Source organism: Lepidochelys kempii, chromosome 1 (assembly GCF_965140285.1).
Source record: "Lepidochelys kempii isolate rLepKem1 chromosome 1, rLepKem1.hap1, whole genome shotgun sequence".
Classification (NCBI taxonomy): Eukaryota; Metazoa; Chordata; order Testudines; family Cheloniidae; genus Lepidochelys; species Lepidochelys kempii.
The window spans coordinates 216,643,599-216,715,158 of record NC_136380.1 but is presented as its reverse complement, the minus strand read 5'-3'; the positions used below and the strand labels follow the sequence as shown (position 1 = coordinate 216,715,158).

The following is a 71,560-nucleotide window of genomic DNA, read 5'->3' as shown; positions in this document are numbered from 1 at the left end:
AACCAGCTGGGCAGATGAGTGGGCAGGTGTATAAACCCAGGGAAAAGCTCAGGGAGGGGGATAGACAGGGAGGAAGATAGGAGGGTTGAGGCTCTGACTCTGCTGGCTGACACAAGCCTCAAAGGCCAGAGGACCCAGTGAGGGGTCGGAGGGGGGACAGGTGTTGGGGGAAGTGGGACTGTACCGCCACTGTAAATAAAAGAACACGGGTGAAGCACCTGCAAGAGACGTCTGAGACCCTTTCTTTGGCCAGCCCAAGCACAGAGCACAGGGCGAAGGAGAAGGAAACTTGGGCCGCCCTGTAGCACTGTCCTTTCTGCCCATCCGTTTCTCCCTTCACCCTCCTGTTGAAGAGAGCCCTTAAAGGGACAACACCCCTTTCCTGCCAGATAGCTGGACAAATGAGTCTCCCTTTCTTTACTTTGGACTATTTGTTGAACTAGTTTTAAGAGAACCCGCCAGCAAAATCAGTACCTTAGTACTTAGTACTCTCCACCATCGTAAGGCGGGCTGGGTGGCTCGGTATCCTTTGCTGCCTCGTCTCTCCCACCCCCCTCTGGGGTTTTGAGCCTGGGATACCCTCAGGCATAGGGGCACCAGTTTAATAATACTGCATAGGGCCCCATAAATCCTAAGAATGGCCCTGCCAATAACGTATTTCCAGGACAAATTCATGATATTCATGAGATTGAAAAGTAATTGGGAGAGTCCCAAGCAGTCACCTGAATTGTGGCCTGACCTCATGAACAACAGCAAATGGAGTTGGAGCTGTTTGTCTGAGATGATATGTAAATCTTTTTCCTTATTCAAACAGTTCCACTAGGAAGCCTCCACTGGGAGAAATTAAGGTCACTGAGGTCACCAGATCTAGTGAATCAAATTTATCCCAGGAATTGCCGAAACTGAGTGAATTCACTCCAAGAGCTGACCATTGATAGCTACATCCAACTGTATGGCGGCATGGCGGTCATCTTGTGTGTATTGTAGATGGAGCACCAAGCAACCCCTGAGCTGCAGGCTGTGGTCAATGTTGCCTGAGCATTTCCATTTGAAAGGGTCTCTCTTCAGCTCCTTATAACTTTTTATGTTTCAGGCTGAATTCTTCCACAACTGGTCTCTACTTAAGGGGTTTTACATTTGTTTTTAGTGAAAATGAGTCAGCCGTTTGTGAGCACTAAAATAAATGATATATTTATACCATTATTAAAAACCCCAAAACAAACAAAAAACAATCCCCAAACCACCTTATCCTCACCACCACCAGTACTTCTGGGATATAGTGCAGACACTAGATGTCTAGCAGATGTTGGTTGCAGATGTGCTCTTAGACAGCACAGAGAAAATCTCTGGATTTCATCTAGTTCTGAGAATTTACAGAATGGATGTGACAGATGTTGCAATCCAAGATATTGAAGTATTTGGGGGCGGGGGGCTGTATATTGTATTTGATGTATAAAATTATAAAAATGTGCAAAACCCATTGCATTGAGATAGGCCAAAAAGAAAAGGAGTACTTGTGGCACCTTAGAGACTAACCAATTTATTTGAGCATAAGCTTTCGTGAGCTACAGCTCACTTCATCGGATGCATACTGTGGAAACTGCAGAAGACATTATATACACAGAGACCATGAAACAATACCTCCTCCCACCCGACTCTCCTGCTGGTAATAGCTTATCTAAAGTGATCACTCTCCTTACAATGTGTATGATAATCAAGTTGGGCCATTTCCAGCACAAATCCAGGTTTTCTCACCCTCCGCCCCTCCCCCCCACCCCCACAAACTCACTCTCCTGCTGGTAATAGCCCATCCAAAGGGTGAGAAAACCTGGATTTGTGCTGGAAATGGCCCAGCTTGATTATCACACACATTGTAAGGAGAGTGATCACTTTAGATAAGCTATTACCAGCAGGAGAGTGGGATGGGAGGAGGTATTGTTTCATGGTCTCTGTGTATATAATGTCTTCTGCAGTTTCCACAGTATGCATCCGATGAAGTGAGCTGTAGCTCACGAAAGCTTATGCTCAAATAAATTGGTTAGTCTCTAAGGTGCCACAAGTACTCCTTTTCTTTTTGCGAATACAGACTAACACGGCTGTTACTCTGAAACCTGAGATAGGCCAGACAGTCTGAGCTGTGGAATATCCAAAGCTCTTTAAAATGAGGCATTATATTTATCATTATTTGTATAAGGGTAGTGTTCAGAAAGCCCTTCATATGAACTGCATGAAACCTTATCGTGGGTTGAGTTAAATCCCCCTGGACACTGATAAGTATGAACTCACGTTTCAGTTAACATAACAGTCAGCATAAGCCCCCATCTCAGACAAAAGGTGTCTGTGAATCCACCTGTCATGGGTTCAGTCTCACCCTCAGGGATGTTCCAATAAGCTTTTTTCACAGACCAGACTCCTTTCTAGTCTGGGCCCAATCCTTTCCCCTGCTACAGTCCTTTTTAGTTCCCACAGACATCTTAGGTGGAAAGCAGGGGCTCTCTCATGACTGGCAGCCCCCTCTGTCCTGCTCTACCCCTTTTTATAGCTTTGGCACAAGGTGGGAATCTTTTGTCTCTCTGGGTCCCCACCGCTCCTTCTACAAGGAAAAGTACCAATTTTAAGATGGATTCCAGTATCAGGTGACATGATCACATGTGCTGTGAGACCCCAGCCTCCATTCTTCCTGGGCTGGCCTGCACTTCCCCAGGAAGGTTTGCAAGTAAACAGAGCCATTTAGAACCAATTGTCCTAGTCAGTGGAAGCCATCAAGATTCTGAACCACCATTAATGGTCAACACTTTGCTTAATTACAATAAGACCTCAGAGTTATACTTCATATTTCTAGCTTCAGACACAAGAAAGACACATGCATACACATAGGATGACCACACTCAGTAGATTATAAGCCTTGTAATGTTACCTTACAAGAGGCCTTTTGCATGAAGCAAATTCTAGTTACATCATATTCACATTCATAAGAATATTTTCATAAAGCATGTGTGAGTGCAACTTCACACCACCCAGAAGCTTTTGGCTGAGGATTGTTTTACAAAAGGCAGTGGGGTAAAAGAGTTCACTTAGAAACTGAGAACAGACAAGAAGAGTGGGATAGGCAGAAACAAAAGGCAAGAGCGCCAAGCAGTAGTCTGTGAATGAGCACAGTGTGACCCTGGCAAAATCCAAAGAGAGTGTGTAGTCTGGTGTGTCTGTCTATCAGGTGGAGGGCAAAACAGTCACCCACACCCAACTTTGTTTTAGCTTTCTGCACAGGCTCTGTTATTCTTCTGCCCTGCAAACACAAGGTATATGGAAAAGTAACAAGAGTGATAGTCCTGACCTGCACTGATACTGCAGGGTCCTCTACTCTCCAGTAGCTCATGGCTCACAGCCCTCCCTTAGCCTCAGGGGGACCACAGAGCTGGCCTGCCAGCCTCCCTTGCTGTTGTTTAGGAAAGTGTTTGTCCTGGTGCCCCCGTCCTACAGACCTGGCTCCTCACTTATATCTTCCAGCTGGACATGGGAGACACTCATTAACTACTGCTTGCTAGATCAGCTGGTTCCCAACATCTGCTGCTCGGCTTCTGCTTAGGCAAGGGTTTGCTGCTCCCTGGCTCCTCAGCCCCTTAAAGGGCAGACTGCCCTGCTACATGCCTCTCCCTGGAATGGACTTGACTTCTCTTGATCTTACCAGCCCCTCCCCCATCTTGTGAAAAAAGTCCTCATTCATATGTGTGGCACCGGCTCGATGGCGAAGTGTAAACACATCGGGATGCAGAGCCAAGTACCACTGGGCAACCTGGGGTTTGTGTCTCTCCTGGCATGCAGCCATTTTAACGGTGAATGGTCTATGATGAGAGTAAAATAAATAGTATCTAAAGTCCTCGGTGGCCCACTTTACCACAAGGCATGATTTCTCTATCACAGTGTATTTTTGTTCTTGGAGCAGCAACTTCTTTCTCAAGTGCAAAATGGGGTGGTCTCTGTCCTCCAATTCCTGTAAGAGTGCAGCCTCCAGGCCCCATTCCAATGCACCCATTTGTTAGATGAACTCTTTATTAAAGTCTGGGCTGTGAAGTACCAGGGCACTGCAGAGAATTTGCTTTATTTCACCATATGCAGCCACACACACAGAGGTTCCCAGCATCTTTTGGGGGTGCCTGGCTGCACAATAGCTATGCCAGTGGGGCTATAATCATAGCAATGTGGGGTATGAAGCACTGGTGGCTCCTAGCCAACCCCTGGGAAGATTTTATTTGCCACTTTGAGGTGGGGACAGGACATTCTATGAGGGCCTTTACCTTCTCTATTAAGGGTTAGATCCTCCCATTCCCCAGTGTATAGCTGACATACTTCATCTCCTCACAGCCAGTCTGGCACTTGGCCGGGTTGGCTGTGAGACTCACAGCTCAAGGGGACGGGAGTACAGGAACTCCTCACTTAATCTTTTAGTTACGTTCCTGAAAAATGCAACTTTAAGTGAACCAATGTTAAGCGAATCCAATTTCCCCTTAAAAATGAATGTAAATCGGGGGGTTAAGTTCCAGGGAATTTTTTTTTGCCATACAATACAGTACTATAGTTGGGAGGTCCCCCGCCTTACCCCACACAGGCACAGCCCACTGGCACTGGAGATGAGACAGGCAAGGAGGCTGAAGGTGCTGTAGGCTAGGAGAAGCATGCTGAACAGCAGCAGCTTCCCCTACTCTGCAAGCAACAGTGGCAGGCAGCTCAACCCTTGGCACACCCACTCCACCCCTTCCCCCAAGCCCCCACCATTAACCCGCCTCTTCTCCCAGCCCCCTTTCTTCCGCACAGTGCGTCCTCGCTCCTCCTCCCTCCCTCCCCTGCCTCCTGCCCAAGGCAATCAGCTGGCTTGCGGAGTTCAGGAGGCAGGAGGGAGTGGAGAGAAGCGAGGACACGGCGCGCAGGCTCCCCCTCCCTCCTCTGCCGCCTGAACACTGCAAGCCAGCTGATTGCCATGGGCAGGAGGCAGGGGAGGGACGGGGGAGGAGTGCCACGTCCTCGCTCCTCCCCATTCCCTCCTGCCCATGGCAATCATCTGGCTTGCAGTGCTAAGGGGGCAGGGGAGGGAGGAGCAAGGACCCAGTGCGCAGCCTCCCCACTTCCTCCCCAGCCTCCTGCCCACGACAATCAGCTGGTTTGCAGTGTTCAGGAGGCAGGGGAGGGGGAAGCCTGCGCGCCGAGTCCTTGCTCCTTCCTCCTCCCTTCTGAATGCCACAAGCCAGCTGATTGCCATGGGCAGGAGGCGGGGGAAGGTGCTGATCTGCAGGGTCTACCAGCGGGTGGGAGGTGCTGTGGGGGGGCATATGGGAGGTGATGGGGGGCTGCCAGCTGTGGACAAAGCAGGCGGCCTAACGACGATATAGCAAAGCATTGCACAAACTTTAAAATGGAGCATGTTCTGTAATGGAGCAGGGACGTAAGATCGAAATAAAGTTAAGGGAGAGGACATTCAGTGGGGAGTTACTGTATTGCACCAACACAATGTGGGTGCACTGCCCAGGTGGTGGAATAGATCATTACATCATCGAAGGCCGTGTCTACATGTTTTGTTGGCAAAACTTTTGTTGCTCAGGGATGTGAAAACACACCCCCCTCCCTCACCCCTCTGAGTGACAAAAGTTTTGCTGGCATAAGCGCTCATGTCACTCGTGTCTCCCTCCAACACAGCTCCCACAGCTTCTTGAGCTGGTGTTATTAAGTCGACAGGAGAGCTCTCTCCAATCAGCATAACACGGCTACATGGATGCTTTTACAGCACCACAGCTGAATCGGTACAACTGTGCTTCTGTAAGCTTGTAAGTGCAGACACGGCCAACGTATGCAGTGCCATATGCTTTGTGGGGCAGAAGTACTTTATCCATGAGTCTGTGAAGTGTCATAGGGGCTCCATAGAGCCTGAATGAAAAGGTCTGGAAGTGGTACAGCCCATAGGGCGTGGTGAATGCAGTTAACTCCTTGGAGTCAGGTGACAAAGGGATTTCCCAATAGCCCTTTGTAAGGCTGAGCATGGTGATGTAATGAGCCTTCCCCAGGCCTTCAGGCATCTCGGTGATCCGGGCTATAGGATGGCATCAAATTTTGACACTCCATTTAATTTGTGAAAATTAATGTGAAGGCGAATGCTGTGGTCTGGCTTAGGGACCAGCACAACTGGGCTGCACCACTCGCTCCTTGATACCTCAGATACACCCAATTGCAACATAATTTGTAATTCCTTCTTGGCGGTGTCCTTTAACCTCTCCTGTCCCTGGAAGGAGCCCTTGTGGACATAGCTCTCAGATTTCAGATGTATAGGTGTTCAATTAGGTGGGTCCACCCTGGTTTAGTAGTAAGGACATTTGTGAAATGCTTGACCAATTCTCTGGCCTCCTCTGGGTGGGCCAGGGACAGGTTTTCTCTGAGAGGCATCTCTGTGAAAGACCCGGTCTCTGACCCCTGGGGACCCAATTTTGCCTCTGGTGTTGGGATGTGGGCAAGACATTCATTCTGGGCCCTCCACGATTTCAGCGGCTTGACATGATATTATCTGGGACCCCCAGTGCTTGCCCACCAATTGAAACTTGTAGCTCACCCCACACAATCTCAAAAGGCCGTTGCCCCTTTCCCAGCAGTTTGCATTGTGCAGGGGCAGCAACAGGAGAACCCCATCCCCCGGCTGGTAAACCCAGAGGCTGCTGTTTCTATTGCACTCTTGTTCTTGGGAGTGCTGCGACACTCTCTGCTTCTCCCTGGCAAAGCCCCCTACCAGATCCAATCTCTCTCTCAACTTAAGGACACGCTGGATTACTCTCTGGCTAGATGTGCCTTGTTCCTGACAAGACTCCTGTGAAAGATCCACTACCCCCTGGGGTTGTCTGCTGTACAGCAATTGAAAGGGTGAAAAGCTGGTGGAGGATTGTGGGACCTTCTGAATTGCAAACTACATATACAGGGACATTTTGTCCCAATTCTGGGATTCCTTGTGTGATGGGCATTCCCACGGTGCAGCCTGGAACTGGGGTACCGCTGTGCTCGTTTAACTCTCCAGCCTGGGCTGTCTCTCATAATGCCTTGCTAGTGACAAGCAGTAAACCCCTCCAGGTGCTACTATCACTCGGCACAACAGCACGTGGAGCCCCATACCCAGCTAGATTGCATAAATGCTCCCAGAGACACTCATGAATTAACAATAGCGAGAAACTCCAGACAAAATACCCCCAGCTCCCCAGCCTTGCCCCCATGAACTACACCAGTGGTTATCAAACTTTTGTACTAGAGACCCCTTTCACATACCAAGCCTCTGAATGTGACCCCCTTTATAAATTAAAAACATTTTTTTTTAAATTTAACACTATTATAAATGCTGGAGGTGAAGGGGGTTTTGGGGTGGAGGCTGACAGCTCGTGACCGCCCCATGTAATAACCTCATGACCCCCTGAGGGGTCACAACCCCCAGTTTGAGAACCCCTGAACTACACTGCCCTGCTCTGGTCAAAAGCCTGATCAGTATATGAGTTTATTACCCAATCCACCCCTCCCTCAATGTGGAAAGGACAAGGCACACACCTTTGTTAACTGAGCTGACATTTTCCCCTGAGCACTTCATTCAAACCACACAGTTTTTAGGTAAAGTATAAAATTGATGTATGAACTACAGAAAGATAGATTTTAAGTGATTATAAGTAATAGCGTACAGATCAAAGTAGATTGCCATAGGAAATAAAACAAAAAACACGATCTAAGTTCTCTAAACTGGAAAGGATTTGAAGCAAGCTGCGTCTCACCCTGTTGGATAGTACAAGCAGTCCACCAAGCTTCCATACACAAGCAGGCTTCCTTCTTTCCTGCCTGGGACCCCCCTTCCCCAGTGCAGTCTTTGTTCCTCAGGTGTTTCCAGGTGTTGTGCTGTAGGGGGAGAGTGAGGCCCCTTAGTGATATCACTTCCCCCTTTTACAGCTTCTTCCATCTTCCTGGAAAGATCTTTTGCTGTGACCTGACTGGAACAGTCCTCATTGCGTAGTGCTATCTCTGAGAGGTTTCTATTGTACCCGGTTCCTGGGGTAATTCTTGTGAGTGTATTTCCCTCAATAGGCCATTAACGCTGTTTGGCCTTTTCATTGTTGTACTTGAAAGGCTGGTTTTGGGTGTTTTTAACTTCACAACATATTTCAGTGACAGATGCTGAGCAAAACTTCAATACTCTAGATATAATGATAGCACAGAAACATTAATATCCTGTTAAATTGTAACCGATGAAGTCTTTTTAAATGTCTTGCAAGGCATACTTTGTCCAAAACATATCACAATCGTCTCATAACCATATTCATAATGATATTACTATGGTGACTATAGGGTGCAGAGTGGTACACCTTAGTTACAAATTTTTGAAACATCTTTTTTAATGTAGGGTTAAGCTGCTCGACCAGAGCGTCTGTTTGCGGGCAACAGAGGTTTTAACTGAGTACATTTTCAGGAGACCACAAAACTGAGGTATTAACTGGGACATGAACGTTGTGCCCCGGTCTGTCAGGAGAACTCTTAGAAACCCGCCTCTTGCAAACACATCCATTAATTGAGTAGCGATTGTGTCTGGGACACTGCCGAGCACAGGGCTATGGCTCGGGTTACCAAGTGGCATAATGAACAGTCACCAACATAAACTGACATCAGATTGAACTTGGTTCCAGGGACCACAAGAGGTCGACCCCAATGGCGGCAAAAGGGCTGCTCAGCAATAGAAGAGGACTGAGGGGCCCTGTGGGCTGGCTGTGGGACCACCAGCTGGCATTCTGGACAGGATGAACAATAATTTTTCAGGTTGAAATAATCCACGGGGCAAAAGAACTGGGCCAGAATCCTTCCCTAGGTCTTTTCCACTCCCAAGTGACAGGACCACGGTACATCTTGGGCCAGTTTTAACACTTAGTTCCAATACAACTTAAGGACCAGGAGTTGGGTTTGGCAGGCCCTGGTTTTTTTGTCCCGGATCTCACACACACACACACACACACCCAAGAGATCCCCTTTTAGTTCAAAATGGGGGTACTGGGCATCCTGGTCAGCAGCAACCAACAATCCATGTGCCCAAGTCAACCAGGCATACGGAAGACTCAAGACTGGCTCCTCCCTCTGACTCTGGATGAAGTTGGGCCCCTCCTCTCAGGCCAGTGGGTTGTCCCGAGGAGGAGGCTGTGCCTGTGGCTGCTCTTCAGGGAGCTCCAAACTACACTGCACCCTGACCCTTCTGGCCTGACACTGCTCCCAACAGCACTTTGGTTTGGAACCGAACAGCTCAGGGTCAGAAAAGGGGAAAATTTCTTTAAGCTTAACTTGGGATGCCAAGAGGAGGTTAAGTGCCAACCCCACCTTCCCAGCTACCCTCACAAGACTGGTTACAGGTCCCCACAGGTCCCCTGTCCCAGCCCAGTACCATCAGGTAGACTAGGAGTCAGGCCATCACCACTGACATTTCAACCTGCTGCTCCAGACCATTAACCTGACTTTAGCCACAGGGTAGGACCAAACATCCCGATGAATATACTCTACATAGACCAATTTGGCCCCTTTAGAGATCTGTGCGCGTTTGATTGCCAAGTGAGCTGTAGCTCACGAAAGCTTGTGCTTAAATACATTTGTTGGTCTCTAAGGTGCTACAAGTACTCCTAAGCTTTTCCCAGAGGCTCACGCTCCAGTTCAGTCTCCAGAAAGTTCTCTACGAGGCAGACTGCCTCCTCCAGGCAAGTCACCCAGTGGCAGCCAACCCACAACTTGGGCCACCCCAGGATAGTTTGGAAAAACTGTTCTAACATCACCATTTCCACTGGCAAATAAGTCTCTGATTTCAGCCAAGAAGAGAACACAAATCCTGGAATCATTGGGCTGCAGCCCTCGGTGGGAATCTAGAGCCAATCGGTTCATGTTTGAATGGACGATGATAGCCCTCTCCACTAAGTCCTAGGCAGGCTTGTAGGGTTCCTGCAGTGTCCCATTGTCCATTGCCATCTCAACCCCCAGGTCATGACACACTGCTTGGGCATCTCCTGTTGAGTAAGGAGCAATCTTAGTGGCTCACTCCTCCAGGGCCAATAGTATGCCCTGCCCAGCTGCTCAAAAGTCCCTAGGAAGGCCTCAAGAACATCTTCTGTCCCCATTTTTGTGAGGAGTTCTCCCTCCCACACAGGAAACCACAGCCCCGCACTCACCTGTGGGCTCCAGTTTTCAGATGAGGCATAAACCACTGCTGCTCCCTGCTGCTTTTGCTGGCACTGTTGTTGTTGTAACTGAAGCTTCTGGTGTAACTGCTGCTGTTGGGTCACAATCTGCTGCAGCTGCTGATGTTGTAGCTACAGTTGCTCCCCCCTCCATTGTAAAGAGGATTCAAGAGCCATGGTTTCCTGGGTAGTAGCAGACACAGCCTGCATCCTCCACCCTTCCGCTGGGCCTGTCCACCAGCATGGGGGCAAAACAACCAGCCCCACCCAACTCTGCTTTAGTCACCTCTGTTATTCCTCTGCCACACAAAGACAAGGCATATGGCAAAGTAACACAAGTGATAGTCCTGACCTGGGCTGATACTTCAGGGTCCTTTAGCCCCAATAGCTCAAGGGTCACAGCCCTCCCTTTGCCTCAGGCGGCTACAGGGGCCTGCACTATTGCAGCCTCCTCCTCCTCCGACTGCTCAGGGAAGTGTTTGTCTTCTGTTCCCCCCAGGCCTGGGTCCTCTCTTACATCTTCCAGCTGGGAACTGGAGCCACTCATTAGCTGCTGCTTATCTGGATCAGCTGGTTCCCTACACTTGCCTGCTGAGCTTCTCCTTAGGCCAGAGCCTCCTGCTCCCTGGCTGGACAGGCCCTTCATAGAGCAGACCCCTGTGCTAAGGAGAGCATTTGGGTTTGTTAGCTAAAGAAGTTGAGGGCTGTAAAGTAAAAACGGCTCCTTCTGTTCTTCGTCCCTCCTGTGTTCAGATTTTGTACATTCCTTGGAAACAACCAAGATTGCACCAAAGAAAATACCAGACACCAACAATTTCTGCTTCCAGCTGGAACAGCCCCAGAGCCCCAAACTCTGACGAGCTGCTTGGGTTGAAAAGGGGCAACAGCCCCAGTCAGGATTAGGGCCCCATTGTACATTGAGGGCTGTACAAATACATAATAAAAGAGAGTCCCTGGCCTGCAAACTCTGGAGGAACACGCTCAGTGTCTGGTTTTCAAAACCAACAACTTGAATTAGGCATCCAAGTTGATCCTTCGGCACTGGCCTGCAGTCGTGTAGTTGGGAGTAAATGAGAGTAAACAGAGTTTATCCAGGTGTCCTTTGGGGAATATGGAGTTTAGTTTGGGAGTTCACCCACCTCCTTTTTTTACCACTACATCACTGCCTGCCTGATTCCCACGAGTGCTCAGCATTGAAAAGCCTTTTTTATCAGGATTTTCTCTCTTCGGTTGCATTTGGAGAACCCCTCCCTTCCTGTGCATGTGACCGACAGCACAGATCCAGGCTGGGCTCAGGAAGATCACAGTGTTAGTCCAGTGTCACAGATGTACTGATGCCAACTGCTGGTTAGTGCACTTGTGAATGCAGGGTCTCAGCTCCCTGCAGGAGAGATGGCTGATGTGGCAGACAGTTGGAGCCTCCTGCATGAGTTTCAGCAGCGTGAACCATTAGCATCTCAACACCTGCCTGATCCTAGTGACCTGAATCAATCTCATTGCTGCTGTGCAGCCTTCCAGCCCAGCTGGCTGAATTCAGAGTCTGCTAAAGGGCAGGTAAATAACAGAATAACCTTAATTTCCTCCTTGCCTGCAGCTGTGTACTTCTTCTGTAAGGCCCCCTAGTGGCCTCCCTAAAAAGTGTCCCTAGACAAAATCCTCCTCTGTGAGGAGGGAATGAAAATAAATCATTCATCCATCCAGCCATGCACTAAACATCAACACAGAATATTAAAAACATCCCAGAGAAGGCTGGGAAGACTGCCTGACCCTTCAGACTCGTGCCAGGGGATTGTTCTGCCCAAGTAAAGCACTTGGCTACTAAATCCCTGAGTTCCTCAGGTATCCAAGGTCTGACCTAATCTTTCAGGAAGGAGGGAGGCTCTTAGATCTAGCTGGCTGTCTCCTTTCAGTCAGATTCGCAGGAGATGGTGGATGGTCTATTTGAGCAGGGGGATCATTACTCACAGGTTCAGCCCGGAAGTACGGATCTGAGTGCTCCGTGAGATTTACCTGCTGAAAAGCCTGGTGTGAAATGATTCTCCAGAACTCGAACAGGGTCAGATCGAAGGGTGTTCAGCTGTGCCTTTACTATTCCTCCTTCTGCAGAGCCTTTCAACCACACCCAATCTCCTGCATTCAGCTCCCTCAGGGGATTGAGTCTGTGACTCCTGACAAAGTTTCTCTTCTGACGGCTTTTAGGTTGTTCTTCCTTTCTTCGTAGCATTAGAAATTCAGTCCAACTAAGATCTAATAGTGAAGGGATGGTTGGGATGATGGAACTCAACTCAGCTCCTCATTGGGCCTGAATCCATTTGCCAGAGGTGCTGGCAAGCAGGGGAACAAGGCCAGATATTGTAAGAATTTGTTCCACTGTTTTCACGGAGAGTTGTGCTTCCCCATGGTTTTATGAAAACTGGGAACTGATGTAATGAGTGAAACTGCAGGGATTTGTAAATTTAACAGTGTCCATTAGTAACTGAGGATCATTATCAGAGCAGACTTACAGTGGGATTCCATTGCAATCCAACATGGATTTCCTCCTGACCCCACTGTCTGTGATTTAGTGGTGAGCACCTTGGATATTTCAATAAATCTTGACAAGGAGCCAGTGAATGGAAGGGATGTTCCATTAGCCAGCTGGAGAAGATCTTTCCACCATGGTGTGTCTGGGAGAGGGAAGGAAACGATGGTTCTGGTTGGTTGGTTCTCATGTGAATGCAGGTCTCAGAGTTCTCACCTCTCTCAGTGAAGGCCACTGTTGAGCTGTTTCTGCACATTTTGGCTGGCTTGGTGGCCCCCGTGCAGTTTATGCAGAATGTCCTTTTTCACCCCCATGTGGGGATGACTAGTCTGGACCCCTTCAACAACAGACTGGGGTCGAGGCTAAGATCATCTGAAATCACCCAGTTCAGCTTCAAAGAGATGTCTGAAGTTGTTGTTATGTCCAGCCTTCTTTGCAGACTTTTCTGAGGGCTTGTCTACATTACCCGCTGGATCGATGGGCAGCAATCGACCCAGCGGGGGTCGAAGTAGTCTAGACACAATAAGTTGACCACCGAGCGCTCTCCCGTCGACTCTGGTTCTCCACCGGAGTGAGAGGCGCAGGCAGAGTCGACAGGGGAGCGTCCGCTGTCGACTCACCGCAGTGAAGACACTGCGGTGAGTAGATCTAAGTACATCGACTTCAGCTACACTATTCACTGCCTTTTGCTTTCCTTTCACTGTGGAGGGTACGTCTACACTGCAGTCATAAAGTGTGATCACAGCATGAGCGGATGTACCAGCACGAGCTTTAATGTAGCTAGCTCAGGTATCAGGCATCATGTGCTTCAGCACGTCTCTACCAGCCCACCCAGAACCCTGGGTAATTACCGTGGGACTAGCCTGCGTTGAAACTTGTGCAGCCCCAGTGTCACTGCTCCGGTACCTGAGCTGGTAGATTAGAGCCGCGGTTCCCCAGCTTGTTGCTAAGACAACCCACTAACTGCACTTTGCTTTTCTTGCAACCCACCACGACCTGTATGCACCCTCCACGCTGGCACCACAATCCAAATCCTGGCCTGTACAGGAGGGGTGGGGCGGGTGGGGTGGGGTGGGTTCTGGGGTTGGAGAGCCTGCAGTGGTGGTTCCCGTCCTGCAGGGCTGGGCCCAGCTCCCTGCTCCGGGCACTGTGACCTGGCACATGGGGATGCAGGGCCTCCCAGGTGTGCCCTGGCCGCTCCTCCATAAAGTCAAGGGAGTGGCTGGGCCACATTTAAGTTAGTGGCATCGCAGCCTGACTCACGGTGTTGCAGCACCTCTCAGGTTTGGACTGGACACCCATTCATAATGGCAGATGATGGAGGGGCAGCAGGACCAAAACCGAGTGGCTCTGCGACTCCATGCACCAGGTCACAATGCCGGAGGAAGGAACTGGTGTGAGCCAGGAACCCGATGGTGCACAGTATTTCACAAGGATTCCCTGGGTCAGATATAGGCAGCATAGTTCACTAATGGGTGGCATATGAGGCGTCTACCAAGAGCCAGTAGCCCAGCAGTTGTCATAACCATTGCAGAATGTCTGTACAGATGATACCTAAGGAATTAAGGCAGGTCACCAGGAGGTGACATACCTCTGAAATGGTCCTCTCAAGCAGGGGGTAACAGACACCTATCTCCCTGTCTGGTTGTTTGTATTGTGTGTTGCACTCCTCACAATGGAAACCTATTTGTCTTCTGAGCCAGAGGAAGTGGAAAGTCTGCAAAATCTACAAGAGAGAAATTCTACAAGAAGAAACAAAAGAGCGGGGGGTGTCCTTTTTATGAATCAAGACAAAGGATGGGACTGGTATATTTTTAGGGGGGCAAAGTAACACACGGGATCCTTCACTTTGGAGGCAAGCTGCCAGCGTACTTGAGGAGGGTCACAGCCAGCGAGGCTGTAAAATGCTGCAAGTGTTTTGGGTAAGGATAATTCTACAAGACATGAGAGTGTCTTGTTAATTAAATCTGGGCTGCAGAAGGCATGTTACAATTTTGTTTTATACATAATTCCTTTCCAATACTTCTGCTTGCTACTGCTTGAATCTCAGTCTTTGTTAAATAAACTTATACTTGATTTAACTAGAAGCATATCTAAGTGCTGTATGATGAGTGGAGCAGTGATCGGAGGTGTAACTGCTAAGCTGGGTTCCACAGCTTCTTTTGAAGCAATGAATCCAAGAATACTGTGAGGGTCTCGGCGATCAGGAGCTGGACCGGAGGCGGATTTACAGTAAAACACAGGGTGCCCTGGCATGGGGCCCCCCAATGACAGGGGGCCCCAGGGCCAGGCAGCTGTGGGGGCAGAAGCTTGGTCCTGCCGACTCCCGGGGCTCCTGCTGCAGACTCTGCAGGCACCGGCAGCCAGGCTCCCCCCTCCCCCGCCTCTTTCCCACCTCCTCCCCTCAGCGTGCTGCGTTCCCGCCCCTCCCTCTCCCTCCCAGCGCTTCCCCTGCCACCAAGCAGCTGTTTGCCGGCACTCAGGTCGCTCCGGGAGGGAGCGGGAGGAGAGGGGCCACAGCAGCCTCGTGGGAGGAGGCGGAGAAGACGTGGGGGCGGGGCCTTGGGGCAGGGGCTGGAATCAGGGCAGGGCGGAGCAAAGGCAGGGCCCCCGTACTCCCCCTTCACATACCCCCCAGTCCCGTGCCATGACTCCCTTCCCTCCCTGACTCCTGTAACCGCCCCAAATCTCCAGCCCCCCCACACCTCATTCCCTGACTCCTGCACTCCCCCATCCCCACCCTGAGCACCAAACAGGAGTTCCTCCCGACATACCCACCTGCACCCCTCGCACCGAATGGGAGCTGCCCCAGGTAAGCGCTCCATACCGCAACCTTCTGCCCCAACTCTGAACCCCCTCCTGCATCTTAACTCCCTCCCAGACCCTGCACCCCCAGGCCTAACTCCTGCACCCCCTCACACACTCCCAGCCATGACTCCTGCACCCAGTCACACACCCCCAGCCCCCTGCCCACCCTGACTACTGCACCCTCCCCACATCCCCACCTGCACCCCTTGCACCAAACAAGAGCTGCCCCAGGTAAGCGCTCCACACTCCAACCCCCTGCCCCAGCCCTGAGCCTCCTCCCACACCGTAACTCCTGGCCAGACCCTGCACCCCAACCCCTGGCCTGCTCCTGCACCCTAACTTCCTCCCAGACCCTGCACCTCCAGCCCTGAGCCCCCTCCCACACCCTAAGTCCTGGCCGGATCCCACACCGCAATGTTTTTTTACATTACTTTTTATAAAGAGCTCTCATCCAAAGCACTTTACAATAGTTAGCTAACGGAACAAACAATATTTAGAAAGATCATTAAGTGGTCCATTGAGACCCTCTGCAATTTTCAAGTGGCCTGTGGAAAAATAAGTTAGACTACAAAAACAATCAAGATACCTCACTTTATTTTCATTTACTTCCTATTACTTATAGGAGGAGGAGGAAGAAAAATGGGGATGGGAGGGAGCTAAGAGAGAATGTCCTTTTTCTTGGCTGGGTCCCAAGGAGGGGCCTCAAAATTGAAGCTAAGCACAGGGCCCCACTAACTCTTAATCCCGCACTGAGCTTGACACTGCAGAGAGACGCTTGGAGGGCACGAGGCTTGGTGTACACCTGCCTCTAAGCTAAAAAGTAATGTAAAAAAAACAGCAATGCCTGTGAGGCACAGAGGGGAGGACTTGTGTTGCCCAGGGCCAGTGGAGGTGAGATCTGAGCCATGGCAGGCACAGACAAGTCTTCCTCCTGCTTGACTAGAGATTGGACTGGAGAGGCACCCCAGACACTCGGCCTGAACAGCCCTGACTCTCGACTGGACCTTTTCTATTTCCATTGTAGCCGTGTACAGATGAAGTGACCAAGCTGAATGCAGGATTTGTGGTGAAGGAAAGACAGACACCTCTGTGAAATAGCAATGTACTCTGCAAGCATTCTGGTATTTACTTCTCTGATGATAAATTCAAACACTTTTGGCTTCTGCACTGGTCAGTACTCAGCTCAGCATTGATTGTAAACTGTATTTGTAGATTGTCATGGAAATGAACATGCCACTGTGCGAAGACAATTAGTTTTAACGGGGTTTCTAGTGAGAATTCAGTGACTTGTTACTTGTTGTAGCCTTCTTGGTTCAGTGGAAATCCAGACTCCGATTAACCTTCCCCTTGTCACTATTGTCTATAAAATTCATTTATCATCAGAGCAGAAATATTGATCCTCTGTATTTATCGCTAATGGGGAATTCTTTCAGCATTTGTTTAATTTCAGGTGTGAATTATCCAAAGGAGCATTTCTCATTGATCTCCTTGGATTCAGTGAAAGTTTCAAATCTGAATTCAGTTTAGGAACAACCTTTTTGCTTATCTCAGAATGTTCTCTTGCTGGTTTCTCACTTTTACCACATGCCTGATAGAACATTCACTGTAAACTCACCTCCCATCAAACAGCCGGCCATACCCAGTGGTGGCCCACCCTTGTCTCTTGGTTTGTTCAATCTCAGCCTCTCCCCGTCATGAACACTGGAAACTGCACAATTCATCTGGCAAGAAAAACTTCCACGATGGGGAAGACTTTCAGAAAGGATTTAATAAGAAAAAGGCACAAAATGAAGCTGAAGAAATTACAGGGATAAAAAAGCAGGAAAAGTCCATCCTGGCCAATCAGTGGGAAGTTATACAGAGGAAATTTGTGAACTTTTTCCGACTCGCCATTGAATTTCCTGCAACTTCTCACAAATTCTATAAAAACACCTGCTTTGTCTATCTACCAGGCAGGGTCTGTCTCTGGGCATCATGCCAAAGGAAACATTTCTCAGAGAAAAAGGCAAAGCTTTTCCATCATCACAAGGTTATTTTGTCCAATCACATTGTTCTGATACTGATCTCCCAGAGTCACCGTGTCCCACATCATCGTAAGTTGTGTCTCCAGGAGGCAGGAACGGGGTTTCCTTCTCCATCCCAGAAACACCTTCATTCCTTAGTGAGTGCAGATTCCAACCTGAAAATACCAAGGGAGACACATACAGTCAGTGGATCCATTTTATAGCGAGGTCTGGCTGCATTGCAAGGGTGGAGCGCACTCTGCAATATGGGTTAGAAAATGTTCCCTCTTCGTTCTTCTGATTGGGTCCATGACAAGTTTTAATCCATCACCTCTGTACGTATTCTGGAAGTAAAACCCTTGGTTTCCAGACCATTTAAAGGTGCCAAGTGACAACTGTATTTACCTGTCACTTCATGTACAAAACCCAATCACTTACGAGCAAGGAGCTCTTAGTTAAGGACATTGAATAATTCACTCTGCCCTAACAACAAACATGAACACATAATTCTGATCAAGTACGAAGCAATGCACATTTCATCACCACTGCACCTCCACTGGGGTGGCTGGTGGTGTCTCTGCTGAAGACACAATGGGGAGGGGAGGGGAGATATTGGCCAAGGATAATGGGCAAATGCCCGACTTTTACAGGAAGCGTCACAAGCTCTTTAACATTTGCGCAGCATTAACAGGACTTTGGTTTATAAGATTCTGCCCAAAAGATACACGCGCAGTAAATTGGTCGCAATCCAGTAATCCAGGGTGTGGCAGCCACACAAGGATTTGAACCTAGGGATTGAGGGATCTTGCTGGTTTGACCATGAAATATCATTCAGCAAGGATCCCACTTTTCCTGTCACCATTGCAGGCACTGAAGCCTCTGCTTTGAGGGAATGAAAAGAAGAGAGAAGGAGAGTTTTTCTCACAGGCACGGGGTTGGCCGGGTTTGTTCCCTTGCTGCGTACCTCAGATTTCCAGCCCTCCCACTCTGCAGAGACAGTGTGAAGTGCAAACTCACCTCCTTGTGAATCCCCGTTCCTCTCACTCGCCTCAGTGCCTTCCTCATCATTCTGCCCCAAGCCAGCGTCACCTTCAGGGTCAGACACTTCTCTGGCATCATCATAACCATCCCCTGGGACATCTCCAGGCAGCGCAGGGGCATCTGACATGAAGATGTGAAGTAATTAAGAGAATAGTCACAGTGAAGATAGAAATAAACTACAAGTGACAGATGCACCAGCCTCACTGGTCCCTGCGGATCTCTCAGCACTTCCACCCTCAGGATGGGAAGAGGAGCCCTCCTCTGGAACCCTTAGACTGGAGGATTTCACATATCACACTGAACTGATGCATTTCAATTGCTGATTGAGTGGATCCTAGAGCTCCCAGATGATGAGGCAGAGGGGGAGTTATAGAAAGAGGTGACTGGGATCTAGTCCAGAGGCATTGCTCCACAAGGCATGTTGTTATAATAATTACAAATGTAAATGACTTGGAATTACCCAGAATTTGTTCCTGGCTTCCTAAACTTGACATTATCTTAAAAATGTCTTTTCAGTGTGTTCTCCTGATAAAGTTTACCCCAAAAACTGCCATCAGTCCCCAACGTATTGGCACCACTGGGTGCTGAGCCAGCTAATAAGGGTGGGACATTGGCCCTTGGGTTTAAAATCTCCATGTCCCACCCACCCCCTGTCACAGCGTGTCTGACACAGATGTATATAAGCTGCAATAGCTGCATGCCAGGAAAGGCTTTCAGGGAACATTGCTGCACTGTAGAGATCTCTGATTTGGGTTGTCTTTATAAATAGTGAGGAACCCTCGTGCTCCTGGCAGTGAGGGTCACAAGGCAGTGACCTGAGTCAAGTACAGCATGGACAGCTGCTGAGCGAACTGCTCCTTCCATCCCTGCAATGGGTCTCTATCATGACCTAAGACATCACACGCTTCCCTACCCCTGGGCCTCCACACAGCTCTTGTCATGCACCTGGACAGCGCCCCCAGCATTATGCCGATAGACAATACTGGTGGGTGAACTCCCTGGTTTTCTTAACAAACCACTATTGTCCCTACTGGGAAATACAGTTAGTTTTTCGTCATGGTAATGTTGCTTCCAAGAGGCGGATTCACTGCTCACCTCGGCCATCTGGAGTCTGGGGGACGTCATTCAAGGCAGGCTCCTCCACGTTATCGTAATCCAACTGAGACCCCTCTGGGGAAACTCCCTCTGGAACAGCAAACACCACACTCAGCCCATGGCACCAGCAGCGTCTCTTCAGTGCAAGTGGCCCTTCTAACTAGAGCTGTTTGTCATGGCATGTGAGAGGGGAAGTGGCAGGGGCCCATGGGGAGAAGGGCACAAGTCAGAGAACTACAGTAAAACAGGAGTCCCAGAAATAACAAGGGGCCAATCCAGTCCCTGCAGAATCCAACAGCAGCTCTTTTATATGTTTCAGTGGGAGCAGGATCTGGGTTGTGCTGAGATAACAGGTTGGAACACGGGCACTGCCAGGCCAGAGCCGGCCTGTGTGAATCCAGCGGATCTCTGCAGACAGGTTTGAATTTTCCTGTTTCACTGGGGAGGGGAACCTCCCCTCTGCAGGAATTAAAGCTCCCACTGGGAGATCACTGGCCTGATCCTTTGTGAGCTCCTGCTCTCCATTAGCCTTTCAGGCAGCCCAGGGCTCAGCTTGGCAGCGCTCCAGCTTCTCAGCAGAACTGGCTCATCTGCTCAGTGTCTCCCGCACCCAGCCGCAGGTTAAACTCCCACAGAGCCCAAATCATGGACTCTTTTGAGAGCAGCTGGGGTAGAAATGACACCCTGTTTATAATTAGAGATGGGGCCAGGCCTGGAAGTTCAGGTCCAGGATTTTGCTTCAGCGACAGCTGCCAGCCCCAAAACTGAGATCCGAAGCTGGGGTCAGAATCTGCAAATCCCCCCTCCCACAAAGTTCTGGTGGGTTTGGATCAGTGAGTTGGGCTGAGCCCATCTGTAATTATAACATAGGACAATCTTATGTGAGCAACAAGGGTGATGTCGTGGTGGGAATCTGCTATAGACCACCGGACCAGGGGGATGAGGTGGACGAGGCTTTCTTTCGGCAACTCACGGAAGTTACTAGATCACAGGCCCTGGTTCTCATGGGAGACTTCAATCACCCTGATCTCTGCTGGGAGAGCAATATAGCGGTGCACAGACAATCCAGGAAATTTTTGGAAAGGGGAGGGGACAATTTCCTGGTGCAAGTGCTGGAGGAACCAACTAGGGGCAGAGCTCTTCTTGACCTGCTGCTCACAAACTGGGAAGAATTAGTAGGGAAGCAAAAGTGGATGGGAACCTGGGAGGCAGTGACCATGAGATGGTCAAGTTCAGGATCCTGACACAGGGAAGAAAGGAGAGCAGCAAAATTCGGACCCTGGACTTCAGAAAAGCAGACTTTGACTCCCTCAGAGAACTGATGGGCAGGATCCTCTGGGAGAATAACATGAGGGGGAAAGGAGTCCAGGAGAGCTGGCTGTATTTTAAAGAATCCTTACTGAGGTTACAGGGACAAACCATCCCGATGTGTAGAAAGAATAGTAAATATGGCAGGCAACCAGCTTGGCTTAACATTGAAATCCTTGCTAATCTTAAACACAAAAAAGAAGCTTACAAGAAGTGGAAGATTGGACAAATGACCAGGGAAGAGTATAAAAATATTGCTCGGGGATGCAGGAGTGAAATCAGGAAGGCCAAATCACACCTGGAGTTGCAGCTAGCAAGAGATGTTAAAAGTAACAAGAAGGATTTCTTCAGGTATGTTAGCAACAAGAAGAAAGTCAAGGAAAGTGTGGGCCCCTTACTGAATGAGGGAGGCAACCTAGTGACAGAGGATGTGGAAAAAACTAATGTACTCAATGCTTTTTTTGCCTCTGTCTTCACGAACAAGGTCAGCTCCCAGACTACTGCACTGGGCAGCATAGCATGGGGAGGAGGTGACCAGCCCTCTGTGGAGAAAGAAGTGGTTCGGGACTATTTAGAAAAGCTGGATGAGCACAAGTCCATGGGGCCGGATGCACTGCATCCGAGAGTGCTAAAGGAGTTGGCAGATGTGATTGCAGAGCCATTGGCCATTATCTTTGAAAACTCATAGCGATCGGGGGAAGTCCCGGACGACTGGAAAAAGGCTAATGTAGTGCCCATCTTTAAAAAAGGGAAGAAGGAGGATCCTGGGAACTACAGGCCAGTCAGCCTCACCTCAGTCCCTGGAGAAATCATGGAGCAGGTCCTCAAGGAATCAATTCTGCAGCACTTAGAGGAGAGGAAAGTGATCAGGAACAGTCAGCATGGATTCACCAAGGGCAAGTCAGGCCTGACTAATCTAATTGCCTTGTATGACGAGATAACTGGCTCTGTGGATGAGAGGAAAGCAGTGGATGTGTTGTTCCTTGACTTTAGCAAAGCTTTTGACACGGTCTCCCACAGTATTCTTGCCAGCAAGTTAAAGAAGTATGGGCTGGATGAATGGACTATAAGGTGGATAGAAAGTTGGCCAGATTGTTGGGCTCAACGGGTAGTGATCAATGGCTCCATGTCTAGTTGGCAGCCGGTATCACATGGAGTGCCCCAAGGATCGGTCCTCGGGCCGGTTTTGTTCAATATCTTCATAACTGATCTGGAGGATGGTGTGGATTGCACCCTCAGCAAGTTTGCAGATGACACTAAACTGGAAGGAGAGGTAGATACGCTGGAGGGTAGGGATAAGATACAGAGGGCCCTAGACAAATTAGAGAATTGTGCCAAAAGAAATCTGATGAGGTTCAACAAGGACAAGTGCAGAGTCCTGCACTTAGGATGGAAGACTCCCATGCACCGCTACAGACGAGGGATCGAATGGCTCAGCAGCAGTTCTGCAGAAAAGGACCTAGGGGTTACAGTGGACGAGAAGCTGGATATGAGTCAACAGTGTGCCCTTGTTGCCAAGAAGGCCAATGGTATTTTGGGATGTATACGTAGGGGCATTGCCAGCAGATCAAGAGACGTGATTGTTCCCCTCTATTCGACATTGGTGAGGCCTCATCTGGAGTACTGTGTCCAATTTTGGGCCCCACACTACAAGAACGATGTGGAAAAATTGGAAAGAGTCCAGAGGAGGGCAACAAAAATGATTAGGGGACTGGAACACATAACTTATGAGGAGAGGCTGAGGGAACTGGGCTTGTTTAGTCTACGGAAGAGAAGAATGAGGGGGGATTTGATAGCTGCTTTCAACTACCTGAAAGGGGGTTCCAAAGAGGATGGATCTAGACTGTTCTCAGTGGTAGCTGATGACAGAACAAGGAGTAATGGTCTCAAGTTGCAGTGGAGGAGGTTTAGGTTGGATATTAGGAAAAACTTTTTCACTAGGAGGGTGGTGGAACACTGGAATGCGTTACCTAGGGAGGTGGTGGAATCTCCTTCCTTCAAAGTTTTTAAGGTCAGGCTTGACAAAGCCCTGGCTGGGATGACTTAGTTGAGGATTGGTCCTGCTTTGAGCATGAGGTTGGACTAGATGACCTCCTGAGGTCCCTTCAACCCTGATATTCTATGATTCTATGATTCTATGATTGATTCCTCTCTCTCTTGGGGACAAGAGACTAGCCCTGCTGGGCACTGACGCCTCCACCCAAAGAGACTGACCCATCTCCTCCAGCTCCTCTCCTGGGGAGGTCACTGGGAGCCATTCAGTGTGCTCAGGAGATGGTCACATGTTCCCATCCTGAGATTCTGACAGAAATCCTGTTCAATGGGATGAGACCCGACTGTGTAAAATGGGAACCGTGTGAGGGGAAATGGCTGTGATTGCAGAAAGTGTCATAGAAATTCATTTCTCTGCCCAGATTTGGGTCTCTTGGCCTGAGTCTGCCCCTCCCCCATTACCTTGTTCTGATCCAGGATCATTTTCCCCCTCGCTGTCCCCGGTGTAATACTGCAGCTTCGTCACTGAATCATCTGAATAGGAGACTGGAGAGACGAGAACCAAAAATTCATCACAGTGAGAACAGCACAACTGTGGGACTGGGAACACATCCGGGGCCTGGAGCAGGATTTCCAGTCTCAGTCTATATCTTCCTCTACAGGACATGGTGACTCACAGCAACTCCGAGTAGTGAGAGCCTAACACAGACTCCCCAAGAGAAATCTCCATGTTATTGTGGTAAATGTGACTGAGGGGATGATACAATCTGACCTGAAGGATGCTGTGGTGAGTGAAAGGCCCGTCTCTGGCTGCTGGTCCAGGGAAGTTCCACAATTCTCCTGGCCTCCTCAGCCACAGAGGGGACTCCTCCTTCTTAAGGGTAAATACCCACCTCCCCCATGAATCAGTCGATCAGCTCTCCATGGTGTTTCCAGATTAAACCAAGAAAGGCCCAAAGCAGAGTCTGTGATTCATAAATTTGTTCGTCTCTAAGGTGCCACAAGTACCCCTTTTCTTTTTGTGATTCCCTGTAACCATCTTGGCAATGATGCTGGGAGATGCCCTGAGCATGTTCTCAGAGCTCCACCACAGCACAGCCCTTGGGCAGGATGTTCCCATCAGACATTGAGACAAAATGGCACTAAGGAAAAAAGGGCCGGGACTCAAAGTCATGAGGCTCTCCTGGGCTGATCTCTCTGCTCTGGGGGCAGGAGGGAGCTGACACAACAGACCAGTGGCTGTGGTGGGAGGGGGGCAAAGAACATCCCCTGCTCCAGTGCTCCAAAGAAGTTTTCAAATGATAGTTTAGCCTGCCCCAGACAGTCCTTTCCTGACCCCTCACTGGTTACACGCCAAGGCTGCAGGACGAGCAGATGGGAAATTAATTGTCCCTAGAACTGGGACACTCAGTGTTTGGTGGGAAGGAAATCCATCTCCCTCAGTCTACATGAGTAACTGCTGGTCTCACCACAGACCCAGCTCCCACAGCTAGAGCTTGGCAAAAAAACCAGGTGGTTTGGTTTTCTGACCATTGCGGGGAAAAAGCAAAACATAAGATTGTTTTGAGTTGAGCCCAAAATGACTTTTTTTTGGCAATTTTTGGGAAATGCAAAAGTAAAAAAAAAGTTTAAGGTTGAATGAAACCATTTGGTGTTCTTTTGGACATTTGTTAATTTTTGTTTATTTGTTTTCTTTCCGATAATATTAAAGGAAATTTCTAATGGAAAAGTAATATCCAATTGAAAAAAACAAAATGTTTTCTTTCGAAAGTGTGGAAATGAAATGAATCGTTCTGTCTGTATTTGGAACAATTGGGTGAAATCGACAGGAATTTGTGAAATGTTTCGGTGTCTCTGAATCTGCATTTTTCACCAAAACATTTCGCGATGGAGACTTGTGCCCAGCTCCAATGACAAGCTCACAGGGCGGAAGCTGCAGTGATTTAACTCTGGGTCAGGGCCTCAGATGGACAGGGCGTTAGATAGCTGCTCCCTGTTAAGAGTGAGACCCACAGACCTGAGCGACTGAACATCTCCTGCTTTTTTCTCAACAGGTTATAATCAATCTCCTCGTACACGGCCTCAGAGAAGGGATCCAAGGGTCTTCTGGAGCCTGAAAACAAAGGGCAGGGTTTGCACAGGGTCATTGAAACCAGAGATGGGAAACACTATGGGATCATCCAGCCCCTCCCCGTGGGCCCAGTGTGAGCCTGAACCCTACCACACATTCCGAGTGCTGGAATTTAAATGAGCCAGGTGACAGGATTTCTTTCCACAACAGCCCTTTGATGATGCTTCCCAGGGCTAATTCGCTGTCAGGAAGCTTCCTCACATTCATCTTAAATGTTTTTTAATCTCATCTCATTATTTCTGGCTATTCCCCTTTGGAGCAGCTTAAATAATTCTTCCCCCATGCAGGTGTTTCTCTGCAAAATGGTGAGAACCTCTTTTTTTTCATCGAGTTTAAGGCCAGAAGGGACCATTAGAACATCTAGTCTGACCTCCTGTATAATACAGGCCACTGCATTTCACCCAGATACCCCTAGGTTTGAGCCGAAAGATGCACTTAGAGTAAAGCATTTCAGTCCTCAGGAGAATAAACTCTTTTGTGCCACAGGCAGAAAGCAGGAGTGAGTAAGGTACCACGAATGCCCAAGGGTCCCGCAGTGGCAGGGAACTGATTACTTGAGAGATGCCTTGATAATCCTGGCAGGTGATCCACGCTCCATGCTTCAGAGGAAGAGGAAAATCCCCCAAGGTCCCTTTTTGCCAATCTGACCTGGGGGGAAATTTCTTCCTGACCCCAAATCTGACAATTGGTTTGACCCTGAACATGTGGAAAAGACACACCACCCACCTATCTTCGAAAGAGGTTTCTCTGTATCACCTCAGAGGACTGGTCCAGCCCATCCAGTGACACATATCCCTCTGTAGCTAATGTCTGATGCTTCAGAGGAGGGCAAGAAACAAAACGAAGCAAAACAAAACACAAAGATGGGGTCTTCCCAGAATTCCTTCCTGACCCCTGCAGGAGACTGGCTGAAGCCCTGAAGCATGAGATCTGATTATAGTCATTGTCTTACTGCAAAGTTGTGACTGTTACATGTATGTTGATGGCAGTCCCATCCTCTATCTTCTTGCCAAGGAACTGGTAGCTAATGTTTGTATAAAGTGTGTTATAGATATAAAATCCCCGACAAGTGCCAGCTTTGAGTACAAGACAGTAAAATGCTCCTTTCCCACACTTTTCCTTCCGAAGATTGTCTTTTCTATTGGATCACTCTCTTCACAACTATTTACCACAGCTCTGTTTTTATACACCTTTTTTCCTTGACAATATTTCCAATTTCTCTCGGTCCCTTTTCCATGATGTCTCTCCTCATGATATTCAGATCCCCTCCCTGTGGCAGATACTGCAGCTCCAGGCAGTATCTTTGGGAATCACTGTATTAAAGCTATGAATGGTTTATGTTCTACTGCATGTCGGAGGGTTACCACAGCTCCTCCAGGAAGAAAAAACACCGTGTGTGTGTGTGTGTGGGGGGATGATTAAGGTGAATCACTGAGATTGTAAACAACTCCAGAAAGGTAAAAACCTTCAGGGTGGTTTATGCAGACTGGTTCAAACTGGGTTACCAGAGACCAAGAGACAAAGGAGGATGTCTGATATGAAAGGCTGAGTTTAAAAAGACTCAGGGCCTTCATTTTGATTCTGCAATGGGCAGGACCTTCTGTCCATGGGGATCCCAACACTGAATCGTTAAAGGGATGTTGGTCTACCAGGCTGCCCATGGGGAAGATGGGTGAATTCTGGTATGTTCAGCAAGTGTGGAGGAATTTTTATTGTTTTTAATGTTTTCTCTGTGACACTTTTATCCTAGGAATAAGGTGTAATCTGCTGAGAGAGAGCTGAGTGGTAACTTGTAACTGCTGGCAATGCCCTGCTCATAGCCCTTGGGGAGAAAGCACAGCATGGGGGCTGGCCTGTAGGCAGACTGGTTTGCTGGGGGTATCAGAGTGGAAGGCAGGGGGCTGTGCAGTCTTAAAACCCCCTGGCCGCAAGGAGATGGGACAGGGGGTTCCCACCCAGAGACAGGTGATGGGAGGAGGCCTGAGTAGGCATTCCTGGAGTGGATCACTGGAGGGTGGGCGGGGGGATACAGATGCCGTTTCTCTGAAACTGTAAAGGTCCCTAGCCAGTATCATCTCCAGATTTCATGGCTGGGCTGTTCCACTGCCAGACAGTTAATGAAATATTCAATGAGAGAGGCGTTAACAGGCACCCTTGGCCACCCCACCCAGCCTGGTATCGCCCCTCACCCTGACACCCTGCAGCCCCCCTGCTATTGCAGAAGCATTTCACATAGTGACACCAATCAGGACCCACCTCTGCGCTGTGCCCTGGCACTTCGCACCTGCGCCCCCAGGATGATTAAGACCAGGCAGAGCAGGGCCCCCAGGATAATGCAGATGACCACGGGCACCGTGACTCTCCCACTGTCGGTCGGAGGGCGACGCGGGGGAGCTGGATGGAAATGAACAAGCGACAGGGAGAGATGAGTCTGTGAGAGTCGTGGGAGCCCACGAACCTGTAGTATGTGGGAGGTGACTTGTTTGTTCCCGGGGGGATCCTCACCTCTGAGAGTCCCTGGTTGTCTCCAGCTGTCACCTCCACAAACTCCCTCACAGCAGTACCTGGCCTGTTTGTTAGTGATTTAGGGCCCAAGTCCCTTGTGCTCTGTGCAGCAATGAGGACTCTCATAACAAACCAGCACAGTGGGGCCTGTGATGATGCAGGGGCTATGTGGGCTGGTGCCTGAGCCAGTCTGACCCCACAAAGGTTCCACCCCTCAACATCCAGGATGCTCCGGCACACAGGAGATGGGAGGGCCTGGTCTGGGACCAAAGGGGATGGGTGGGCTAAACCATCCTTCTCTCTGAATATTACAGCATGTAGCAGAAACATCTCCAGTCACTCACCTGAGCAATTCACGGCAGCATCTTCCTTATGACCACAGTTGCTTTCACCCCAGGGCTTGGCAGGACAGTCCCAGAGAGATGACTCTGTCCCTCTGCAATTCAACGTCTCCACCCAGATGGGACCAGTCCCCTGGCCGAATGCAGCCTCGCCCGGGGCAGATACAGCAGATCCACAGCCCAGTTGTTTACACACAACGTTCGCATCCGCCATGTCCCAGGAGTCATCACAAACTGTTCCCCATGAGCCACGGTACCAAACCTCCACTCTCCCCAAGCATCTGTCCTCTCCTCCCACGATGCGTAATTTCTCCTGGTCTAGAAATGCAGAAACCTCACATGTTACTGGGACAACTTAGGGACCAAGAGGGAGACAGTGAGAAGCAGAGATACCTGTGCAGCTGGGAGAGTTCGGGCATTCGGCAAACAGGGTCTGAGTTGGTTTTGGTTTTTTTCCTATGGAGAGAAAAAGCTGAGGTGAATGCACTGGGTTGTGTGTGTGAGGTGGGAGTAGAATTTATCTGTATTTTAACCCCCTAATTTCAGCACTGTCTGAACTGAAATGTGAACGTTGGGTCATTTAATACCTAATTCATTTGCTATTCATCTGTTAGACACACAAGCCGACATGCACCCAGACTTGTGGGGGATTCCAGTTCTGACCCAAACTGCACAGCCTGGGTCCATCTCTGATTGTTCATCCCTAAAGGATTAATAACCACAGAGCTGCCTCATGACGGTCTCTAGGCAGAGGCTTTTCTCGGCTCTCAGACTACCTTATCGCAGTGTCCAACACTGGTCTCTTTTAAAATTAATTGATTAACTTCCATGTTTGTTGTTAGTCAGACAAATGCTTATTCTTATAAAACATCATGAAAATATGTTTGTATCTTGTGTTGAGAATTTAAATCTGCCTACACTGAGATGTGAACAACAACAAAAGTTCTATCCTAACCTTTCAATTAATTAAACTCATCGTTTACATGTGGGTTTGCACACGCGCATGCAGGTAGTTTCAGAATTACCAGTGCACGAAATATGGGTCTCTTCTGCTCGGTTATCACACGACTTTGGATCCCAACGGTCTGACAGGCACTGCCAGAGGGAGCTGTGCTGCTCACTGCATGCAACGTGGTCCAGCCACCTGGGACCAGAACCTGCTCCATATTCAAAGTCACTTGCAATCTGCCCTCCGTCCCCACAGTTCAGCTGTTTGCAGACAATTGCTGGGGTGACTCCAGACATCGCATTGGAGCAAACGCTGCCCCACGTCCCGTTGTAGAAAACCTCCAGCCGCCCAGCACAGTCACTGTTGCTCACCAGCCTCAGATCTGTGAACTCTAGAAGGAAATGCAGAAAAAGGGAATTTAAATCATTTGATTCTGAAATGAACTGGGGTGTGAAGAGTGAAATCCCAGCGATTGCTAACGATCCTATGCATCATTCTGCAGGAGCAACGGCTTGAGAACCACTCCAAGAGTAAGAGACTCTTTTAGACACTACAGGCCCCTTCGAAATACAGTGGGCATCTCTGGAAGGCCACCATTTACCAGCAGCTATATACAGATTGTAATAGATAAAGGCTGGGGAGGATTGTGACACTGGCAGTCCAGATGCCAGCTCTTGCCCAGGCTGCAGGCCTTGGCTGAAAACTTACAATCTCATAGCTGGAGACCAGGCAGGGTCACATGTGTGTTAGTTTTGCTGAAAACAGGTATTAGTCTTGGAAGAATTATTGAGTGTTTAGACTTTATGAAATGCTGGTTAGTTGCTGCTGGCATTAATCTCACTTGTAATGTCTGTGGTCCATGCTACAAGAACATATGTAAGTTTTGCTTTATAACTGAAAATGTTTGCTCTGAACTTGTGAACTCAGGCACGGGAATGATCCCTGCCGCCCATCCCCTGCATGTAGTACATGCAGAAGGTCTTATCCCATTGCTTTGAAGGCTGGAAGAGGGAAATAAAAATAATAGATGGGACGATTTTTCATCTTTGTGGCTGTTTGAACTGTGACAGGGCTAAAGAAACCAATCCGAAGCCCGAGACCTCAAGGGGTTACCCCTGGGTCAGCGCTGAAGGACATTTGGACTTGACAGATCACGACAACTCTGTCACTCCGAGGATATAAATGGTAACTCATTTGTGTGTAGGTGATTGCTTGCTTTAACCGTGTAAACAACCCTTTTATTTCTTTTTCCTAATGAATAAACCTGTATATAGTTTATTACAGGATTGGCTACAGGCATTGTCTTTGGTGTAAGATCCAGGGTACCAAGTGATCTGAGTAAGTGGCTGGTCTCTTGGGATTGGAAGAAACCTGAATGTGATGTGATTATCGGTGTAAGTGACCACTTATCCCTAAGTCCAGTTTGTTTGGGTGACAATAGCCTGGAGAGTCGAAGGGGACGGTCTGTGACTCCATGGTAAGGTAGATACAGTGATCCAGGACTAAGTTCCCTCTGAGCTGCGTGGCCATGTGGACGCACAGAAGGCTATCAAAGGCCGCATAGGCACCCAGCCACAGGGGCCTAGACTGGAGAGGCACCTCTTCCTCAGCCCCAGAGCTGCCGCAGTGGGGAGACGTGCCTCTCCCCTGGCCCCAGGCTGCTGCAGCAAGAGAGGCCTTGGGGGAGTCCTCTCTTCCCGCTGCAGCCCCAGGGCAGCCAGAACTACAAACCCCTCATCCCTGGCCCCACCCCAGAGCTCGCACCCCCAGTCAGAGCCCTCACCCTGTGCACAGCCACCCTCTGCCCCAGCCCTGAGCTGCCTCCCACACTCTGAACCCCTCAGCCCCAACCCCACCACACATCACCTCTAGACTGGTGCACAGAACAAAATTCATTCCGCACATGGATGTAAAAATTAGAGGGAACATTGGTCCAGGAGTTCACATCTGTTACAGGCTTGGTGAAATCTACTTATAGAACACACCAGCAGTTTGGGGTATTGCCTTGTTTCTCACCATCTGCCCTGAGGTGGGCACTCAGTGCTGTGAGCCTCTCCAGACAGTGTGACAGGGATCATGAGATCAAATAGTCTGACCTTCTGTAAAACAGCTGCATAGAGCCTAATAACTTGAGTTTGATGTAAGCATAGCTTCCAGAAAGGCATCCAGTCTAGACAGGAAGACTTCAAGAGATGCAGAATGCACCATTTCTCCGGTAGTTTGTTCCGATGGTTAATCATCCTCCCTGTTAAAAACCTGGGCCTTATTTCTGATCTGAATTTGTCTGGTTTCAGTTTCTAGCCATCGACTCTTGTTCTGCCTTTCTGCATTAGATTAAAGAGCCCTTTAGGAAGTGGTATGTTCTCCTTGTGAAGGGACTTATGCCCTATAAGCAAGTTACCTCTTGGTCGTTTTGATAAGCTAAACAGATTCAGCATCTGAAATCTCTCACCGTAAGGCTTTTATTCATCAGATCACTTTTGTGGCTCTTCTCTGCTCCAATTTTTGTGGACATAAGAACTGGACACAGTATTCCAGTATCTGTCTCACCAGCACCATGTACAACAGTAAAATTTAGTCCCTACTCCTACTCACTACTCCCCTGTTTATACATCCAAGGTTCGCCTGAGCCCGTTTTGCCACACATGGCACTGGGAGCTCATGTTCAGTTATTTCTCCACTAGGACCCTACATCCTTTTCAGTCACTGCTTTCCATGATACAATCACCTTCAGATACCTGAGATGCAGCCTTCTAGCATTAGGGAAATCTTTCAATATCTCCAACACCTCTGGGTGGGAGCTGAGGACTTTCTAATGGTGACCTTGGTAGGTAGTTACACAAGGGAAAGGGAGGCAGAGACAGTCAGTGACAGTGTCTGTCTCAGCAATCTCCTTAAACATCTGCCCCCTCCATTTAATCCCCTGGTAACCAGGCTCACGTGAGCATTCCCAGAACAGACCTGAGCAGAGAACTCCCGCGTCCTCTTTGTGTCTGCAGTTGTGCTGGCCCCAGCCCCCGGAAGGACACGCCCAGAGATCGGATTCCTTCCCAGAGCAGTTCACGTCGTCCAGCCAGATCTGCCCGGATCCTTGCCCATAATGAGCAGAGACAGTTGCATTGATGGCACGTCCACATCCCAGTTGTTTGCAGACGACATCAGAATCTGACAGATCCCAGGAATCATCACAGACTGTCCCCCAGCTGCCATTGTAATAAATCTCCACTCTCCCGGCACAGCGACCTGTCCCATTCACCAGTCTGATCTGCCGGCTCCCTGCAGGGATAGATCACAACTGTTAATATGTATTTTTCTACTGAACAGAAAATGTTTGTAAGATTTGGAAATGAATCACCTGAGCAAAAGACACTGACGTCCTCAGCAATTCCTGCCTGGGCTGTCTCAGACGTGGAGATGTCACAGAGAGTCAGACGAGTCTCATTTCCTGCACACTGGACCCTTCTCAGCCCCACAGGGCCCGTTCCATTCTCAGACTTCAGGGGGGTAAAAACTTTCTCAGCGACTCCACACTGGAGCTCCCTGCACACCACGCTGGCATCATTCATGTCCCACTGGTCATCCAGCACTCTGCCCCACACACCACGGAGGGAAATCTCCACTCTCCCATCACACCGGCTCTCTCCATTCAGAAGTCTGAGTGATTCAGAGTGACCTGGGCTCAAGAGAGATGGGAAATTCACTGAATAACACTCTCTCTTACACATTAGAAATAATGGACATGAAATTGTGGACTATTTCTCAATAAGAAGGTATAAGCCAGTGATCAGAGTGTGTCACAGTGGGAAAGAGAACCACCTCTGTCAGAAGACACTTATTCCTGTGAATCTATAAGTGGAAGGTGCTGTAAGGATTGTAAAACTCTGAGCTTGACACAAGGGCTTGCCAACGGACTCTCTAAATGTGTGAGCGAGGGAATTCCTGCAGATTACTGATTGGGAAAATAGTCTCTGTGTGTGGTGGTGGAATGGCTGCTGAGGTTTATAGTCACTTTATCCAGGCTTAAATGCCTGGAAGCCAGTGAACGGTGTCTGCACAAGCACTTAGCAGGTGGGTCGTGAATGATTTAGGCAAGTTTGCCTTGAGGGAGTTTGGCCAATGGAAGGGCAGGGTTCATGGAGGTCAGGAACAGGTTATTATTGGTAAATTCCCTTAGTTCCCTCTGATCTTTACTCAGTAGGTGGCAACTTTCTTGGTTCACCTGGGTCCAGTGTTAGATAGTTCCTGGCACTGGTGGTTCTGACTGGAGCTGTCCCCTGAACTATGGTGTCATCTCTGAGTCTAACGTGAGATTCCAGCTGATCAATTCATAGCACAAGAAGCAGGTTGTGTGCAGGGTGGGGAAGGGGACGTGCTTTGTTGGTGAATATTGTGACTCCCTTGCGATGTGAATCTCAGTCTTTGCGTGTATCTCAGAACCAGAGACTCTGATTACAAGGTGGTAAGTTAGGAATTACTCCCCGAGTTCAGAGCCAGGTGCAGCCAGGAGAGACTGACAATGTTAAAAGACAACAGCAGAGTCAGTGCAGGGCACACCCACTGGCTGTGCCGGGTACAGTATGTACTAGAATGGCCACCTGACGGGTGCAGTGTGTGCGCACTGGGTCCAACCAGCTCAAGGATCTTGGTAGCCAAATAACATTTCAAGGCGAAGAGTGAAATCCTGGCCCCACTGACGACAATGGTAAAACCTCCATTGACTTCAGCGGAGCCAGGAGTTCACCCTAAGACTGGACCAGGAGACTGCCTGCATGCAGCTAGTGTAGTGCAGGGGTGTAGCCATGCGTGGGCTGTGGCCCACCCAGTGATCATCCAGGCCCACCCAAATCAGGGCCGGAGCCCCCCGAATCCACAGGCTGGGACTCCCACCCCCAGCTCGGTGTCCATCAGTCTGGCTGCATCTTTCTCCTGTTGGCGCCGTGCGCTGCTTCCCTGGTCTCTGACCCCAGCACTAGCCCCGCGTGGGGTGTGCCTCGTGAGGGCAGGTCTGGGTGGGGCTAGTGCTGGGGTCAGAGACCGGGGCAGCAGCTCCCGGCACCGGCAGGAAAGGGATGTGGCTGGGCTGACGGACAATGAGCCAAGGTCAGGAAGGGTGAGTAGAGCTCGAGCCCTAGTGGGACCCCACTTTCCCCAAAAGGCACGCCTAGGTGACCAGATGTCCCGATTTTATCGGGACAGTCCTGATATTTGGGGCTTTTTCTCATATAGGTGCCTATTACTTCCCACCACCTGTCCAATTTTTCACATTTCCTATCTGGTTACCCTAGGCACGCCCCGCAGCCTGTGTGCCCCGGGCAGCCTCAGCTTTGGGTGCCTGCTGAGCGGTAAGGGCCGGCTGGAAGGGGTGGAGGGAGGAGAGCCCCCCTTCCTCCTATCCCCTTCCCAGGGCACCAGATTCCTCCTGCACCCCAACCTCTGCTCCTCCCGTCACTGCCCACCCCCGAAAGGTGGGGCCCACCCAAGTTTCCTGTCCTAGGTATGCCACTTGTGTAGTGTGAGGGCAGAGAGTAGATCTGGGGCTTCCCGAGGAGGCTCATGGGTATAACTGGGTACCACAGCCCCTAAGGAAGGCCAGATGGGATCATGGCAGATGGAGGTCGTATGGAAGGGACCAGGTGTTTTTCCTTAGATGGGATTCTCCTTCCAGCAATTGTAGGGAGAAATCAGCATCTTCATGTGCTGAGGAGTTCCCTCCGAGAACCAGGGTCTGGGCTGGGTAGCTAGTTAGGAGAGGCAGGGCAGGGCTGCAGGGAATTCAGGTTGGAATGCCGGTAGCAGCCTCTGTGAGAAGCAGGAGAACTGCCAGGTGAATTGCCCCCAAGGTACAAAGTTATCAGTTGTAAAGAGGAGAGTAGACGTCTGTTGAGAATTCTGGGCAGGGCCACATAGGCTTAGTCATGGTGTGTAACGGCACCAGTGACCCTGGCCTCTGTGGAAGCCAATCCTGGAAGCTACGTGTCCATTATTAGGAAGAAGGTTGAAATCCAGGGCTTCTGCAGTAGGTTTCTCTGTAAAGATCCCAGTTCCAGCCAGGCAAGAAGCCCTATGGAGACTCTGTTCATGGATCTGAAGATGGGGCAGAGAGGGGAGCTGAAACTTCATTAAGCAGGAAGGGTCCCTGTGGTGAGGGGAGAAGCAGATGATCACAATGGCCTTTTTGGGTCTTAAAACTCTGTGGATCTATAGACCCATAAGACGGGCTCCATTTAGGCACAAGGGAACCTGATTGGCTGGCCATTAAAATTAATTTTCTAGTGAATTATTTTCCTGCAGGGCCTTGGCCACTTTGAGTGCCCAGGATGGATAAATCAGGGTTGTGCAGCATTAGGCTGTTGCTTGTATGACCCCTGCCTCATTCACTTTAGAAACTGGAAGGCCTGTGGAGAACAAGCAGGGGAGCGCAGGAAGAACTAGGGTGCTCTTGTTAAGAGCAGTGACCGTCATTCAGTAGAGCTCAGTTCTGTTCCTGCCTCTGCTACAGACTTCACAGGTGATACTGAGCAGGTCTCTGAAGCCAGTTTTTATGGGGTCTGATTTGCAGAAGTATTGAGTATTCACAACTGCTGCTAGGCTCAAGACAAGATGTGGCTGCTCCGCTCTTCTGCAGTCAGGCAGCGAGGTTGGGTGGAATGAGCACAGGGCTGCAAGTCAAAACACTGAGATTTATCCTGTCTCCGCTGCTGACTTACTCAGTGGCCTTTGGCAAGTCACTTTGCTTTTCTCTCTCCATTTCACCATTTGTAAAATGGAGCTGTGACATTGCACTCTGTACGCTTTTGTGAAAGTATGCTGATGAGTGTGAATATAATGTAACTGAAATATGCTTCATGCAAAAGGTCTTTTGTAAGGTATCATTACAAAGCTTATAATCTACTGAGTGTGGTCATCCTATTTGTATAAATGTATCACTCGTGTATCTGAAACTAGAAATTTGAAATATAACTCTGAGGTCCTATTGTAGTTATGCACAGTGTGGGCCATTCATGATGGTTTGGGATATTAATGGCTCCCATTAACCAGGACAATCCACTGTAGATGGCTCTGTTTTACTTCTAAATCTTCCTGTATGCTGGCAAGCAGGTAATGAAGTCTTACAGTGACATGTGATCATGGCACCTAAACTCGAATCCACCTTTAACCTGGTGCTTTTCCATTGAAAAGGAGGGGTGGGAACCCAGAGAGGAACAAAGGATTCCCGCCTTATGCAAATAAGATATATAAGTGAGTGGAACAGAACAAAGGGGGCGGCCATCATGAGAAATCCCCTCGCTACCACCTGAGCTGGAACAAGGGCTGTACCAGGGAAAGGATTGTGCCCAGACTAGGTAGGCATCCAGTCTGTGAAAGAAACTTATTGAAACATCTCTGAGGGTGAGATTTTATCTGTATTCGGCTTAGATTTGCATGTTTTATTGTATTTTACTTGGTAATTCACTTTGTTCTGTCTGATACTACTTGGAACCACTTAAATCCTACTTTCTGTATTTAATAAAATCACATTTTACTTTTTAATTAACCCAGAGTATGTATTAATACCGGGGTGGGGAGGCGGTAAACAGCTGTGTATATCTCTCTCCGAGTGTTATAGGGGGTGGACAATTTATGAGCTTACCCTGTATAAGCTTTATACAAGGTAAAACGGATTTATTTGGGGTTTGGACCCCATTGGGAGTGGGCATCTGAGTGTTAAAGACAAGAACACTTCCTAAATTGCTTTCAGTTAAGTCTGCAGCTTTGGGGCATGTGTTTCAGACCCTGGGTCTGTGCTGGAGCAGACTGGCATGTCTGGCTCAGCAAGACAGGGTGCTGGAGTCCTAAGCTGGCAGGGAAAGCAGGGGCAGAAGTAGTCTTGGCACATCAGGTGGCAGCCCCCAAGGGGTTTCTGTGATCCAACCTGTCACGGGAGCTAATAATAATACTTATCCAACTACTTCCCTGGAGTTTGGTGAGGGTTTATTAGTGTCTGGAGAGTACTTTGAACACATAAAGCGCTGCAGAAATGGTGAGTACTCTGGAGAATCAGGCCCTGAGGGTCTCAGGTTGCTGCCCAATCACCCCAAATAAGTAGCAGGTTGGGAATTTTGGCTTTAATCGTTGTAAGTACAATTTTCAAAGGCAGCTAAATGATGTAGGAGCCTAAGTGCCATTTTCTGAAGTGACTTAGGCAGCAAGAGGGGGAAGTCTGTATGGTTCTTGGGCTCCTATGTTACTAGAAAAAATAGGATTTAAGTCTCTAAGTCACTTAGGCCTTTTGAAAATGTTATTCTTGGGCCTCTAAGTGCCTAAGTCACTTTTGAAATGGACCTCATAAGAGTCTGCTCTCTCCTTGGGTGTTATGAAGACCAATTCATTAATGTTTGTGGTGCATTCGCACACTACTGTAATGAGCACAATAGAAAAGCCAATGAAGAAATGAATAATTCTGTATTCAGTGCAGTGTTTGTACGGTCTGTAGAGTGAATAAGGCCCTGGGTCACAGGTTGAATGATGAGGATAAAAAGAAATATTTTACAGCTCCTCCATCCCCTGAGCACCATCCTCCCTGTGCACTGAAGGAGGCAGGAGCTGGGGGTAGGTGAGAATAATAGAATATGTGCATGCAATTGGACTCTATCATAATATATATGCAGAAGGGAGGGTGGGGGACTGAATTAACATTACATAGATAACCTTAATTCTGGTATTTTCTAATTCTTGTGCCTTTGGCTTTGACTAAATGAACTAAATAATGCTGTTTATTTTTTTTTATTTATTTTTATAAAAGCTAAATATTAGAGTGGGTCAACAACCCAAAATTTTTCCTGTGATGTTTTTTGAGTGCAGTATTTCAATTTTTAAACAGATCTGAGATACTGGGATGTGGAAATGGAATGAAAATTTTTGTTTAGACTCTAAGTAAAATATTGATTCATTTCAACTTTTGGAAAATGAAACATTCCATTTTCCTTTCCAGTTTTTGATGTACAGGTTTGCCACTTCCACCCCCTTTCTATTTTTTCACACAATCAGACTATTAGTATTGGAAGAGACCTGAGGAGGTCATCTAGTCCAATCCCCTGCTCATCTTTTCTTCCACTGTAAAAAGTTAGAAAAAGGTAAAAATGTGTAAGAAAGTAAGAAAGCAGGGGAAAAAATCTTTGGAGTTTTTTCAGTTGGAAAGGTTTGAAAAAAGTTAAAAAAAACCTAAGTGAGTGAAAGCACTACTTTCTCTGTGGTGAGCTACCAAAAATACCCCCAGGAACTCACCTGAGAGAAGGGAAATGCTGATTTTCAGCAGTTTATAATTCAGCCAAACCGGGAAGGAATATGACTGCACTAGGAGAAGGCAGCTCTCTGGCCCGTGCACTGACCCCTTCCCAAATTGCAAAGGCTCCAGCCATCAAGGAAGGTGCGAGAGCTTCTCAAGAAGGTGCCGAGAATATTTTATGATAGAAAGTGTGAGGCAAGCTCCATATTAGGAGTCACAACCAGCTCCCCCTCTAATTACTATTGGAGAAGGCTGGGGACAGTGAATCGGTGACATTGATGTAACCCGAAGGGCAAAGTGCTGCCCCTGCTCCGCTGCCCGGCGTCAGGACAGAGTTGCTGATGTTTTTACTGGAGAATCCAGGGCTTTCCCCAGTCACAACTGTTCTTTTGTGATGATATTATTGATTTAAATGTTACCTTTAATACATTTACTATTATTTTATGTGCTTTAGGATCTAGCTCCCCTTCCCCTTGCTGTGTCCTGAGGTCCCCCTGCTCTGGGGCAGCATCACACACTGAGGGGCAGGTGTCCTTAATCCAGCATCTCTCTTGCACTTACCTGAGCAAATCACACCGGCATCATTGTCGTGTGAGCACTGAGACGCCCCCAGGGCAGTACCAGAGCAATGGCTCAAATGGGTTTCAGTCCCTTTGCAGTGAAATGTGTCTGTCCAGACAGAGCCAGTTCCTTTCCCAAAATACCCTCCTCCTGGGGCTGATACAGCGAATCCGCAGTCGAGCTGACGACAGAGAACGTTGGCGTCTGGCAAATCCCAGCGTGAGTCACAGAGGGTTCCCCAGGCACCAAGAACCTGGATCTCCACCCTCCCTGAGCACGCTGTGCTGCCGTTCACCAGCCGGAACCCTGTGTGCCCAGGGGAGAAGGGGTTTAGAGAGGGAGCATTTAAGATATTTTATAGCAAATAGTAAAAGAAAGAAAAGGAGGACTTGTGGCACCTTAGAGACTAACCAATTTATTAGAGCATAAGCTTTCATGAGCTACAGCTCACTTCCTCAGATGCATATCGTGGAAACTGCCGTTATGCACGATATGCATCTGAGGAAGTGAGCTGTAGCTCACGAAAGCTTATGCTCTAATAAATTGGTTAGTCTCTAAGGTGCCACAAGTCCTCCTTTTCTTTTTGCGAATACAGACTAACACGGCTGTTACTCTGAAACCTGTCAGTAAAAGAAAGGAAAGTCAGGGGCACTTGATCCCTTTCTCATTATCTTGGCTTGTCTGGAGTTTTGATACAACCCTATCAAACCCAGATCCCTACACAGTTAGATCAGTACATTGCTTCACTATAATCTAGAATACACAGAATTGGGATTTTAAAGACATTGTGCTGAATTCTTACGTGAGCATATGACACCAGCATCATTTGTGTGTGAGCATGTCTGATTCGCTTGTGATATCCTGGGACAGGAGAACAGGAGAGACTCATTCCCCACACACCGAAATTCTTCAGTTAAGATCAACCCTTGTCCTTCTCCAAAGTGACCTCCTCCTGGGGTAGATACAGCTATTCCACACTGTAGTTCATTACAGATAACGTTGGCAACTTGGAGGTCAAAGTGTGCATCACAGACTGTGGTCCATGTTTTTCCATGTTTTATCTCCACACGTCCTGAGCAGGCACCGTCTCCTCCAACCAACTGGGGCTTAATGTGTCCTAGAAAGTCAATGAAGGCTGAAAATTATAAAGGGGGCTTTGGGAGTTGGAGTGCTCCACTGGTATAAAACATTACCTATAAGCTCATTCTGGGTCAGTGGCAAAGTGAAGGCAGCAATACAAATAAAAAGGCAATATATTTAAAAAAATGGAAATAGTGGGAATTAGAGCAAATCAATATACATTAGAAGTTATTATATGAAGAAAACTGATAAGGGAAGCTAAAGACATCAGGATAAAATCCGTGACTGGGAGAACTATGACAAATAAGGAGTTTTTAAAGTTTATTAGGAACAAACAAACAAACAATTCCTAACAATGCTATAGGCCCATTAGAAATGGAGATGGTAAAATTGTCACTAATGAGGCAGAAAAGGCAGAGGTGTTCAATACACATTTCTGGTTTTGGACAGCAGCAGGATATCTATTCATATCTCTGAAGAGGATGAATCTCTCTCCAATCTATTGGTACCTAAGGAACATGTTAAATGGCATTTTTCAGGGATCAACATTTTTTTCACATCAGCAGGTCTGAATAGCTGATAAAACCACAGAATAATAGAAATGTAGGGTTGGAAGGAACCTCAAGTGGTGATCTAGTCCACCTCCTCACACCAAGGGAGGTTTAAGTATACTTAGGCCACCCGGACAGACGTTTGTCTAACTTGTTTTGCAAAGTCACCAATGATGGGGATTACACAACCTCCCTACATACCCTGTTCCAGTCCTTAATTATCCCTATAGTTAGAAAGGTTATTTTTAATATCTAATTTGAATCTCATTTGCTGAAATCTAAGATGATTGTCTAGTCCTACCCTTGGTGGATGTGGACAACAATTGAGAAACAACCTTTCAGTCATTTCAAGGCTCTTATCAGTTCACCTCTCAGTCTTCTCTTCTGTAAACTTACAATTCTTTCAACATTTCCTCACAGATCATGTTTTCTAAACCTCTTACTCTGTTTGTTGCTCTCCTCTGGGCATTCTCCAATTTGTCCTTATCTTTCTTGAACAGTGATGAGCAAAACTGGACACAGTACTCCAGCTGAGGCCACATCAGTGCTAAGTAGAGTGGGAAAATTACCTCCTGTGTCTTACATATGACTTTCTTGTTAATACAATTCAGAATGACATTTCCCTTTTTCACAACAGCATCACCCATTTCAGTCTGTGATCCACTTTTACCCCGAGATCATTTTCTGCAGAACTGCTGCCTACTCAATTATTCCATATTTTGGGGTTTTTTGCATTTGCTTTTTCCTTCCTAAGTCTAAAGCTTTGCACTTGTCTTTCGTGAAATTCAATTTAGTGATTTCAGACCAATTCTCCATTTTATCTAGATCGTTTTAATTTTAGATTTAGTTGGGGATTGCTCCTGCTTTGAGCAGGGGGGTGGACTAGATGACCTCCTGAGGTCCCTTCCAACCCTGATATTCTATGAATCTATGATTCTATGATTTTGAATTTTAACCCTTCCTTCCAAAGAGCTTGTGACCCCCCTCTCAGCTTCATGTCATCCACAAATTGTGTCAGTGTATTCTCTACTCCATCATCCAAGGCATTTATGAAAATATTGAATAGTACCAGATGCAGGACAGTGTTATTTTTTATTTATCCATAGGAACACAGCAACCACAGGGAAAAGAAGAAAGCAACTGACAGCCTACAGGTCTATGTCTTACCTAAAGCTCAGCTTTTCCCTCAAAACCTGGGCTGACTCAGCTTATCCCAGGAACCCCTGCCTCTGGGGATTGTGTTTCAGTCTCCTTCCCTGCAGACCCTGCCTCACCCACTCTGTTCCTCAGGGCTCCCCTGTTAACAATTCCCAGGCTCTCTGTTTAAGATTTCCCACCTCAGGGGCCCATCCCAAGGAAGGGGGCTTGTGCTCAGCTTGGGCAGATGCAAAAGCTCAAAAGCCCTGACACCTGTATTGTCAGTTAAGTACCAGTAACTGGGTTCTGTGAAACCATTGTCTGCCGTCCTGGGACATGTGGCGAGCTCAGACGGGGGTTGCCCTTTGAACCCCTGAAGGAAATGTGAAAATAGCAGTAAAAGGAACTGAGGTGCACGTAATAGTCACAGAAATACAGATATAGCCCATGTTTGCAGGGGTCATAGTAGACAAAGAACAGAATGTGAGCTCCCAGTGTGATGCTGCTGCAAAAACGGCGAAGGTGATCCTTGGATGTATAAAGAGGGGAGCAATGAGTACAGCTGGCTGAAATGCAGGATTTCCAGTGTACAGGAAATGTCACTATTTTAAAATTTCCTGTGAATTGGAAATCCGGCTAAAAGTTTGTTTTGGAAACTCCAGCCCATGGTGTATCCAAAATGAAATTTGCTCCCAGGAACCCCAACAGATGCAGAGTTTCACTACTGTTAACATGAGGACAAGCATGTCAATTTCTCAGAGCCAGTGCTGGGGCTCTGGGGCAGCCTCATCATGTGGCCTGCCCTGGACTGGGGAGCCCTGGGCTTCCAGACTCCTTGGCCAGCTGGCAGCCAAAATAGGCAAATAGCCCAGTCCGGGACATTTTGCTAGGTGGGGCCGCCCAGGAGCCACAGACCCTGGGACACCGGAACCCATCCCAGGCCTTCCAGGATCCCTGATGCAGACCCTGGAACTGAGCCTTGGTTAGAGCTGGGGCTCCCAGGGCTTGCAGGTTCCTATCCCATGGCAGAGAGCCTGAAAGCAGTGGCAGGGCGGCACTGGAGGTACAGACCCTCGAAAGACTAGGGTCTCCAATTCTGGATCAATCTGTATGGTGGGGCTGCCCCAGAGCTGCAGATCCTAGAAGACTGGGGTACCCAGCCCCAGGACAATCTACACAACAGGACTAACAGAAGCCCCCAGGGAACCTGGCAGGGAACCATGGATATTTCCACCAGACCCTGCTTGTAGTTTCAAGAAAGTTCATTAAACCCCAATTCACTTTCATGATAAATGTTGAGTACAACAAACTGGCATTTTCCAATGAAACTCTGGTTTGCCAGATAATTTCCAACCAGCTCAAGTAGGGAGGTGATTTTTCCTCTGTGTATAGCACCGGGGAGACAGATACTGCATCTGCTTTTAGTGTCCACATTGTCAGAAGGATGTTAAAAAATTCCAGGGCTTGAAATTGTGCCCTGCAGTGAGAGATTAAAGGAGGTCAATCTGTTTATCTTATCAAAAGGACAACCTAGATGTGTCTTGATTTCAGTGTATAGATACTTTCACATGAACAATACACTGCATACTAAAGGCTTTCTTAATCTAGTGGGGAAAGGCATAACAAGAACCAATGGATGGAAGTTAAAGACAGATTAATTCCTATTCGAAGCACATTAATTCCTATTCGAAGCAAGGCATACATTTTTCACAGTAATAGAATCATAAAATCATAGAATATCAGGGTTGGAAGGGAGCTAAGGAGGTCATCTAGTCCAACCCCCTGCTCAAAGCAGGAACAATCCCCAACTAAATCATCCCAGACAGGGCTTTGTCAAGCCTGACCTTAAAATCTTCGAAGGAAGGAGATTCCACCACCTCCCTAGGTAACGCATTCCAGTGTTTCACCACCCTCCTAGTGAAAAAGTTTTTCCTAATATCCAACCTAAACCTCCCCCACTGCAACTTGAGACCATTACTCGTTGTTCTGTCATCTGCTACCACTGAGAACAGTCTAGATCCATCCTCTTTGGAACCCCCTTTCAGGTAGTTGAAAGCAGCTATCAAATCCCCCCTCATTCTTCTCTTCAGTAGACTAAACATCCCCAGTTACTTCAGCCTCTCCTCATAACTCATGTGTTCCAGACCCCTAATCATTTTTGTTGCCCTTTGCTGGACTCTTTCCAATTTTTCCACATCCTTCTTCTAGTGTGGGGTGCAAAACTGGACACAGTACTCCAGATGAGGCCTCACCAGTGTTGAATAGAGGGGAACGATCACATCCCTCGATCTGCTGGCAATGCCCCTACATATACATCCCAATATGCCATTGGCCTTCTTGGCAACAAGGGCACACTGTTGACTCATATCCAGCTTCTCATCCACTGTAACCCCTAGGTCCTTTTCTGCAGAACTGCTGCCGAGCCGTTCAGTCCCTAGTCTGTAGTGGTGCATTGGATTCTTCCGTCCTAAGTGCAGGACTCTGCACTTGTCCTTGTTGAACCTCATCAGAATACTGATGAAACAATGGAACAAATTACTGAGGGAAGCAGAAGATTTGCCACCTCCTGAAATATTCAGAACAAAATTGGGTGCCTTTCTGGAAGATATGCTTTGTCCAAACACAAGTTCAGAAGAAGTACAGTAGTAATTGGTTTAAATTCTACAGCCTTTGTTACCCAGGAGGTCAGACTAGATCTAATTCTCCCTTCTGGCCTTAAAATCTATACAGCTATGAATCAGAAAGAAAGTTAACGTTTGCAAAGTGAAGCACTCAAACATTCAGAATTCCAGACTTGTACTTGCCTGTGAAACCTTCATTAGCCCCTTTTGTGACTGTGCGTGCAGGTCCATTGTCCAGAACATGAACCTGGCAAAGGCATGGTTGGTGTTGCAAAAACACAAACACTCATGAGAAGTGCTCGGCACTGGCACGTGCATAAACACCTTCCAGAAGGGTGGGACCAGAACACCCTGACACAGGGTTATGGTGTAAACACAGTCTGCAAAGATGATGAAAGGGAAAAAATGACCCCTCCAAAGATAAGGTCAGGATGACAGGGTGATGGATAGAGATGTTTTGATCAAACCAACATGGACATGGTAAAGGGTGGTAACTAGTTATTTCGGAGGGTAACTTGATTTTATCATAGTATAAATGACAGGTCACGGGGGGGGGGTGTCTTTTTCTGGCTTCGGGTGAGGGGAGGGAGTGGAAAGTCTCACCACTCACTGAGCCAAGCCCATGGTAAGGGGCCTACATGTGCCAGTGTAACTGTAGACATTGATCCGGGGAGCTAGTACCGTGCTTTGTCAGCAATAAACCTGAACGAGCGCCTTCGCCACTGAACCGAGTCTGTGGTCTTCTTGGGCAGTTCGATCGAGGCCTGCTGCATCAGCTATCTGCGCAGAGCTGAAAACACACACACAGAGAAAACACACACAGCCAACAGCTGACAACACCTGGGAGGTAGGGAACTGTTATTATCTCCATTTTACACATGGAGAACCAAAGCCCAGAGACACTCTATGGCCAAAAGTATCAAAAGCGTCCACTGATTTTGGGTGCCCAACTTGAGATACCCACGTCCTGGCTTTTGAGAGTACTTAGGCTTGTGAAGCTCAGCTCCCACTGACTTTAGTTTACAACAGTGAGTGTTCAGCACTTCTGCAAATCAGACGCTCATGTTCTCAAGGGGGCCACCCATAAAATGAGGAACACACAATTAATGACCACCTGTGAAACACTTGGTTTCAGCGACTTGCCAGGCGTCACATAGGAGCTCTGTGGCAAAGGAAGGGATAGAATCCAATTCCCCAGGGCAGCATTCACCTGCCTTAACAAGAGACCCTCCTTTCTCTTCCTGCAATTCCCACACTCACACACAGCACACTTCACAGTTTCTGCAGCAAGTGAGGCAGGGATCCTACAGACAACCTCCTCCTTCACGCCACGGCCCTGATTCAGATCACTGTCTATTCTGTGAAGAAAATAGCATGTTATCATGTAATGAAAGACTGTATCTTAATGCATACGCACAAGTGGGCCAAAAGAGAGGTGCAAAGACAACTTTCTGCCATTTCCTTATTTTTTACAGCTCAACTTTGCAAACTTAACGTTCCTTAAAAGTAATGTTTTGTGCATACTCTCCTAGGTTTTTAAAAAAAACAAACTGAAAAAAACAGAAATTCCAAGATGCGGAATCATGTTGACACCCACATGGATTGTCAGCAGGGTTGGAACCTTTAGATTTGCCACCCAAACCTCTGCCACTTGAGCTAATGGCATAACTGACAGCAGTAGTAGGTTGTCATCCTCTTTGTGGACCAGCATTAGACAGAGATCAGAAGATTTTTTGGGGGGGGGTGGGTTGACAAATATTTGCTGACAGCAGGGGAGTGGCAAAACTCAGGGATTCTGGGTTCCATTCCAGGTCTGGAGAGGTGTGTCCTCTACTGGTCACAGACCCCTCTTCCCCTGTTCTCTCAAGCCTAATTCCTTCTGTGCCCACCCCTCCAACCTGTCCCAGTGCTGTCTCTTCCCCATCCCTTTCTCTGTGTCCCAGTCCCATTCTTCTTCTCTACCCAATTCCTGTCTCCACTCCTCAAGCTTCTCATCCCCAGTCCCAGTCTCCTTGCCAAACTAGTCCTAGACTTCACCTCTGACTTCCCCAGCCAAGTCCCAATTTCCCCCCTGTTCTCTGTGCTGTCCTTCCCTTCTGAGGTCCTCAGCTGATCTGTTTCACACTCTTACCCTTGCCTTGGGTTGTCCTGTCTGCCCCAAGTCCCTGTTCCCCTCCCTGGATGCCTCATCCACTCTCAGGGTTTCTCTCTACACACACTTAGCTTGTGGAAAACTGGGGTGTAAATTTACCTCATAGTAGCCTTCTGCACACTGAGTGTCCGTGTGGAGTCTGCTGCTGCGCACTAACCATTCCCTAGTGCTTGGAACCGGGAGAGATCAAAGCACACAAGGGAACTGCTCGGGCTTCTCTTCGCTCCCACACTAAATCAGGGCCACTGTATCCATGCAGCGGCACCGATTTAACCGTGTCTGGTGAAGACGCATTACATCGATGGGCGAGCGCTCTCCTGTTCAGATAATTAGTCCACCTCATCGAAAGGCAGAAGCTCTGCTGGCAGAAGAGCATCTCCCACTGACATAGTGCGATGGAGACACTGCTTTAAGTCGATGTAAGTTACATTGCTCCCGGAAGGGGGGTTGTTTTCAAAAACCTGAGTGACGTAACTTACATCAATGTAAGCACTAGTGTAGACAAGGCTTCACTGCACGTCCACATGGACACTCAGTGCATGGCAGGACAATGCAGGGTAGATTTACAACCCAGCTTGCCACAAAGTAAATGTTCATGAAGATCTACTCTCGGTCTCCCCCACCCCACCCTGGCTACTTATTCCAGTCTCGTCACCCTGTTAGTCTTAGACTCTTCCAACACCCTGGTTCCTGATCTGATCTGTTTTTCCTAACCCACCTCCAGTTCCTCCCCACTGGTTCCCAGTCCCAGACTTCTCACCCAGTATGACATTCTATACCTTGGGGGAGCATGTTGTAACCCCCATATTCCTCATTTTCATATAATTCTGATCTTACCTATAAAGCATGCCTTGTAAGGTATCAGGGGAAAGGTTATATCTGCTGAAAGTCATTTCTCTATCCATATATGTAGATCATTAATGCATATGAAGTTATGAGAATTGTGTAGTACGGTTGTCACTAAAACATGCTGTAAGTTGGGGGAATCAGCCAGATATTAGCTCCCCAGAGGCAACAGCAAGGAAAGTAACCAATGCCCGGGCGGAGTGTCAAACAACCCATCAATAGCCATTGTCCAGGACGTGGGAGAAAAGGACATGATAAAAGGAAGAGATGTTTGCCAAGCTCTTCCTCTCTCTTCCACCTACATCTACAGACACCACACCAAGCGAATGAAGGGCTGATCAAAGGGGAGAGCCTGGCTGAAGAGCAACCAGCCAGCCTGGGGTGAGAAACATCTAAGTTTGTAAGGGCACTGAAAGTGTTAAGATCAGCTTAGAATGGGTTTTGCTTTTATTTCATTTGACCAAATCTAACCTCTTATGTTTTGACTTATAATCACTTAAAATCTATTTTTATAGTTAATAAATGTGTTTGTTTATTCTTTCTGAAGCAGTGTGTTTGGTTTGAAGTGTGTCAGAGACTCCCCTGGGGACAACAAGCCTGATACATATCAATTTCTTTGTTAAATTGATGAACTCATTGGGTAGTGACATTTGGTTGCACGATCCAAAGAGCAGCTTACATGCCAGAGGCTGTGCATGAACAGGCCAGGAGTGGGGGTTCTCACAGAAGAGCAGGGTAAGGCTGGATCCCAGACTCAAGGATTGGCGTGACCTAGCAGATCACCGGTACGGATAACACCAGAGGAGAACGTCACACCAAGCCAGTCCCAGTCGCCCCAGCTCCCACTGTCGTTGATCAGAAAGTCACAGTCTCTCCCCGCCCACTCCCTGTCCTAATCACCCTGCCTAGCCAGTCCTAGTCTCTTTTCCCCTCCTCCCAGTCCCAGTCTCCTTGCCCAGCTAGTCCCCATCTCCCGCTTTCTCTCCCAGTCCCAGTTTCTCTCCATCCACCAGCCTCCAGGCTCAGAATATTCCCCCTGCATCCTTATCCTCATCTACTTTCCCCTGCCACCCTGGTCTGCATTCAGTTCAGGTAGCTTCCTCCTCACACTGCCTGGGCCCAATAGGTGGATACAGTCTCCCTCATCTCCATTCTAGTGCCTGGTGCCACTCTGGTGCACAGCAGCCAGGAGCATAATTTCAGCATAATTTTATTGGTTGCACATCTTGCCACTGGTGCAGCCCCTCTTCAGAGACCGTCACCTTCTTGCGGTGAAGGGGCTTGGGTGCTCCAATGATCCTCAGAGCGAAGTTGTCGGGAGATTCATTTTTCTTCAAATTTGGTATCATGAGAAGATTCCATAAGACTTGAGAAATGCAAACGTTGTTACAATCTTTAAGAAAGGAGATAAATTGGAGTCTGGAAATTATCGTGGCATTAACTTGCTATCTACAGCAGGGAAAATTCTCACCCGTATCCTCTAAAACCAATTACTTTCCCTTGCTAAAGAAATATTGCTGGAATCTCAGTGCAGTTTCACACCATCCTGCAGGACAACCGACAAGATCTTCGTTGCCCACCAAATCCAGTAAAAGACTTGGGAACAAAATCAGGATCTGTACATGGCCTTTATTGATTTGCCAAAGGCCTTTGATTCTGTCAATCGCGAAGCCCTGTGGAAGGTGCTGGCCAGATTTGGCTGCCCTCCAAAATTTATTAAGGGCCTAAGGCGTCTTCATGATGAGATGACTGCCACCATTCTCTGTAATGGCTTGGAGGTGGATCCGTTCGTCATCAAAACTGGGGTTTAGCAAGGATGTATTTTTGCCGCAACTCTGCTCTCCATGTATTTAGCAGTCATTTTGGTCCTTGTTAAAGACCGCCTTCCCACTGGAGTTGACATTCAATACAGAATGGATGGGAAGCTTATTAATCTTTGACATTTCCGCTCAAAGTCTAAAGTCCTCTCCTCGTTCATTACTGACCTTCAGTATGCTGATGACTGTGTCAGCATCACACACACTGAAAATGACCTTCAGTCCTCACTGGATTTTTTTTGTATAAGCTTACCAAAGCCTACAACTCTCACTCAATATCAAGAAAATGAAAGTGCTCTATCAGCCTGCTTCAGGTCTTGCACATGAGCCACCTTAATCACCATCGAGGGACAGACTTTGGAGAGTGTTGAGGACTTCTGTTACCTCGGTAGCCAACTTTCTCAAGATGCAAAAATTGACAGTGAGATCCAGCACAGGATCCAGTGCGCAAGTGCTTCCTTTGGGAAACTGCTCTGGTGCATTTTCACAGACTGTGACCTATGGGAGGACACCAAGATCCAGGTCTATGAGACAATTGTTATTCCTACACTCCTTTATAGATGCAAAACCTGGGTGACCTATCGACAGCACCTCAAGAGTCTGGAGAGGTACCACCCATGATGCCTCTGGAAGATCCTTTGCATCAAGTGGGAAGATCGCTGCACTAACACCAGCATCCTCATTGAAGCAAATGTCACCAGCATTGAAGCAATGATCCTCACTCACCAACTCCGCTGGGCTGGACATTGTGTGTGGATGCCAGACTCTCGTCTCCCAAAACAAGCCCTCTACTCTCAGCTCACCCATGGTCAGAGATCCTGTGGTAGTCAAAGGAAACCCTACAAAGAGACACTGAAAGCGTATCTCAAGAAAACTCATCACAAGCTGGGAGGAGCAAGCAACTAACCGATCTCAGTGATGCCACATCCTCCAACAGGCAGTGGCCCGCTTTGAGGAGAAGTGCCTTGCCCTCGAAGTTGAAAAGAGAGAGGGAAGGAAAGAAAGAAAAAGAACTTTCTCCCAGCAGGCAGCTGACCCGTCAGGCAACATCAGTATGTACTGCGGGCAGATCTCTGGTTCCAGGATCAGACTCCTGAGTCATCTCAGGACCCATCTGTAAATCTGTGGTGGAGATCATCCTCGAATGGAGGGATCGCCGATGATGGTGATGCTGCTTCTGCAACCAATGAGGCTGTAGGCCTACAGACAACAGCCTCTGTCACAGTGCAGCCCTGATTCACTCCCTGGGCACCATCCAGTCTGTGCACTGACTGAGGCAGGGACCTTGGCAGAGGAGAATGTTTTGGCAAAGTTTGGTATTAATCCAACCAGAAATGAAAAGTGAAAGCTGGACGAGAAGGGGTTGAGAGAGACAAGGTGGGTGAGGTAATATCTTTTATTGGACCCACTCCTGTTGGTGAAAGAGACAAGCTTCTCAGCTTACACACAGCTCTTCTCTGTCAGATCAAACGTTTGTCTCTCTCCAACAGAAACGGGTCCAATAAAAGATATTACCTCACGCACCTTGTCTCTCTAATATCCTGGGACTAACATGGCTACAGCAACACTGCATATCAGAAGACGAAAGTTTTCTAGTATTCTGTCAGAACAGCATCTCTCAAAAATTGCTTGGTGCACAAACGTCTCTCTTACAATATGTGTTTGTTCTCAGTGATATCTAGTGCACAAGGCTAGTTTGTTGACGGCTGGCTGGTTATTTCTGGAATAATTCTGAATGGGCCCAATCCTGCATCCTTTATTCTGCTTCTACTCAGTTTGTACAAAGCAAACTCACATTACAGTCACTGGCTGATTGCCTGAGTAAGGAATCCTGGGTTTGTCCCTTTGAGCTGGCCCTGCACCTCTATCCAGGGAAGAGGAGGCTTAGTGATGATATTATTCCTACTAAATGTTAAAAAGAGAGGAGTTAAAAATAAAACATCATGGGTCTGTAGTTGTAATGTTAACTATTCAGTCACAGTAAATGCCTCCATAATATGCTATTCCTGTGCTGTGTAGGGTAGAGTTATATGTTTGGCTGAGCTCTCTATGCTACACTAGATCGACAGGGTATCTCAGATTTTGAAATTTTCTATTACTGGTTGGTCCAAAATGTGTGAAGTAACAGAGCAGATGGGGGAGTGCTCTCGGCTACATCTAATTCTGGCCAAGCTGGGAGAATCTGCCCATTCCTTGGTCACCCTATGAGGGTTGTAAAGGGGTTACATAAATGCCCCGTCCTCTTCTGGGTACTTCTGGGTACTTCTGCGGTTGGCTGTCTGGGTCTGGATTTTGGCATGAATGTAACATTTTCAAAAGTGCCGCAGCGACTTAGGAGCCTAAGTGACATTTTCATTTTTCATTTTCTCTCCTATCTGCATTTTAGACCCATTCTGAGGGAAAGGGAAAGGGAAAGGGAAAGGAAATATGTGGCATGGAAACAACTGGAGATGAGATAATGAAAATGCTTCACAGTCACACAGGGGGATCCTCGGTGGCCAGTGTCTTGAACAGTAATAATTACAGCTCAGTAATAACAATAATGACAGGACTTGCTCTGTTATTTGTTCATCTCTCACTAGGGTCACAGGCACATGATGTCCTCTGGGTTCAAGTCCTTTTGTCTGAGGGGATTTGCCTTTCAGGACTGAGCTGGCTGATTCTTACCTGAACAGGTCACTCCAGCATCATAGTCATGAACACAGTAATTTATTTCCCATCCACTGTTCCCACAGTTCCAGAGGGCAGACTCGGTACCATCACAGGCAACGTCATCAAGCCAAATTGGTCCAGATCCTGCTCCAAAATGACCCCAGCCAGGGGCACCGACAGCAGCTCCACATCCCAATTGCTTACAGACAACCGCAGCATCTTCCATGTCCCAGTCACTACTACACACAGTCCCCCACCGCTCCTGGTGTTTAACCTCCACTCTCCCGGCACAGGGGCTGCCTCCATCCGCCAGCCTCAGCTCGTCGGCACCTTCAAAGAGAGACACAGAGCAGGGTCAGAGCAGCAGGGAGCCCCCTCCTCAGCATTATCACAGCAGAGTCCGTGCTCCACAGGAAGGGATCCATGCCCAGAACCAGGAGAATGGGACATGCCCAGAGCTGCCTCACGGTGTCACCTTCTCACGTCTCAGGGCCTCACACTCGGAGCTGTCAGTGCTGCAGCTCTCCCCTTTTTATCCCCACTCTGGTGGTTTGGGGAGTTTTTACCTGTCTCGTGAGAACACGATGAAAGGCGCCAACTCATGGAGTTTCCCTTATTCCAAATGGCTCCATCTCCTGTCACTGGGGCTGAAGTCAGTGAGATGCCGCCATCTCCCTACAGTCTGTCGGCATGTGGGCATATGGCCGCCCTGAGTAAAGCTGGCTGCCACTTCCCACTAAAGCCCACCGGGAACACGGCTGTCTCTGTGTGGCTGAGGGGGCTGGAGAGGACCCCGGGACCGTGATGGGCAGCAGAGACCCTGTGAAAGGAGGCTGGGGAGAGTGAGGGGAGCAGGGCACTGCGGGGACAGGAGGCAGATTCAAGGATTGCAAGGGAATGGGGTAAAGATGATGAGTCAGCTGGAGGGAAGGGTGGGGAGGGGGTTCTGGAGCAAGGGGAGGAAAGAGGGTGGGGAAGAGAGAGAGTCTGTAACAGGGGGCAGGAGGGACAGAGGGAGGAGGGTCTGGAGTGGAGGGTGGGAGGGAGGTCAGAGGGGGGGTGGGAGGGAGAAGTGGGGGGGTGTCTGCAGTGGGGTTTAACAGGGAAGCAGGAGAGAGGGTCAGCAGGGAGTGTAGGAGAGGGGACAAGGATCTGAAATTGGGGCAGGAGGGAGGAGTGGAGATGGAGCGGAGGGTGGTCTGGAGGTAGAGCAGGGAGCATGGGGTTGGAGGGGGTTATGGAGCAGGGGGAAGGAGGGAGGGGAGGAGAAGGGGTTTAGAGAAGGGTGTCTGCATGGAGAGGTGGAGAGAGGAGGGGGTCTGGAGTGAGGGACAGGATTAAGAAGTGAGGAGGGGGTGAGGAATCGGGGCAGGAGGGAGAGAGGGGAAGGGGGAGAGCAGAGAGGGGGAAAGAAGGAGGCATGGGGAGAAGATGGGCTCTTATAAGTGGGGAAGGAGGAGGGAGGGGTGGGGAAGGGTGATCATGTGTAGGGGAAGGATGCAGGGGGCCTGAAGCAGGGCAGCAAGAGGGTGAGGAGGGGAGGGGTGTGGCGCAGAGGATGGGAGGGAGCAGAGGTAGCCTGGAGCAGGGGGACAGGAGGGAGTATTGGGGAGGATGGAGGAGTCCGGATGGAGTTGGGGGGCCTGGTGCTGGTGGACAGGAGGTAGGGGAGGGGTTCTGGAACAGGGGGACAGGAGGGAATATTGGGGAGGGGAACAGAATCTGGAGTAGGCAGGGGATGGGGTCAGAAGTGGGAGAGGGCAGGAGAGAAGTAGAGATGGGGAGGAGAGGGGAGGGGGCTCTAGTATGGGGACAGTGCTTCCCAGTCTCAGGCAGAGAAGTCTGGGGGCAGGGGGCAGGGAAGTGTTGCTGTTTGCAAAAGACTAAATCAATCCTGTTGTGTTTACAGTGACATTATAGCTGATGTGAATGGTTGATGTCAGTGTGAAGGTCTCCAGTATCTCTGTAATTCACCCCTGAACAGTAACAGAAGTTCTGTGTGCGAGTGTGAACCATGCTGCATGAATTAGCTCAGTGGCTGTCAAGCTCTTTCTCAGTCAGCCCTTCGTCTGTCAGAGGAACTGAACCAGGAGGTAGAGCGAAGGCAGTGCTGGGCAATGGACGGCCGTTCCCCGTCTCAGGGGTGAGGGGAGGGTAAGCGCAGTCTCCAGCTGAGCAGCCAGGGAGAGTCGTGCAGTTTGGGTGCACTAAGGGTGACTTTTCAGCCTGCGATTCTCACCCCGCGCTGGCAGAGGCGTAGAGGGGGGATCTACAGTCCAAAGACAGACTGAGAAGCAAGAGTGGATGGTTTTTATAGTCTCATGGTTTTTGATCTGTGGCGCTTGGCCCACTGGGTTCCTCTCCCGACCTGCCCCAGTGAGACAGGTGACATCCCTGTGTGGGCCCTGCAATCTCAGGACAAGAGCAGCTCATGGGGATTCAGCTAAATCGACTGGGCACAGGATTTGCTAAACCGCAGTGGCCTCTCTTGGACTGAAATCAGCGCCCCCATACGGACACTAGTGCCAAAGGCTCCAACACTCAGAAGAGGAAAGTGGTGCTTAAAAGGAAAGTTGCTTCCTACACGTTTCTCTCTTCCGCTGGTCTCCATACGTGCTGGAACTAGGGCTGCGGGGGGCGCTTCGCACCCCTTGGCGTGAAGTGGTTTCCATCATATACAGGGTTTACCGTTTGGCTACATGCTTTTAGCACCCCCACTATACAAATTGTTCCAGCCCCCCAGCTGGTCTCTTCCCGTCTGCGTCCCCTGGGCTCTTCCTCCCGCCTCTTCTCCCCTTTCTACCTGGCCTCTCTACCCTGCAAGTACAGGCTGCTCCTTCCTCAGATGAGCTGCAGACTCTGCTCCCACTCCCTGCCATTGACTTGTCCCCCAATAGCTCTGAGTTCCACCCCCTGCCCCCAGTTGTGTCAAGAGTTTTTTGTATCTTTGTGGATTGTGGAGATGCAAAGCTGGCTGCTGGGAGAGAAGCAGTTAACAGGGAAGGTGAGGAGAGGTCACTGGGATACTGGCTGGGAGAACTGGTCCCCAGGACAGGGTTTGAAGACCCAGGACTGTCCCTGTGACTGGGAGCAAGTAGGGGCATCATTATAATGCCCATGAGTTACGGCTACATGCCAAGTGCACTGTGAGCCCTGGAACAGGCTGGTTGCAGCAGTGGATGGCTGAGCCAGGGACACCGTGTTTATGGAGCCTCCATGGAGCTCAGCGAAGAGTGCAGTTCACACCAGTATGTGACCAGACCATCCCGCTTCTTCAATGCCAAACAAATATAAAACACTTCTTTTGCTGCAATCCACAAGGAAGGTTATCCAGGTGCCGCTCTGTTCAAACCAGTCCCAAAGGAAACCCCTTAGGCCTGGTCTGCACTAGGAAAAAGGGGGCTTTTTTTTCAATGGAGTTAACTCAGCAATGTTCGCTTGTGGCAGGACCCAAGGCTGTAACACTGCTCTAACTAAGTGCACACAGAGTCCTGTTTCCCTGTACACAGTAAAACCTAACAACAGCCGGCAGTTTCCTTCTTCAGAAATCCCCCAGCCTGCCCCTCCAGCGAGCTCCAACAGGCTTTGTTTCTTTGCTCCCTTCCAGGATCCCGGTCACAACTCCTTCTACTGGCTTCTCCCTCAAACAGGCAGTCTGACGCCAGTATCCTAGCCCCTGCATTGGCAACAAGGGAAACCCCTGGCTTAGCTCTGCCATGCCCATGTGCCCAGTGCCTTTGGCAGTAGCCCCCGCTGTCTGCAGCTGTTTTAACTACTGTGACGTTATTGACAGAATCTGTAACCATATAGATCGCTGTTGCAACCTCTGTTATATATTTGCATCAAATATTGTACAAAGGTTGTCGTGTGAGGTGTCTATGGGAAGGTTATGATTGGCTGATTATAATTATGCTCTCTGTGTCTGTGTATCATTTTGTAGTTGAAGTTATGAATATTGGCTCTATACTGTCTGTATTTCAAACTTGTGCTATGCTTCTGGGGAACACCCCAGACAAGTTGGTGTCAGCTCTGCCTAGCCTGCTGGATAGCCCATTCAGGACCATCAGCCATACAACTGACCCATTGAGAGAAGGTGGATACACCTTGTGGCTCAGCAAGGTATGCAGGGACATGCCTACGGACAGATCGCCAAGGTTTTTTCTTGCCATGTGCCCCAATGCTTGTTTCTGGAGCAAAGAAAGAGAGTCCACATGACAAAAGACTATAAAAGACTGCTGCAGCTCCTCCATCTTGTTTTCAATCCTGCTTCTTACCTCTGGAAGGACTTTGCTACAAACGGAAGCTCTACACAAAGGACTGAATGACCCATCCCAGCTGTGGATGTTCTCCAGAGACTTGATTTGAACCTGCAGTTTATTCCATCACTGCTACAAGCCTTAACTAAGAGTTTTGCCATTACTATATGTAGTTGATTCCATTTAACCAATACTTGCTCTCATCTATATCTTTTTCCTTTTATGAATAAACCTTTAGATTTTAGATTCTAAAGGATTGGCAACAGCGTGATTTGCAGGTCAGATCTGATTTGTATGTTGACCTGGGTCTGGGGCTTGGTCCTTTGGGATCGAGAGAACCTCTTTTCTTTTACTGGGGTATTGGTTTCATAACCATTTGTCCCCATAACAAGTGGCACTGGTGGTGATCCTGGGAAACTGGAGTGTCTAAGGGAATTGCTTGTGTGACTTATGGTTAGCCAGTGGGGTGAAACCGAAGTCTTCTTTGTTTGGCTCATTTGGTTTGCCGTGGTGTGCACAGAGACCCCAGCCTTGGGCTGTAACTGCCCTGCTTTAAGCAGTTTGTCCTGAATTGGCACTCTCAGTTGGATCCCATCAGAACCAACATTGTTACAACTACATAAAGGATCTTGATTACTCCATCTGTTGAGCCTAAAAGAGAGTGCTTGGCTCAGCTATTGGCTTTCATGAGGTCTGTGATTGTCTTTGGATTGAAGACTCCCTGAAGGCAGCCATCAGCCCCTCTCTGGATAACCAGGACTGGATTTCCAGTTAGGCAAAGTAGGCACGTGCCATGGGGTTCTGGCATTGTAGGGGCACTGAAGGTTGCCAAGTATGAGATTATTTTGGGGTAGTTTACTGCCCTACTGCTGCTAATCATAGAAGATTAGGGTTGAAAGAGACCTCAGGAGGTCATCTAGTCCAACCCCCTGCTCAAAACTGGACCAATCCCCAATTTTTGCCCCAAATGGCCCCCTCAAGGATTGAACTCACAACCCTGGGTTTAGCAGGCCAATACTCAAACCACTGAGCTACCCCTCCCCCCTGTCTGCACTGCTCAGGATTTCTTGGGAGGGAGCCTCCTATTTGCCCCGCTCCCTACCAAGACGCCCCACAAGTCCCTTGTCTCATGTTGTTTCACGTCATGCCCCCTCCCCTTAGGTGACATTTGCAGCACGTGCAGAATTCTTGTCTGAGGGAGGCAGAATTTTTTTTTCTGCAGAAAAGGTGCTTCAGTTCTGCCTTTTGCCCACCAGAGGCCACTGTGGTGCCAGAAAAGCCTGAGCAGGCTGAGGCTGACTGGTCTGGCGGGCAGCAGCAAACGCCTAGCAGGCGGGTTGTGGATGCATGTCAAGGTTCCTTCTCCACTCTGAACTCTAGGGTACAGATGTGGGGACCTGCATGAAAGACCCCCTAAGCTTATTCTTACCAGCTTAGGTTAAAAAACTTCCCCCAGGTACAAACTTTGCCTTGTCCTTGAACCATATGCTGCCACCACCAAGAGTTTTAAACAAAGAACAGGGAAAGAGCCCACTTGGAGACGTCTTCCCCCAAAATATCCCCCCTAAGCCCTACACCCCCTTTCCTGGGGAAGGCTTGATGATAATATCCTCACCAATTGGTACAGGTGAACACAGACCCAAACCCTTGGATCTTAAGAACAATGAAAAATCAATCAGGTTCTTAAAAGAAGAATTTTAATTAAAGAAAAGGTAAAAGAATCACCTCTGTAAAATCAGGATGGTAAATACCTTACAGGGTAATCAGATTCAAAACATAGAGAATCCCTCTAGGCAAAACGTTAAGTTACAAAAAGACACAAGAATAGGAATACACATTCCCTCCAGCACAGCTCATTTTACAAGCCATTAAACAAAAGAAAATCTAACGCATTTTCTAGCTAGATTACTTACTAACGTTATAGGGGTTGGAAGGCTTGCATTCCTGATCTGTTCCCGGCAAAAGCATCACACAGACAGACCAACCCTTTGTTCCCCCACCTCCAGATTTGAAAGAATCTTGTCCCCTCATTGGCCATTTTGGGTCCGGTGCCAGCGATTACTTACCTTAGCTTCTTAACCCTTTACAGGTGAAAGGGATTTGCCTCTGGCCAGGAGGGATTTTATAGCACTGTATACAGAAAGATGGTTATCCTTCCCTTTATATTTATGACAATGCATTTTTTCCTCAAGTGAAAAGTTACAGCAGCCTTCTTGGAGCCAAGTCAGGAGGCAGAGTGGGCCACACAGGGCTGCTGGGGGGCACAGGGCCACATGGAGATGTGGGAGGGGGGCTCCAGGCAGGGCCACATGGGGAGGGGAAAGGGTGCTGAAGATGCTGTGCCTAGGGGTGCATAAGGTGTAAATCCGACCCTGAGAATAACAATCTTATATTTCCACTAATTCTGTGGCCCAACTTGGAATAATGACCCAAATGCAGCACCCTGAACCCTGAGGAAGTTCACATCTGGGTCTGGGAATGAAACTCGTGGCTTTGGTCCGTCCCTGATATTTTCTCATTTGTTTGCCTGCACCCCACATCATTGTACAAATTTGTTTTCCCACACAATTTAAATAGGCCAATAATTGTGAAACACAATCTTCTGGCAAAGACTGACATGGCCTCTACTCGGGGCTCAGGGAGGAGAATTGGGGCATGGTGATATCCCCTACATTGCATACACCCCTGCCTCACTCTGTCTGCATCATGTGAAACATACTCAAACTTCCTAAAGAAAACAAAAACTTTCTAGAGGATGATGCACATATGTTAATCAGTCCAACAAAAATCCACTGAGCTGAACATGTGCTTGGCATCATTATAGGACACTATCCACAAATAACTGCACAGTCCTTTATCCCTCACCAGGGGTCACTATAGAATTCTCTGCCTTTTGGTCATGCACAGTTGTGTCATGGGCTCTAACCCCAGCACATTATATATGAACTTCTTGAGAATTTGAAATATAAACTCCAAGTAACCTGATGAACAGTCAGTTTACTCAGGATTTTCTGGGTTCCAGCCCCCTACTCACCACACAGTGACTGAGCTGTCTGTGAAATACACATCAGGGCAGGTTTTTCTCTAAGACAATAATTGAGACTGACCTTGCTGATTATGAAGGTCAGGGTCAGTTTCTCAGGCTGACGCAGCAGCACATCGGGTTCCCGTGACCCAGCTACTGCTGAGCAGTTCACTGCCCTGCCAGACACATGGATCATTCTCGTGCTGTTAACACCAGCCTAGCAGGTTCCAGTCACTGTATTATTTGAACTGTATCTGGGCCCACATTAGATTGGAACCTTATTTTTAATCAGTTTTGGAGTCTTTGGGCCAGATTCACACCATGAATTGCCCCATCACATGCTGCTGTAACCCATGGTCTGCCTGCCCTGCCCCCTTTCCCCCCACTGGTGTTAAGTCTGCCTGCAGCTGGGACACTGGATAGCAAGGAGCCTGCAGCCCCCTCTGTGCTGGAGGAATGAGAGTGGACCTGAAACTGGGCAGGGGCGGCCTTGCGGGAATGAATCCAATGTGGCCGTGAGAGGCCCTGATGAAGCACCTCTGCCATGCAGCTTGTGCTGGTCGGGCTTCTCTAGACTCCAGCTAGGATTCAAAGCTTCTCTGCTCCAGCAGAAGCCCTGGGGGAGGGAGGCAGGGCTCCTGCAGGATAGATCTTCCTGCTGGCAGAGCTTCCAGTACCCCCAAGGGCACAGGGCATTGCACACTGCACCCCAACACACACAAACGCAGACACCTGTGAGGGAGGAATCATCTCTGGGTTTATTTAGATAAATCCTGCTCACCTCAAACTTGCAAAACTTCTACTAGTTTCAGTGAGTGAATGGGGGAGTGAGGAGCCAGGACTTGGCCCTTGGAGCCGTTAGATTCTGGACCAACCAAACATTTCTGTTGGATCCCAAATTATTGACGTGTTTGTTTGGATTTAAAATACTAAAGTGATCCCCAGCCAAGGCTTTGGGCACCCGGATGCATTGATAACACACTCAAATCCGTGCCGGATTAAGTGACCATTTCAACAGGATCTCAGCCAGCCAGACACCTACATAAACTCCTTCCCACCCATTTCTCATTATGTGACGCATGGCGTCAGTCCTTCCCACCCCCTCCCCAAACAAGTGTCTGTTGCAGTGTGCCCAGAAGGTCACCTAATTTGGGCTATTTTGACCCAAAGAGTAGAGCAAGTTCCAGCATCCTGGAGCCCTCACAGAGAGCACCCTACCAGCCAGCTCTCTCCTTTATAAAAGGGGGAACCAGCTCAGGCAAACCTTCTGATGACAGATGTGGCCGTACAGCCTGGGTAGAGAGGTGATCCCTCAGGGAGGCCCGTCCCAGGCCATTTAGGAATTTATAAATCATCACCACACCTTAACCTCCACATAGAGCTGGGCAGCCAGTGCAGACCCTGCAGCACGGCTGTAACATGCTCCCAGCCAGATGCCCCGCTCAGTAAGTCGCTGCCATTTGCACCAGCTTTATTCTCGGAAAGGTTTTAAGGTGCAGCCCCACACAGATTAGTCCAATTAGTCCAATCTCAAGGTAACAAAAGCCTCGGTAACAGTGGCAAGATCCAATCCCAAAAGGAAAAGTCCAAGCCTTGCACCGGTGGTAAAAAGTTGACAGTAAAAGTCACCACCCTAGTTCCAGTTAACCCAGCTCCCCTGGTGAAGCACAGAGGAGACTTACCTGCTATGTCCTGAATTGTGAGGAGAAGAAGCCACAGCACCAGAGTGGAGAGATGTCCCTTCATTGCCAGCCTGACTTGCTGTTCCCCCACTCACTGCACTGGTTGCGCCTAAGCAAGCACCTGCCAGGGCTCCTCTGTGTCTGACAAGTGACAACAAAGCAGTGGAAGGGAAATATATAGATTCAGAGTCTGGCATCAGCTGCGGGAAGGAACCAATAGCAAACCCATCTGCCTTTTTAGTTATTATCAGTGGTTTTATCTGTGACTTTATGCAGCTAAAACATCCAATAAAACTCAAAAGCAACAAACATCACCATATATGAGTGATGAGCCCCCTCCTGACGTCAGGTTTACCACAGCCTCAGATCATCTGGTAACTCCCATCTCTGGTGCGGGAAGAAAAACTGCTGTACAAACTGTATGTATCTAAGCTGTTTCTCACCCTCATAGATTCTATGTTGTATTAGACATCAGTTGGGAGACATTAGAGGCAGCTTATTCTAAAAACTAGGGAAGAAATCCCATGTGCCAACGGTGATCATTACAAGACCAATTCCCAGTATAGGACATGCCCAGCTGGAGACAAGGACATGTCACTAGAACCAGGTTGTATCACTCAGATCAGCCGTTGTACAAGAGAAATTACCCAGCACTACCTGTAATATTGACATTTGCCCTACTAATAGACCTTGGGGTTTCCTGCCTAGACCATGATCGTTAGTGGCAGAGGCAGATCTTAGGGCTTCCTGAGTAGGCCATGACCCTCTCTTGCAGTAGCAGGATGTTTAGCACACATTATGCCCATCAGTGCTGTCAGTAGGGGGAAGACTCCCTGGAAACAAGTTTACTTGATTCTTGGGACACAGACAATTCATGGAACAAGCACAAGGCAAGGGGCATATAGCTCAGAATAATGACTGGCTGGCATCACACCTACCTCAGGCTCTTCCTAAAGAGAATTGTTTCAAATAGTTGGATTAAGGAAAATGTCTTTAACTCTTTACCTTTGCATTTTCTCCCAGGCTGACTTTCCGCATGGAGAAAAGTCCCCGAAAAAAATCTGTGCAGCCAACACCTGATTCTCCTTTGAATCCCTCCTTGAGACTCCGCTCTGTTGTGATTCTGGAAAAACACCTGACAGCGACTAGCTTGGCAGATGAGGAGCTCTGGCTCTGCCTCTTCCCCTTCCTTCCCTCTCCTTATTTTGACCAACCTCCCCGCCCCAATCCTGCCATTCCCCCTCACTCAGCCCTCCCCCTACTCAAACAAATAGTAATGACAAAACAGGAAATTGCACCAATCAGCACCATGTGAATTTGCTTCTGTTATTTCTCCCCTCTCCAATCCTGCATCTGTTCTTGAGTCTTTTAGACTGTCAGCTTTCTGGAGCTGGGAGTGTGTCTGTATTTGTGACCTGAATGGGCCTTTGGATGCTATAATAATAACCATGTAATAATAATGTGATTATTATTAATAATAATTAATAATTAATTCATCGCCTGCTTTATTAGCAGGGGGTTTAAAGAAGAAAGATGACGGCTGCAGCGGTTAAAAAGTAAACCAACCTGGCTAAGAGGGGAAGTGAAGGCTGCTATAAACATTAAAAATATATAGGTAGATAATAGCTTATCTAAAGTGATCATCAAGTTGGGCCATTTCCAGCACAAATCCAGGGGGCAGAGGGTGAGAAAACCTGGATTTGTGCTGGAAATGGCCCAACTTGATGATCACTTTAGATAAGCTATTACCAGCAGGACAGTGGGGTGGGAGGAGGTATTGTTTCATGGTCTCTGTGTGTATATAATGTCTTCTGCAGTTTCCACGGTATGCATCCGATGAAGTGAGCTGTAGCTCACAGAAGCTCATGCTCAAATAAATTGGTTAGTCTCTAAGGTGCCACAAGTCCTCCTTTTCTTTTTGCGAATACAGACTAACACGGCTGTTACTCTGAAACCTGAATATTGTTGTGATTTGTGGTGTAAGGGACCATCTCTCACAAAGACAGGCTTACCTGGGTGGCAAGATAAATCCGAGTTCCCCAGGGCACTGTTTGTGACTCCATGTTAAGGTTGTTACAGTGCCTAAGGAGTTCACACTTGACACTTGTTTGGTGAAATCTAAGAATAGAACTCACAGCCACTTTGCGGCTTGCATCCTGCTTCTTCTCAGTCTGCCCTGAGGTTGGTGCTCACACTCCAGACAGGCAGACACAAGGAGCAGGGAGAATTAGGCTGGAAGCAATGTGGCCACATGGACAGAGCAGTGCACAGGGTTTAATGAAGTCTCACTTATTCAATGTGATGTGCATTCAGCTTCACACATTATGAATGAAACAGGATGGGAATCCTACTGGGGCCTGGGACCAATACTGGTTTTAACATTATTTTAAACTGGGAAACCTTACAGAATATCAGTCTGTTAGAGATCCCAGAGTGGAAGAGAAGGCAACATTTCCAGGCAAGTCAAGGAATTCCATCTATCCAGGAATACATCCAATCAAAAGTAGCAAACCTAGGCGAAGCTAATCCCATCCTACTGCTTGCAGTATCCTCCATAGCAATAACTGTATTGGTCAAAACACAGAAATCGCTCCATGTTACACTACTCTTTTTCCTATTGTAATAATAAAGATGGTGGGCAGATCTGATTCTTATCAAGCTGTGGATCCGATTGCTGGCTCTGAGCTGCTCCTTCTCCAGGCTTTTCCTCAGGTCCATCGCCAAACCAGGTCCATGGAAAATGGATCCTGGACACTCACAAGTCCAGAGATTCCCCAACTGTTTCTGTTATGCCCCACCCCCCTAAAGAGACCCATGGCCCCCACGTGCCTCCCTCCCTCCAAGCAGAAACAGTCACTTCATGGATGCCTGGATCCCACACTGGCCAGGACTACCATGCACCTGTGTTCCATCTCCTCTTCTGACCTGAGATTTCAATGTTCCATGAGCTTCAAACTGAAAATATCCAAACTCTTCCTTTCTCTGGTTTTCAGTTCAAAACTGTCTGAATTTTACATTTTATGGGAGATTTTAAAAATGCTTTTTGAAATTTTCCATTTCAGGAGACAGGAAAGCTGAGGCACGGAAAGCTGACATTAAATCCACTGTGACGGGGTCAGGCCCGAGGGCTACAAGAGTGGTCAAAGGCAGATATATTAGTTCCAGATTAAGCAGGTCCCTTTTCCCTGGTTAAGATAACAGGGACTATTCCAGAACACTCAGGAACTTTCTAGAACTATTTAAGGCAGGCTAATTAGGACACCTGTAGCCAATTGGGAAGCTGCTAGAATTAATTAAGGCTAATCAGGACACCTGGTTTAAAAAGGACCTCACTTCAGTCAGTGAGGGGTGCGCGTCAGGAGCTGGGAGTGAGAGGACGTGCTGCTGGAGGACTGAGGAGTAAAGCATTAACAGACACCAGGAGGAAGGTCCTGTGGTGAGGACAAAGAAGGTGCTGGGAAGAGGCCATGGGGAAGTAGCCCAGGGAGTTGTAGCTGTCGCACAGCTGTTCCAGGAGGCAGCTATATTCTATACTCTAGACAGCTGCATTCCACAGGGCCCTGCGCTGGAACCCGGGGTAGAGGGCAGGCCCAAGTTCCCCCCAAACCTCCCAACTCCGGACCCAACACAGGAGGTTCCACCAGAGGGGAAGGTCTCTGAGCTGTTCCCCAACCCACATGGTGGATCAGCAGAAACTGCGGGGTTTGTTCTTAACCTCATCGCTGGCCAGCATGGGAAAAAGAGTATCTGAGTGAATGGCAGATTTGAGCCACAGAAGTGGCCAAACTGAGGGCTACTGTGAATCTCTGCGGCGAGCAAATCTGCCAATAAGCGCAGGACCCACCAAGGTAGAGGAGGAACTTTATCACACCACACAGGAACCGAGTGACAGAGGCTGGACTACAAAGCAGGTTTCCTGTCTACCAGCCTGGCGCTCTGTCCACTGCCCCACATCTCATGGTGTTAGAGTCTAAGAGCTGCTCACAGGCAGACGCACTTGGCAATCTTGCCTCAAACAACTGCTGCAAAGTGGGAATTTTCTGTAATATTTTTATGAAGCCTATGTGTGCCTCAGTTTACTCTGTGTTTGAGGGTCACCTAGGGAGTAAAGGCTTGTTTGCTCTCTGCAGAGGCTCAGAGACATAGGTGTGATTGGTGCCCAGCTGTCTGGGTCCTTGTTGGTTGTCCTTCGAGTTCAAAGATGACCGTGACATCCCTGATTGATTTGGTTTCTGTGAACAGGTGAGTGGCGGATCAGGCCAGTTTAAGCTTTGAACTGTCTGTGGCACACTGAACAAGAGATGCCGCTATGCGTTACTTGATTAACAGGGGACGTGCTGCTGCTATGAGATTTCTGCTGCAGGCGCTTCTGCTCTGCCTCAGTAGTTCTCTGTTTGTAGACATAGGCATGGGAACTAGGGTTGTGGGGGATGCTGCAGCACTCCAGTTTTTGTGCGGGATCCTGCCCACCCTGCCAGTGCCCAGGGAGCCGGCGCTGCTGGCCTGGGACCCGGGGCTCTGCTCCGGTCCTCGCACCTAGGGTGCCAACTCCCAGCTGCAGGACCTCCGCCTGCGGCTCCATTCTCAGCCCCGCATGCGGGGTCCCAGCTGCTATGGGACCCGCACCCTGGGCTCTGTTCTTGGCCCCGCATGTGGGGTCCCAGCTGCCGCCGGCCTCGCACCCAGCGCTCTGTTCATCGCCCCGTGCCTGGAGTCTGCACGCAGGGTCCTGGCTGCTGCCGGCCCAGCACCGGGGGCTCTGCTTCCCATACCGCACGCAGGATCCCAGCCTTGGCCCCTTACCTCTTCCTGTGTTTCCCCCACTCCCCTCTGACTCACAGACCCGCTTCTGGCCCCAGCTTTGGGGGGTTGGGGCATGGACAGGAGTAAGGGGGGTGAGGTAAAAAGTTTGGGGTGGGGACCACTGGCTTTCAGCACCCCCACTGTAAAAAATGTTCCAGCACCGCTGTTCATAGACTGTAGCTCCAGTCTGGATGAGACTTCACCGGGTAGAACCACCATGAGCGAGATCTTCACAAAACTCAGGGTCAATGTTGAAACACCCCAAGAACAGCTTGAGTCTTTGAAATGTTTCTTCTGGACCCCTGAGAGCGCTTTCCCTCCTTTAGCTCGCCATAAAAGAGCTTCTCTGGCAGTAGCTCATCTGACATTCTGGTGACGTGGCCTGCCCATCTCATCTGTGATTTCATCAACAGAGTATGAATGCTCAGAGTGCCTGCCCGTATGAGGACCTCAGTATCTGGAACCTGGTCTTGCCATCTTATCCTCATCAGTTTCCTCAGACAGCCCATGTGAAAGTGATTCAGCTTCATAACATGGCGTCTGTACACCGTCCAGGTTTCACATGCATAGATCAGAGTTGGCAACACGATGGCTTTGTAGACATTCAGTTTTGTTTGTTGACTAGTGCCTCTGTGCTCCCACACATTTACAACTAATCTGCCAAAGGCCACACTTGCTTTGGCAATTCTGGCATTGGTTTCATCATCGATGTGAACTGCACGTGACAGTGTACTGCCGAGGTAGGTGAACTTGTCCACTGCTTGGAGGGTTTGGCCGTTCACTGTGATAGCAGGCTCTACGTAAGGCTTTCTTGGTGTAGGCTGGTACATCACTTCTGTCTTCTTGATGTTGATTGTGAGACCAAAATTGTCACAAGCTGAAGCGAAATATTCCATACTCTGCTGCATGTCAGACTCAGATTTGGCATTCAGGAAACAGTCATCAGCAAACAGAAGATCATGAACAGAAGATCATGATTCCTGTACCTTCTTCTTTGCCTGTAGTCTCCTCAGATTGAAAGCTTGACATCTGATGCCATTCCTGGTGTCACAGTAACAAAAGCCATCTGTAAGCATGGCAGAGAACATCATACTGAAGAGGGTTGGGGCCAACACACAGCCCTTCTTGGCTCCATTGGTGACTGGGAATGGTTCAGATGACTCACTGTTGTCCATAACATGAGTGAGCATGCCATCTCGGAATTGTCAAATCATTGCGATGAATTTCTCCGGGCAACTGAATTTTGCCATGATCTTTCAAAGGTCCTCATGATTGACTGCATCAAATGCTTTTGTCAGGTCAATGAAAGTCATGTACAGATTAGAGTTCTGTTCCTGGCATTTCTGCTGAAGTTGACGAGCTGCAAACACCATGTCTATGGCCCCAAGTCCTTTCCTGAAGACACACTCTCTCAGGCAGGAGTCCTTGTTCAATGTGTTGCCCAAGGTGATTCAGCAGAATTCTGGTGAGAATTTTATCGGCTATTGACAAGAAGGCGATGTCCCTGTAGTTTCAGGTTTGTCTCTTACCTTTCTCCTTGTACAAGTGGACGGTGGATGCATCCTTGTACTCCTGGAGTATAGTTCCTTGAGTCCACATTGACTGACTGGAAAAATTCAGTCAGTTTCAGAGCCATGTGCAAGCCTCCGGCCTTATAGACTTCTGCTGGTATAGCATCTGCTCCAGGTGCTTTACCATTTGACAGCAGATCAATCGCTTTTGCAGTTTCATTTAGCACTGGGGGATCAGCAAGAGAGATTTTGATATGAGTCCGGGGCAGTTGATCAACTGCCTCCTTGCTAATAGATGATTGTTGATTTAGGGTATGGTTAAAGTGTTCTGCCCGCCTCTGCGGTATCTTTTCTTTGTCAGTGAGCAGTGTGGTGCCATTGGCACTCAGTATTGGAGATGTTCCTGAGGACTGTGGCCCATAGATGTCCTCAGAGCATCGTAGAAATTCTTCATATCATTCCTGTCTGCATAGAACTGAATCCTAAAAGACAGGTTTGTTGGACTTCTTCACTGCAAGGTGAGAACCTGAGTCAGTTTCTGCAACTTTTTCTTAAAGTAATTCCAAGCCTCCTCCACATTCAGATCCTTGAGTTCTTCAGTCCAAACTTCCCTAACCAATTCCCTTCATTTTTTTTAAAGTTTGTCCTTTTCAAATCAAGGACCTAGTTGCAGATCCATTTTTGTTTATCCTTCCAGGTAGTTGAAACTGAATTAGCTCATGAGCACACAAACCAAAGTTGACCCTACAACCCATTTTTCTATGAGGTCCTCACTACTCGCCAATACCAAATCTAAAATGGCTTCACCTCTCATTGGTTCAGTGAATATTTGGTGAGGAAATCTGTCAGCTATCACCTCCAGGAAAGTCTGGGCCCTACTATTATTAGTAGCACTTGTCCTCCAATCTATATCTGGGAAGTTAAAGTCTCCCATAATGACACAATTCCCAGAAGTATTTATTGAATTAAGAACATTAAAGAGGTTTTTATCCCTATCCAGATTGGATCCTGGGGGTCTGTAGCACTCCCCAGGCACTATCCCATGGGATCCGCTGGTAGCTTTCTTCCTCAAAGAGATTTTGACCAAAACAGACTCTGTTTTATCCATTCCATCACTTCTAATTCCTTTACAGTCTACCTCATCATTAGTATATACTCCACCACCGTTTGTTAATTAATTCAATGGTAACTTCTCTCTGGGTGACGGCACCAGCAAGAGCTGTAAGGAACATTCTCAGTGCCTGATTTTCAACAATAGCAGCCTGAGTTAGGCTTCCAAGTCCATCCTTAGGCACCTGCCTGCAGTCATGTAGTTGACGTGTCATATGGGGAATATGGAGTTTCGTTTGGGAGTTTACCCACTTCTTTTCTTACCACTACATCACTGCCTGCCTGATTCCCATGAGTGCTCAGCATTGACAAGCCTTCTTTATCATGATTTTCTCTCTCCTGTGCATGTGACCAACAGCACAGATCCAGGCTGAGCTCAGGAAGTTCACAGTGTTAGTCCAGTGTCACAGGCGTGCTGATGCCAAAAGCTGGTTAGTGTCGTAGTGAATGCAGGGTCTCAGCTCCCTGCAGGAGAGATGGCTGATGTGGCAGACAGCTAGAGCCTCCTGCATGAGTTTCAGCAACGTGAGCCATTAGCATCTCAACACCTGCCTGATCCCAGTGACCTGAATCAATCTCATTGCTGCTCTGCAGCCTTCCAGCCCAGCCAGCTGAATTCAGAGAGGACACTAAGGGGAGGGTGAATAGCAGAACAACCTTAATTTCCTGCTGGACTCCAACTTTCTACTTCTTCTGTAAGGCCCCCAGTGGCCTGTCTAAAAAGTGTCCTGAGACAAACATCTGACACTGCATCCACCTCGGTGAGGAGGGAACAATAGTAAAACATTTATCCAGCCATTCACTAAAGATCAGCACAAAATATATAAAACAGCCCACTGAAGGCTGGGGAGACATTTTTCTCCTAAACCCCTGAGTTCCTCAGTTTCCCAAGATCTGACCTAACCTTTCAGGAAGGAGGGCGGCTGTTTGATCTAGCTGGCTGTCCCCTCTCAGCCAGGTTCTGGAGGAGATGGTGACTAGTCTATGTGAGCAGTGGAGCTTTATTCCCAGGTTCAGACTGTGGGTAGGGACCAAGTGCTCCAGAGTTACCAGGTGAAAAAAATCTGATGGCAAATGATACCCCAGGCCTCAAAAACTGTAAGATAAAGGGGTGTTAGTAGTGCCTGGACTATTCCTTCTTCTGGGGAGCCTTTCATCCACATGTGGTCTCTTGGATTCAGCTCCTTCAGGAGTTTGACTCTGTGATGCCTGACAAAATTTCTCTTCTGACAGTGTTTCCATTGTTCCTCCTTCCTCAGTAACACTGGAAACTAACACCGAGAAAGGTCTCACAGGGAGGAATGGTTGGGATGGTGGATCTCAGCGCAGCAACTTAAAGGGGCTAAATCCATTTACCAGAGGTGCTGGCCTATATGGCAGCATGGACCAGATTATGACCAGTGGATTGTGTAAGAAGCTGTTTCACTATTTTTTGCTAAAAGTTTTGCTTCCCCATAGTTTTGTGAAGACTGAGATGTAACATGGATAAAACCGCAGGGATCTGCAAACTTCAGAGTGTCCGTTAGAAACTGAAGATCCTTATCAGAAAGGACTTGCTGTGGGATTCCATTGCAGACAAACATGGATTTCCGTCTGACCCCACTGTGTGTGATGTAGTAGTCAGCAGCTTGGCTATTTCGATAAATGTTGACAAGCAGCCAGTCACTGGGAGAGAAGTTCCATTAGCCTGCTGGAGGAGAACTTTCCTCCATGGTCTGTTGGATGGAGGGAAGGTAACGATGGCTCTGGACTTTAGCAAGGCTTTTGACACAGTCCCACATGACATTCCGATAAGTACTCTTGAGAAATGTGGTCTTAGCCGAACAATCATTAAGTGGATACATAATTGGTTAAACAACCACAAACAAAGAGTAACTATGAATGGAATGATGTCAGAATGGAGGGAGGTCTCAAGGGGGTTGCACAGGGAGCTGTTCTGGGCCCAGTGGGTTTTAACATCTTTATTAATGACCTGGATATAGGAATAGAGAGCACACTGATCAAATCTACAGATAACACAAACCTGCGGGGCGGGACTTACCAACACTTCAGAGGCTAGAGCTAAAATTCAGAGGGATTGTGATAAATTGGAGAACTGGGCTATAGTCAACAAAATGAAATTCAACAAAGACAAATGTAAGGTGCTACACTTAGGGAAGAAAAACTAAATTCACAAATACAGAATGGGGGATAACCAGCTTGGCAGCAGCACTGCTGAGAAGGACCTGGGAGTTGTGTTGGATCACAACCTAAACATGAGCCAGCAACGTGATGCTGTTGTAAAAAAATGGAATGTTACGTTTAACAAAGGCATGGCATGCAAGTCATGGGAGGTGATAGTACCACTCTACTTGGTACTGGTTAGGCCTTAGCTGAGTACTGTGTCCAGTTTTAATCGTCAATGTATAGAAAGGATGTGGAGAAACTGGAAAGGATCCAGAGGCGAGCGACAAAGATGGTCAAAGGGATGGAATGGAAGGCATCTGAGCAAAGGCTGAAGGAACTGTGTATGTTTAGTTTGGAAAAGAGGAGATTAAGGGGGGGACATGAGAGCAGTCTTCAAATACTTGAAAGGCTGCCATAAAAAAGATGGAGAAAAATTGTTCTCTCTTTCCACAGAGGGCAGGACAAGAGGCAATAGATTCAAACTACAGCATAGCAGATTTAGATGAAATCTCAGGAAGAACTCCCTAACTGTAAGAACAGTAGGAGAATGGAACAGACTGCCTAGGGAGGTGGTGGAAGCTTCCTCACTGGAGGTTTTCAAAAGGAGGCCGGATAGCATCTGTCTTGGATGGTTTAAACACAACAAATCCTGTATCTTGGTGGGGTGGGGGGTAGACTAGATGACCCTTGTGGTCCCTTCTAACCCTGTGGTTCTGTGATTTTATGGTTGGTTGATTCTCTGGCAAGTGCAGGTCTCAGAGTTCTCACCTCTCTCTGGTACTTGTTGCTCAGTAAAGTGACCATTGAGCTGTTTCTGTGCATTTTCGGCTGGCTTGGTGGCCCCCGTGTAGTTTATGGAGAAAGTCCTTTTTCACTCATGTGGGGATGGCTAGTCTGGACCCCTTCAACAACAGACTGGGGTTTATTCTAAAAATGACCTGAAACGACCCGTGCAGTTTCATAGAAATGTCCAATGTTGCTCTTTTGTCCCGACTTCTTTGCAGTGGGTCATAATTTAGCAATTCATCTGCCTTTTTCTTGCCTTTCACTTTGGAGGGTACAGCTACACCGTAATCACAGGGTGTGATCCCAGCTTGAGCTGACATACGGGCTATGGCTTTCCTCTAGCTGCCTCAGTATCAGAACGGTGAAGCCACAGAACCCTGGGTGATTACTGGTGGGGCTAGCCTGTGCTGAAGCTGGTGCTGCCTTAGCGTCACTGCTCTAGTACCCAAGCTAGGTAGATTAGAGCAGCGGTTCCCCAAATTTTTACTAAGGCAACCCACTAACTGCATTTTGGTTTTCTTGCAGCCCATCATTACATACATGTACCCTCCACTCCGACACCACCAATCCTGGCCTGGTCCACAGGGGAGGCCCCACTATTGGAGAGCCAGCCTGCCTGCCCCCCATTCATCTC

The 71,560-nt window shown here is 48.3% G+C and overlaps 1 protein-coding gene across 1 annotated transcript; it reads right to left on the bottom strand.

Moving 5' to 3' along the window:
* Positions 1 to 17,350: 17,350 nt before the first annotated feature.
* Positions 17,351 to 60,614, bottom strand: LOC140898841 (antigen WC1.1-like). Its single transcript, XM_073313347.2, has 15 exons — positions 60,551 to 60,614; positions 51,603 to 51,917; positions 39,529 to 39,848; positions 38,732 to 39,041; positions 32,261 to 32,578; positions 31,867 to 32,181; positions 28,982 to 29,296; positions 28,350 to 28,412; positions 27,960 to 28,274; positions 27,367 to 27,552; positions 24,997 to 25,092; positions 23,442 to 23,525; positions 19,680 to 19,769; positions 18,561 to 18,704; positions 17,351 to 17,719 (listed from the first exon to the last, which is right to left on the bottom strand). Exons 1-15 carry the CDS (start codon positions 60,612 to 60,614, stop codon positions 17,571 to 17,573), a joined length of 3,084 nt encoding a protein of 1,027 aa, XP_073169448.1. The 3' UTR covers positions 17,351 to 17,570.
* Between the last annotated feature and the right edge of the window lie 10,946 nt (positions 60,615 to 71,560).

Excerpts from the sequence above, each read along its gene's own strand:
- LOC140898841 (XM_073313347.2), bottom strand. The coding sequence starts at position 60,614 with ATGAAGGGACATCTCTCCACTCTGGTGCTGTGGCTTCTTCTCCTCACA. Across the intron at positions 51,918-60,550 it reads CACAATTCAGGACATAGCAG|GTGCCGACGAGCTGAGGCTG; the intron begins GTAAGTCTCCTC and ends CTCTCTTTGAAG. Across the intron at positions 28,275-28,349 it reads GAACTCTCCCAGCTGCACAG|ACCAGGAGAAATTACGCATC; the intron begins GTATCTCTGCTT and ends CTGCATTTCTAG.